Source organism: Scyliorhinus torazame, chromosome 29 (genome assembly GCF_047496885.1).
Source record: "Scyliorhinus torazame isolate Kashiwa2021f chromosome 29, sScyTor2.1, whole genome shotgun sequence".
NCBI lineage: Eukaryota > Metazoa > Chordata > Chondrichthyes > Carcharhiniformes > Scyliorhinidae > Scyliorhinus > Scyliorhinus torazame.
The window spans coordinates 41,554,871-41,612,563 of NC_092735.1; the positions used below are offsets into that span (position 1 = coordinate 41,554,871).

The 57,693-nt window shown below is 47.8% G+C and overlaps 1 protein-coding gene across 1 annotated transcript; it reads left to right on the top strand.

Moving 5' to 3' along the window:
- Nucleotides 1-22,853: 22,853 nt before the first annotated feature.
- Nucleotides 22,854-55,339, top strand: LOC140403802 (galanin peptides-like). Its single transcript, XM_072491961.1, has 6 exons — nucleotides 22,854-23,019; nucleotides 24,540-24,620; nucleotides 25,628-25,682; nucleotides 27,190-27,288; nucleotides 41,092-41,166; nucleotides 55,107-55,339. Exons 2-6 carry the CDS (start codon nucleotides 24,540-24,542, stop codon nucleotides 55,163-55,165), a joined length of 369 nt encoding a protein of 122 aa, XP_072348062.1. The 5' UTR covers nucleotides 22,854-23,019; the 3' UTR covers nucleotides 55,166-55,339.
- Nucleotides 55,340-57,693: the final 2,354 nt, after the last annotated feature.

Consider the following 57,693-nt stretch of genomic DNA (forward strand, 5'->3'; position numbering starts at 1 on the left):
AGTGTCCGGAATGAGGGAGGAGAGTCCGGAATGAGGGGGGAGTGTCCGGAATGAGGGGTGAGTGTCCGGAATGAGGGAGAAGTGTCCGGAATGAGGGGGGAGAGTCCAGAATGAGAGGGGAGTGTCCGGAATGAGGGGGGAGAGTCCGGAATGAGGGGGGAGAGTCCGGAATGAGGGAGGAGAGTCCAGAATAAGGGAGGAGTGTCCGGAATGAGGGGGGAGTGTCCGGAATGAGGGGGGTGAATCCAGAATGAGGGGGCGTTGTCCGGAATGAGGAGGCAATGTCCGGAATGAGGGAGGAGTGTCCGGAATGAGGGGGGAGTGCCCGGAATGAGGAGGCAATGTCCGGAATGAGGAGGAGTGTCCGGAATGAGGGGGGAGTGTCCGGAATGAGGGAGGAGTGTCCGCAATGAGGGGAGATGGTCCGGAATGAGGGGTGAGTGTCCGGAATGAGGGAGAAGTGTCCGGAATGAGGGGGGAGAGTCCAGAATGAGGGAGGAGAGTCCGGAATGAGGGAGGAGTGTCCGGAATGAGGGAGGAGAGTCCGGAATGAGGCAGGAGAGTCCGGAATGAGGGGGTGAGTGTCCAGAATGAGGGAGAAGTGTCCCGGAATGAGGGGGGAGAGTCTGGAATCAGGGAGGAGAGTCCGGAATGAGGGGGGAGTGTCTGGAATGAGGGGTGAGTGTCCGGAATGAGGAGGGAGTGTCCGGAATGAGGGGGGAGTGTCTGGAATGAGGGAGTATCCGGAATGATGGGGGAGAGTCCGGAATGAGGGGCGTGTCCGGAATGATGAAGGAGTGTCCAGAATGAGGGGGAGTGTCCGGATTGATGGAGGAGTGTCTGGAATGAGGGAGGAGTGTCTGTAATGAGGGGGAGGTGTCCGGAATGAGGGGGAGTGTCCGGAATGAGGGGGGAGTGTCCAGAGTGAGGGGGGAGAGTCCGGAATGAGGGAGGAGTGTCCGGAATGAGGAGGGAGTGTCCGGAATGAGGGGGGAGTGTCCAGAGTGAGGGGGGAGAGTCCGGAATGAGGGAGGAGTGTCCAGAGTGAGGGGGGAGAGTCCGGAATGAGGGAGGAGTGTCCGGAATGAGGGGGGAGTGTCCGGAATGAGGGGGGAGTGTCCAGAGTGAGGGGGGAGTGTCTGGAATGTGGGGGAGAGTCCGGAATGAGGGGGGGGAGTGTCTGGGATGAGGGGGCGGAGTCCGGAATGAGGGAGGAGTGTCCACAATGAGGGGGGAGTGTCCGTAATGAGGGAGGAGTGTCCGGAATGAGGGAGGAGTTTCTGGAATGAGGGAGGAGTGTCCGGATGAGGGGGGAGTGTCCGAATGAGGGGGGAGTGTCCGGAATGAGGGAGGAGTGTCCAGAGTGAGGGGGGAGAGTCTGGAATGAGGGAGGAGTGTCCGGAATGAGGGGGGAGAGTCCGGAATGAGGGGGCGGAGTCCGGAATGAGGGAGGAGTGTCTGGAATGAGGGGGGAGAGTCTGGGATGAGGGGGAGAGTCCAGAATGAGGGGGGAGTGTCCGGAATGAGCGAGGAGTGTCCGGAATGAGGGAGAAGTGTCCGGAATGAGGGGGAGAGTCCAGAATGAGGGGGGAGTGTCCGGAATGAGGGAGGAGTGTCGGAATGAGGGGGGAGTGTCCAGAATGAGGGAGGAGTGTCCGGAATGAGGGGGAGAGTCCAGAATGAGGTGGAGTGTCCGGAATGAGGGAGGAGTGTCCGGAATGAGGGAGGAGAGTCCGGAATGAGGGGGGAGAGTCTGGAATGAGGGGGGAGTGTCCGGAATGAGGGGGGAGAGTCCGAAATGAGGGGGGAGTGTCCAGAATGAGGGAGGTGTATCCCGAATGAGGGAGGAGAGTCCAGAATGAGGGGGGAGTGTCCGGAATGAGGGGGGAGAGTCCGGAATGAGGGGGGAGAGTCCGGAATGAAGGGGGAGTTTCCGGAATGAGGAGGGAGAGTCTGGAATGAGGGGGGAGTGTCTGGAATGAGGGAGGAGAGTCCGGAATGAGGGAGGAGAGTCCGGAATGAGGAGGGAGATTCCGGAATGAGGAGGGAGAGTCCGGAATGAAGGGGGAGTTTCCGGAATGAGGGGGGAGAGTCTGGAATGAGGGGTGAGTGTCTGGAATGAGGGAGGAGAGTCCGGAATGAGGGAGGAGAGTCCGGAATGAGGAGGGAGAGTCCGGAATGAGGGAGGAGAGTCCAGAATGAGGGGGGAGAGTCCAGAATGAGGGGGGAGAGTCCGGAATGAGGGGGGAGTGTCCGGGATGAGGGAGGAGTGTCCAGAATGTGGGGGCGGTGTCTGGAATGAGGGATGAGAGTCCGGAATGAGGGGGGAGTGTCCGGAATGTGGGTGTGTGTCCGGAATTCGAGCCAGGCCGTTTGGGATGATTTCTGGAAGCTCATTGCCACACAAAGCAGGAATCTGGAATTCTCTCCAGTTGTTGAAGCTGAAAATTTCAAACGGAGATCGATTGGATTTTTTCAAAAGCAAAAATAGATAAAATCAAAGGAGAAAATGGTGGAAATACACAGCTGGATTGGGCAGTGTCTCTGCAGAGGGAATACACAGCTGGATTGGGTGTCTCTGCAGAGGGAATACACAGCTGGATTGGGCGTCTCTGCAGAGGGAATACACAGCTGGATTGGGCAGTGTCCCTGCAGAGGGAATACACAGCTGGATTGGGCGTCTCTGCAGAGGGAATACACAGCTGGATTGGGCAGTGTCCCTGCAGAGGGAATACACAGCTGGATTGGGCAGTGTCCCTGCAGAGGGAATACACAGCTGGATTGGGCGTCTCTGCAGCGGGAATACACAGCTGGATTGGGCAGCGTCTCTGCAGAATGAAACATCAGTCACATGGCCTTTGTCAGATAGTTATTCAGTTACAAAATAAACCTTTGAAATGAAGAATAAAATAAAATGTAAATAAAGTAGAAAATGTAAGTTAGTATTCAGATTCAATAAATGACAAAATACAGAGGAATCTTTGCGACAGGATTTCTGTATCGCTGCGGGATTGGAAAGTTCATGTAGATGTTGTTTATTCATAGACAGAAAAAAATTACCCCCCAGGACAGAGACCCCCCCCCCCCCCTCCGCAGGGCGGAACCCCTCCCCCCCCAGGATGGCGATCCCCCCCCAGGGCAGAGACAGCCCCCCCCCTCCCAGGATAAAGACACCCCCCCCAGACAGACACCCCCTCCCAGACCGAGATGCTCCCCCAGGAGGGAGACCCGCCCCCCCCCGAGGACGGAGACCCCCTTCCAGGATGGAGATACCCCAGGATGGAGACCCCCCCAGGATGGAGACCCCCCCAGGATGGAGACCCCCCCCCCCCCAGGATGGAGACCCTCCCCAGGATGGAGACCCTCCCCAGAATGGTGACCCCCCCCCCCCGAGGATGGAGACCCCCTCCCAGGATGGAGATCCCCCAGGATGGTGACCCCCCCCCCCCCCCCCCAGGATGGAGACCCCCCCAGGATGGTGACCCCCCCCCCCCTCCCAGAACGGAGGAACATAGTGTTTATAAGGTGCAGATACAAAGGAAAGAGATGGATGGGCTTTGCGAATCAGGGTAATTAATGCTTTTACTGAATAAATGCGTTTAAATGTCACAGTGAACTTCATCGCTAATTTAGACATCAGAAATTACAATAATTACTTTAATTGCAGATGCTTTGAGTGACATTTTAAACAGTTCACTTGACGCTTTGAAAGTGGCCACTGTTTCCCGAGATATTGATCAGATTACTGATAAGAAATCAATAAATGTTTTACAGAATTCTGAGGGAACAAGTTTTCTTCTCCAAATGCAGTTGTTAAGGGGCAGTGAATGCTTTTGTCTCCCTGTGTACAGATATTGACTTGTTTTCAGTATTGAGTGAATATCGGGCTGGATTTTGCTGTGGGTTTCAGGACCACAATGTCGGGGTTAAGTGAGGGTCAAGGCCCACTCTGGCCAGCAGCGGGACTGACAATGTGGTCCCCCAGGAGACATCCACTCACTGCTGTCCCCAGGTAGGCCTCAGGCTCACTGCCCTGGTACGGACATTGGCAGCTCTCGATTCTCGAGGCTCATTGCGAGGCCCAGCAGCCGGTCACACCCAAACTCAAACTGATTCCGACAGGCCTGATAACAAGGACAAAGAGTACGGTTTCACTGGGCCCTGGGTGCTGTTCATGTCAATTTCCAAAAGAGAGAGATTTAACAGATTGCAAACAAAGCATATTTAAATGTGGGAATGGGATCAAGCTGTTGCTTTCTATGTTGTAACATTCTCCAATTTTACGAATAGGTGTAAACCTGTAGCAGAATCCACTGCTGTGGACAGTGTTGTTGTCCCCTCAATGACGACGCTTAGAGAGTACACGGTAAAGAAGGCTTTAATAAGCTAAGAACTAGCCTGTTGCCGAGACGGGTGCTTACTGAGTGCCGCCTGCAAGGCGACTCCCAGGTGGGCGGAGCCGGAGGCGGAGTCCCCCAGGGTTTCAAGCCCGGCCTTAAAGGGGACATCACCTTACTTGATGATAAGGGTACAGTAATACAATAACTGTGCATCACAGTTGTGCAATGAGAGAGTTAAGAGGAAGTCAAATTGAAAGAAGGGAACGATCAAGAATAAATGTCAAAATGTCACCTCTTGAGTTTCACTGCTTCCTTCAAAGCCGCTACCTCCTAAAGCTGGATGTGTTTGCCAAGTCAGCAGAGACTGGTCCCTTCCTGAGTACAGCATGTTTTTTTCTGCCTGGGCTGTTGCTAGGCCTGACTATGCTCGAAACAACAGTCGTATCAAACCGATTCCACATTACAACCAGGGCTTTACTTCACATTACAATTCATCAGAATTCTGCTCTGTCCTGCCGCTGATTATACCGCCACCCCTCCCCACCCCCACCCCACCCACTCCCCACACCCACCCCTCCCCACCCCTACCCCACCCCCTCCCCACACCCTCCCCCTCCCCACCCCCACCCCACCCCCTCCCCACCCACTCCCCACACCCTCCCCACACCCACCCCACACCCTCCCCACCCACTCCCCACACCCTCCCCACACCCACCCCACACCCTCCCCACACCCCCTCCCCACCCCCACCCCACCCACTCCCCACACCCACCCCTCCCCACCCCAACCCCACCCCTCCCCACACCCCCTCCCCACCCCCACCCCACCCACTCCCCACACCCACCCCTCCCCACCCCTACCCCACCCCCTCCCCACACCCTCCCCCTCCCCACCCCAACCCCACCCCCTCCCCACACCCCCTCCCCACCCCCACCCCACCCACTCCCCACACCCACCCCTCCCCACACCCTCCCCCTCCCCACCCCCACCTCACCCCCTCCCCACCCACTCCCCACACCCTCCCCACACCCACCCCACCCCCTCCCCACCCACTCCCCACCCCAACCCCACCCCTCCCCACACCCCCTCCCCACCCCCACCCCTCCCCACCCCAACCCCACCCCTCCCCACACCCCCTCCCCACCCCCACCCCACCCAATCCCCACACCCACCCCTCCCCACCCCTACCCCACCCCCTCCCCACACCCTCCCCACCCCCACCCCACCCCCTCCCCACCCACTCCCCACACCCTCCCCACCCCCACCCCACCCCCTCCCCACCCACTCCCCACACCCTCCCCACACCCACCCCACCCCCTCCCCACACCCTCCCCACCCCCACCCCACCCCCTCCCCACCCACTCCCCACACCCACCCCACCCTGCCAAAACCCAACCTGGCGTCTTTCACCGTGTGTGTGTGGGGGGGGGGAGAGGATTGGGTCCCTCCTTAATAGACCAATCAGAGCCCACCCCCCCCCCCAAGACCTTATCCTCCCCCAAAATTCTCCTTACCCCATGGCCTCTCAACTCCACTCCATCCCAACATCCCTTCTTGGGAACGATCGTTTCCAGGTCCTGATCGGCACTCGCACCCCCCCACCCCCCTCCTCGAGCCCTGGGTGTAGTCGCACCTTCTGGTGGGTTGGCAGCCCCTCGAAGACACCCTGTTCCTGAGGGTCAGAGCTCCCTTCTCAACCCAGCCAATTGGCTGTTAAATGGCGGCAGGGAAGGTGATATTCTGCCTGGCAGGACCGCCCCCCTGAACATTCAGGCGGGTGGGGGGTGTCCCTGTCAACTCCATTCCTCGGACTCCCACTTGCAGACATTGATTTGAGTATCAGACTATCACTGCCTGAGACCAGTCTGCTTACAGTCTGGCCTGGGCTGTCTCTGCATGAATACATCTTCCAGCAGCATATATGGGTTAATAATCAGAAGAACTGATTTCCTTTCCCTCTGACCCCTGGGTGCTGACCACGAGATTATCCTCCGGCAATTCAAAACGCACCCACTGCCTCGGTTAAAATGGGGCTAATCACTTTTGTAACTGTTTGATGGTTAGACCTGCCTGAAAGGGTCGATCTCCCAGTCAGAGAGGAGACATCTTGTGACAGGGTAAGTGGAGGAATTGGCTCTTTAGAGGAGATTGTTACGTCTTCCAGGAATAGTAAGAGAGGAAGTGACAGTTAATATACACTTTGCAGCAGTGAATGTGCTGCCAAGTGGTGACAGAGTGATGGATGCAGCTGGTGGAAAAACCTTTGGTGTGGAACAGATCAAACTCCCTCTCGACCTGAGTCATCTCTGCTCATTGACAAACCAAATAAGGGGATACCTGCAGTTATTTTAATATCATTGAGAAGAAAAATTATTTGAGTTACCCATCCAATCTTTGCCGCAGAATAATTCAAATCATATTGGCAGCATGTGGGGAACTTCTGGGGGGCGGGGGGGGGGGGGGGGGGGGGGGTTCCTGACTAAGCAAAAACAGGACAAATCCAATCCGGCCAATTACAGCCCGTTAGTTGAATTTTAATCTTCAGTAAAATGAAGTCTGGTGTTGTGAACAGACCTGTCAAATGGTATTTAACTAATAACCTGTTCACCAATAACCTGTTCACCAATAACCTGTTCACTAATAACCTGTTCACCAATAATCTGCTCACCAGTAACCTGCTCACCAATAACATGCTCACCAATAACCTGCTCACCAATAACCTGCTCACCAATAACTTGCTCACCAGTAACCTGCTCACCAATAACCTGCTCACCAATAACCTGCTCACCAATAACCTGCTATCTAATAACCTGCTCGCCAATAACTTGCTCACTAATAACATGCTCACCAATAACCTGTTCACCAATAACCTGCTCACCAATAATTTATTTACCAATAACCTGCTCAACAATAACCTGTACACCAGTAACCTGCTCACCAAAAACCTGCTCACCAGTAACCTGCTCACCAAAAACCTGCTCACCAATAACCTTCTCACCAATAACCTGCTCACCAATAACTTGCTCATCAATAACCTGCTCAGCAATAAACTGCTCACCAAAAACCTGCTCATCAATAGCCTGCTCACCAATAACCTGCTCACCAATAACCTGTTCACCAATTACCTGCTCACCAATAACCTCTTCACCAATAACCTGCTCACCAATAACCTGCTCACCAATTACCTGCTCACCAATAACCTGCTCACTAATAACCTGCTATCTAATAACCTGCTCGCCAATAACTTGCTCACTAATAACATGCTCACCAATAACCTGTTCACCAATAACCTGCTCACCAATAATTTCTTCATCAATAACCTGCAAACCAATAACCTGTTCACCAGTAACCTGCTCACCAGTAACCTGCTCACCAAAAACCTGCTCACCAATAACCTTCTCACCAATAACCTGCTCACCAATAAGTTCATCAAGTACCTGCTCACCAAAAACCTGCTCACCAAAAACCTGCTCACCAAAAACCTGTTCACCAATTACCTGCTCACCAATAACCTCTTCACCAATAACCTGCTCACCAATGACCTGCTCACCAAAAACCTGCTCACCAATAACCTTCTCACCAATAACCTGCTCACCAATAACCTGTTCACCAATTACCTGCTCACCAATAACCTGCTCATCAATGACCTGCTCACCAATAACCTGCTCACCAAAAACCTGCTCACCAATAACCTGCTCACCAATAACCTGTTCACCAATTACCTGCTCACCAATAACCTCTTCGCCAATAACCTGCTCACCAATAACCTGGTCACCAACAACCTGTTCACCAATTACCTGTTCATCAATAACCAGCTCACCAATAACCTGCTCACTAATAACCTGCTCACCAATAAACTGCTCACTAATAACCTGCTCACCAATAACCTGCTCACTAATAACATGCTCACCAATAACCTGTTCACCAATAACCTGCTCACCAATAATTTCTTCACCAATAACCTGCTCACCAATAACCTGTTCACCAGTAACCTGCTCACCAATTACCTGCTCACCAGTAACCTGCTCACCAAAAACCTGCTCACCAATAACCTTCTCACCAATAACCTGCTCACCAATAACCTGTTCACCAATTACCTGCTCACCAATAACCTCTTCACCAATAACCTGCTCACCAATGACCTGCTCACCAAAAACCTGCTCACCAATAACCTTCTCACCAATAACCTGCTCACCAATAACCTGTTCACCAATTACCTGCTCACCAATAACCTGCTCATCAATGACCTGCTCACCAATAACCTGCTCACCAAAAACCTGCTCACCAATAACCTGCTCACCAATAACCTGTTCACCAATTACCTGCTCACCAAAAACCTGCTCACCAATAACCTTCTCACCAATAACCTGCTCACCAATAACCTGTTCACCAATTACCTGCTCACCAATAACCTGCTCATCAATGACCTGCTCACCAATAACCTGCTCACCAAAAACCTGCTCACCAATAACCTGCTCACCAATAACCTGTTCACCAATTACCTGCTCACCAATAACCTCTTCACCAATAACCTGCTCACCAATAACCTGGTCACCAACAACCTGTTCACCAATTACCTGTTCATCAATAACCAGCTCACCAATAACCTGCTCACTAATAACCTGCTCACCAATAACCTGCTCACTAATAACCTGCTCACCAATAACCTGCTCACTAATAACATGCTCACCAATAACCTGTTCACCAATAACCTGCTCACCAATAATGTCTTCACCAATAACCTGCTCACCAATAACCTGCTCACCAATGACCTGCTCACCAAAAACCTGCTCACCAATAACCTTCTCACCAATAACCTGCTCACCAATAACCTTCTCACCAATAACCTGCTCACCAATAACCTGTTCACCAATTACCTGCTCACCAATAACCTGCTCATCAATGACCTGCTCACCAATAACCTGCTCACCAAAACCCTGCTCACCAATAACCTGCTCACCAATAACCTGTTCACCAATTACCTGCTCACCAATAACCTCTTCGCCAATAACCTGCTCACCAATAACCTGGTCACCAACAACCTGTTCACCAATTACCTGTTCATCAATAACCAGCTCACCAAAAACCTGCTCACCAATAACCTGCTCACCAATAACCTGTTCACCAATTACCTGCTCACCAATAACCTCTTCGCCAATAACCTGCTCACCAATAACCTGGTCACCAACAACCTGTTCACCAATTACCTGTTCATCAATAACCAGCTCACCAATAACCTGCTCACTAATAACCTGCTCACTAATAACCTGCTCACCAATAACCTTCTCACCAATAACCTGTTCACCAATTACCTGCTCACCAATAACCTCTTCACCAATAACCTGCTCACCAATGACCTGCTCACCAAAAACCTGCTCACCAATAACCTTCTCACCAATAACCTGCTCACCAATAACCTGTTCACCAATTACCTGCTCACCAATAACCTGCTCATCAATGACCTGCTCACCAATAACCTGCTCACCAAAAACCTGCTCACCAATAACCTGCTCACCAATAACCTGTTCACCAATTACCTGCTCACCAATAACCTCTTCGCCAATAACCTGCTCACCAATAACCTGGTCACCAACAACCTGTTCACCAATTACCTGTTCATCAATAACCAGCTCACCAATAACCTGCTCACTAATAACCTGCTCACCAATAACGTGCTCACTAATAACCTGCTCACCAATAACCTGCTCACTAATAACATGCTCACCAATAACCTGTTCACCAATAACCTGCTCACCAATAATTTCTTCACCAATAACCTGCTCACCAATAACCTGTTCACTAGTAACCTGCTCACCAATTACCTGCTCACCAGTAACCTGCTCACCAAAAACCTGCTCACCAATAACCTTCTCACCAATAACCTGCTCACCAATAACCTGTTCACCAATTACCTGCTCACCAATAACCTCTTCACCAATAACCTGCTCACCAATGACCTGCTCACCAAAAACCTGCTCACCAATAACCTTCTCACCAATAACCTGCTCACCAATAACCTGTTCACCAATTACCTGCTCACCAATAACCTGCTCATCAATGACCTGCTCACCAATAGCCTGCTCACCAAAAACCTGCTCACCAATAACCTGCTCACCAATAACCTGTTCACCAATTACCTGCTCACCAATAACCTCTTCGCCAATAACCTGCTCACCAATAACCTGTTCATCAATAACCAGCTCACCAATAACCTGCTCACTAATAACCTGCTCACCAATAACCTGCTCACTAATAACCTGCTCACCAATAACCTGCTCACTAATAACATGCTCACCAATAACCTGTTCACCAATAACCTGCTCACCAATAATTTCTTCACCAATAACCTGCTCACCAATAACCTGTTCACCAGTAACCTGCTCACCAATTACCTGCTCACCAGTAACCTGCTCACCAAAAACCTGCTCACCAATAACCTTCTCACCAATAACCTGCTCACCAATAACCTGTTCACCAATTACCTGCTCACCAATAACCTGCTCATCAATAACCTGCTCACCAAAAACCTGCTCACCAAGAACCTGCTCACCAATGACCTGTTCACCAATTACCTGCTCACCAATAACCTCTTCGCCAATAACCTGCTCACCAATAACCTGCTCACCAAAAACCTGCTCACCAATAACCTTCTCACCAGTAACCTGCTCACCAGTAATCTGCTCACCAATAACCTGCTCACATGGCTGAGTTTCGGTTCCACCAGGTTTACCTGCTCCAGACCTCATGGTGGCGAAGGTTCGATCATAAACAAAGGAGCTGAATTCCAGAGGTGAGATGATTGCTTTTGACATTAAGGCAACATTTTAGTGAGCAAGGAATCCTGAAAAACAGAAATCATAGAATTTACGGTGCAGAAGGAGAGCATCCAGCCCATTGAATCCACACCGGCCCTTGGAATGAGCACCCTACTTAAGCCCACGCTTCTACCCTATCCCAGTAATCCAATAACCCCACCTAACCTTTTGGACACTAAGGGCAATTTATCACGGCCAGTCCACCTAACCTGCACATCTTTGGACTGTGGGAGGAAACCGGAGCACCCGGAGGAAACCCACACACACACGGGGAGAACGTGCAGACTCCGCACAGACAGTGACCCAGCGGGGAATCGAACCTGGGACCCTAGAGCTGTGAAGCCACATTGCTAACCACTGTGCTACCGTGCCCCCCACAGTAGGCATCCTGGGCGGGATTCTCTCCTACCCGGCAGGGCGGGGGGTCCTGGCGGGATGGAGTGGCGTGAACCACTCCGGCGTCGGGCCGCCCCAAAGGTGCGGAAGTCTCCGCACCTTTAGGAGCGAAGCCCTCACCTTGAGGGGCTAGGCCCGCTCTGGAGTGGTTTGCGCTTTGCCAGCTGGCGGGAAAGGCCTTTGGCGCCAGGCCAGCCGGGGCCGAAAGGTCTTCGCCGAGCAACCACTGCGCGGGAGCGTCAGCGGCCGCTCACGGTATCCCCGCGCATGCGCAGTGGAGGAGGTCTCTTCTGCCTTCGCCATAGTGACACCTTTCCAATAAAGCTCTTGTTTGTCTCCAGCTTTATGGTCTGAAATAATAATAATTATTATTATAATTATTATTATGAAAGCCGATCCTTTAAAAATATCGCAAATAAAACTGGCGACGAGGTGTTCAGACACCCAGAGAGTAAAAAATAAATTGTCGATCCGTGCACAGACATCCAAAAAGGATTAAGAAGCTAAAAGCTTTGCAACACCAAAGCTGATGATTGAGCAGTGCCAAATGTTAGTTGTAGCAATCGAAGGAATCAAAATTTAAACGTAGATTTTGGAGTAATCAACATTGAAAAGAAGCTTGCCACGTGCCCTGCCCGGAAAGATCTGGAACAGTACAGGGAGTTCTGTGAGAAGCAAAGTTTCTGCACCAATAGTTTACAGCTGTGTGGTATTCCAAAATACAGAAGGAAACAGGCTGAGCTTGGGGGTACCTTGTCTGAGGAAAGACTTGGCCTGTTAATGTTAGTGATTGGGTCACAGGGATAGCATCCATGAAGAAGGATAGTTTGGTACGTATGTGTGATGATTTTAAAGTCACTCTCAATCCGGTACCGTGTGCAGAGCAGTGACCTCTGCCTTTAATTGATGATTTATTTGCTAAGTTAGCTGAAGGGCAGCATTTTAGTAAAATTGACCTTAGTGAAGTTCATTTCCAGATAAATGTAGATCCAGATTCACAGTCATGTTTGACAATCCGGACACACAAGAGGGCTATTCAGATATAAAAGACTTCTTTTGGTATCGTGTCTGCACCCAGTGCACCGTGGATAAAATTCTAAGCAGATTCGATACTTAGACGATTCTTAGTTACTGGAAAGAATGCAAAAGATCATCTTGAAAATTTTGATGTCACACTCCAGAGACGAAAAGATTCAGAATGATGAGTGTGCAGGGATAAATGCGAATTCTTCAAATCTTCTATTGAATACCTGGGGAAAAGGGACTTAACCAATCGCCTTCAAAAGTAAAAGTTATATCAAAATGTAAAGCAACTTTGATCGTTTTGGGTTCATTAAACTATTCCGAAATGTTTGTCCCTATAAGTCAGAAGTCCTGACACACTTTGATCTGAAGTTACCCTTGCGACTGGCGTGCGAGGTATCACCTTAAGGGACAGGAACTGTGGTTTCTCACAGATGTCCAATGGTAGAGACAACCCAATTGCATTTGTATCAAGATGCTTGAACAAAGCAGGAATAAACTCTGCACAGATGAAGGAAGTGTTCAGCATCATTTTCAGATTCAAATGCTTTTACCAATACTGACATGGGCAGAAATTTATTTTACTAACATATCATTGGTCACTGACAATGATACTTGGGCACACTGCTATTCCATCTCTAGCTGTGAGTCGATTGCAGAGATGGGCTTTGCTGTTGTTAGCACATACATACACAATAAAATATCGTATTTCTAATCTCCATGGAAATGCAGATCGACTCTCCAGATTACCTTTACCGAAAGAGTTGTCAACGAATAGTTCGAGTGATAATATTTTCTATTTCGGAGAAATCAATAACATTCCTGGAACCACAGGACAAGTTTGAAGTATACCAGAAATAATCTACTCCTGTCAGAAGTTACGACATGGTGCATCCAGACCACAGGAGCAAACCCTGATGAAGGAGATAGCCAGAAAGTATTTTTGGTCGCCAGCACACGAAATCGGGGAGAAGGCAGACATGTGTTTGAATTGTGCAAAAGTTCTAAACCTACCACTACTAATATCATTGCACCCATGGGAATGGCCAGACGGGCTATGAGAAAGAGTTCATGTCGATTAGAAAGCATATGAATGCTCTCCTTCATTGGCAGAGGTATAGAATATAAAAGTAAGGACACGTTAGAATTGTATAAAACACTGGTGAGGCCACAACTGGAGTATTGTGGGCAGTTCTGGTCACCACATTACAGGAAGGACGTTATTGCTCGGGCGAGAGCGCAGAGGAGGTTTACAAGAATGTTGCCAGGGTGAGAAAAGTGTGGCTACGAGGAGAGATTGGATAGGTTGGGGAAGAGATAGGGTTAAAATTGTTTCCCTTGGTGGAGAATTCTAGAACCAGGGGACAAAGATTCAAGATAAGAGGCAGAAGGTGTAGGAGGGGGGACACGAGGAAGAACTTTTTTACGCAGAGGGTAGTGGGAGTCCAGAATTCGCTGCCCGAGTTGGTGGTGGAGGCAGAGACCTTAAACTCTTGTAAAAGATACCTGGATCTGCACCTTCAGTGCTGGAAGATACAGGGCCACGGACTGGGTGAAGGAAGGTGGGGTGAGAAAAGGCACCTGGGTGCCTCGGGCTAGTATGGACAAGAGAGGCCGAATGGCCTCATTCTGTTCTGTAACTTTCCTATGATTCTGTGATTCTAAGGGCAAATGTTTTTCACTGTGGCAGATGCTCACTCGATGGCCCGAAGTCACCATTATGAAGACCACATCCTCAGAGAGAACAATACAAAGACTGAGTGAGATTTTTGCAACATTTGGCTACCCTGAACAATTTGTTACCGACATCTTTCCAGGCAAATGCCTTCAATATAAGAACAAATGCTGTGATTTTAAAAAACTACCCCTTTGCACGGAACAATCTCTCAATTTTTGTATCAGGCTGTGATCCATATCTGAGCTTTGTAATAAAGAATTGAACTCAAGGGGAAGATGTGCAGAGAGAAAGGGGGAGGGGAAAAGTGGGGAGGGGAAACAGGGGAAGGGGAGGGGAGGGGAAGAGAGGTGAGAGAGAGAGGGAGGAAGAGAGTGGGAGGAGAGAACAGGGAGGAGAGAACAGGGAGGAGAGGGAGAGGGGAAGGGAGAAGATGGGGAGGGGTAAGAGAGAGAGAACAAAAAACAAAGGGAAGTACAGCACAGGAACAGGCCCTTCGGCCCTCCAAGCCTGTGCCGACACTGCTGCCCGTCTAAACGAAAATCTTCTACACTTCCAGGCTCCCTATCCCCCTATTCCCATCCTATTCATGTATTTGTCAAGATGCCCCTTAAATGTCACTTTCGTCCCTGCTTCCACCACCTCCTCCGGCAGCGAGTTCCAGGCACCCACTACCCTCTGTGTAAAAAACTTGCCTCGTACATCTCCTCTAAACCTTGCCCCTCGCACCTTAAACCTATGCCCCCTAGTAATTGACCCCTCTACCCTGGGGAAAAGTCTCTGACTATCCACTCTGTCTAAGCCCCTCATAATTTTGTATACCTCTATCAGGTCGCCCCTCAACCTCCTTTGTTCCAGTGAGAGCAAACCTAGTTTATTCAACCACTCCTCATAGCTAATGCCCTCCATACCAGGCAACATCCTGGTAAATCTCTTCTGCACCCTCTCTAATCTCCACATCCTTCTGGTAGTGTGACGACCAGAATTGAACACTATACTCCAAGTATGGCCTAACTAAGGTTCTATACAGCTGCAACATGACTTGCCAATTCTTATACTCAATGCCCCGGCCAATGAAGGCAAGCATGCCGTATGCCTTCTTGACTACCTTCTCCACCTGTGTTGCCCCTTTCAGTGACCTGTGGACCTGTACACATAGAGGGGAGGAGCATGAGGGGGAGAGGGGGTGGGAAGGAGAGAGAAAGGGAGGTGAGGTGGGAGGAGAGAACAAAGAACAAAGAAAAATTACAGCACAGGAACAGGCCCTTCGGCCCTCCCAGCCTGCGCCGATCCAGATCCTTTATCTAAACCTGTTTTCTTTTTTCCAAGGATCTACTTCCCTCTGTTCCCCGCCCGTTCATATATCTGTCTAGATGCATCTTAAATGATGCTACTGTGCCCGCCTCTACCACCTCCGCTGGCAAAGCGTTCCAGGCACCCACCACTCTCTGCGTAAAAAACTTTCCACGCACATCTCCCTTAAACTTTCCCCCTCTCACCTTGAAATCGTGACCCCTTGTAATTGACACCCCCACTCTTGGAAAAAGCTTGTTGCTATCCACCCTGTCCATACCTCTCATAATTTTGTAGACCTCAATCAGGACCCCCTCAACCTCCGTCTTTCCAACGAAAACAATCCTAATCTACTCAACCTTTCTTCATAGCTAGCCCCTTCCATACCAGGCAACATCCTGGTGAACCTCCTCTGCACCCTCTCTAAAGCACCCACATCCTTCTGGTAATGTGGCGACCAGAACTGCACGCAGTATTCCAAATATGGCCTAACCAAAGTCCTCTACAACTGTAACATGACCTGCCGACTCTTGTACTCAATACCCCGTCCAATGAAGGTAAGCATGCTGTATGCCTTCTTGACCACTCTATCGACCTGCGTTGCCACCTTCAGGGTACAATGGACCTGAACTCCCAGATCTCTCTGTACATCAATTTTCCCCAGGACTCTTCCATTGACCGTATAGTCCGCTCTTGAATTAGATCTTCCAAAATGCATCACCTCGCATTTGCCTGGATTGAACTCCATCAGAGAGATGGGATATTTGCAATCTGTTAAAGTTTAAACAAAGTTATTTACAGGATGAGAGCTTTTAGAACTGAACGAACAACAGTATTCTTTCTGAGATTGTCTCCATGCTATTGTTCAAAGTCCAGAGGGAATTACTAGCCTGCATCATTATCATTTCTTGTGAGAAAGATCAGTCTGTAAATTGACCTGCACAAAACAATCATGGATTAGTGTTTGATTCTGAAAGTCAGGGAAGAGTCACTTGTCTGCAATTATAGCCTCTGCTCCAAAATGCGGGAGTCATTCCCGGAATGAACAAACTGAATTCATCTCCACCTCATCTCTTCATCTGGATACTTCCGAACTGTAAAATCAAAGGTTTTTAGGTCAAACACCCAAGTGAAAAGTCGCTTTGTCACAATCGAGCAGCTCTGATCATCTGCTGCTAGCTGCCACTTTCAACTGCTGTTTATGAAGCCACTTTTATTGCTTACATTTAATTTCAGCTATTACTGAAAAAATTACTGGAGGAAATAATTAGAGCATTAAGGCTGGTAACTGTGACTGGAAGAAAGTCTCGTTGTGTTTTCATTGAATTTACAGTGCAGAAGGAGGCCATTCGGCCCATTGAGTCCGCACCGGCTCTTGGAAAGAGCACCCTACCCAAGGTCAACACCTCCACCCTATCCCCATAACCCAGCAACCCCACCCAACACTAAGGGCAATTTTGGACACTAAGGGCAATTTATCATGGCCAATCCACCTAACCCGCACATCTTTGGACTGTGGGAGGAAACCCACGCACACACGGGGAGGACGTGCAGACTCCGCACAGACAGTGACCCAAACCGGAATCGAACCTGGGACCCTGGAGCTGTGAAGCAATTGTGCTATCCACAATGCTACCGTGCTGCCCCCTTAAACTTAAAAACTTAAAAAGTTTTAAAACATTTCTGACAATCCCATGAAATGTGTATCAGCCTCGTGCTCTGTCTTTGGATGTGACTCCAGCTCAGTTTTATTACAATGTTCAGGTGCAATGTCTCTGATACCACAGAATCTTCCGGATTGCCGTATTTTTATTTTTAAAGGAGCAGCTTCCAGATCCCGAAGATACAAACAAACAAGAGCTTTATTGGGAAGGTGTTTACTTCCCAGGCGGTTAGGGTAGACGGCCTGATTGCTTGTGCAAACGGCTGAAGACATCTTCAATGGGGAGTAACGTGATTGGACTCTTCAAGTGACCTGTTCCAAATAGAGACAAATGTGACTACACAACATAATCGTTAACATTTACTGAGATTTCCTAAATGGACAAGTTTAAAAGTCCTGGATATTTTTGTGAGATTGGAATTTTAGAAGTTATTATAATTAGATTAAAGACACGATTAAAAATAAGAAGAATGAAGGTAGTTTATCTGAGCGAAGACCGTGTTCAGGTCAAAAAGCTGAATGAAGGTCCCTTACTCACTGCCGAGCAGCTCTGAGCGTCTGTTGCTAGTTCGCGCTGTCAAATTATTATCTGGTGTTTATGAAGTCACTTTGATTGCTCGCATTTAATTACAGTTATTACTGCAAAAATTACCTGAGGGAACAATGGGACAACAATTACCTAGAGAAAGAGATCTATCATTGAGAGATGGCCATCCATTGTTCCTTTTGTTACTGGTCCTGGTATTTCAGAGAGTCTGTGAGTGCAAGAAATTCATCGTCATGTTTTAAAGAACTTAACTGATTCATTTAACAGGAAATGTCACAATCCACACAAATTAATTCATATAACAGGGAAGAAATTGAAAATAATAACTAGCTAAACTGGAGTCACTGGGAATCTGGGGAAAAGTCTCCGCTGGTTGGAGTCATACCTGGCACAAAGGGAGATGGTTGTGGTGGTTGGAGGTCAATCATCTCAGCTCCAGGACATCACTGCAGGAGTTCCTCAGGTTAGTGTCCTAGACCCAACCATCTTCAGCTGCTTCATCAATGACCTCCCTTCCATCATAAGGTCAGAAGTGCGGATGTTTACGGATGACTGCACAATGTTCACCATTCGCAACTCTTCAGATACTGTGGAGGACAAAGAGTCATCAGGCTCGAAACGTTAGCTCCGTTCTATCTCTCTCCACAGATGCTGTCAGACCTGCTAAGATTGTCCAGTATTTTCTGTTTTCCCCTCAGCCACTGAAACAGTTCATCTTCATAAGCAGCAAGACCTGGACAATATCCAGCTTTGTGCTGACGAGTGGCAAATAACATTCACACCACACAAGTGCCAGGTAACAAGCGAGAATCCAATCAACTCCCCTTAACATCCCATGCCATGCCAATGCCATTGCTTAATTCCCCATTATCCCATCCCATGCCATGCCAATGCCATTGCTTAATTCCCCATTATCCCATCCCATGCCATGCCAATGCCATTGCTTAATTCCCCATTATCAACATCCTGGGAGTTACTATTGACCAGAAACTGAACTGGACAAGACATATAATCACTCTGGCTACAAGAGCAGGTCAGAGCTTGGGAATTTTGTGGAGAGTAACTCACCTCTTGGCTGATCAAACTCTGTCCATTGTCATGTGAGAGTGCCTTTAAGAAATGCAGTGATGTCAGAGTGTGGGTGGAGCTGGGTTTTTAGCTCAGCCATTTTGCAGTTTTTTAGTTTCAGTTTTGAGGACAAGGGCTTGGGTGTGTCTGTGTTTGCAGTGAGCTGGATCTGCTGTGATCTCTGCCATGAAAGACTATCTCTGGATCATTTGGGTGATTTAAACTCATAATAGTAATGCCTTTAATCTGAAGTGTTTCTGTTTAAAGGTGTTAAGTCTCTTGGATGTTGAAAGGAATAACTGAAGGATTATTTAGTGTTGTATTATTTTCGGGGTTATCTTTGAAGTAAGGGGTGTTAAGTGTTCCAATGTTTATTTAAAAGGTTAAGTTGATTTCATGGAATAAACATTGTTTTGTGTTTAAAAACCCAAGTGTCCATAATTGTAATACCACACCTGGAGAACAAGCCGTGTGCTTGAAAAGCAACAATACATTAAAGGGGAGGTTGGTTGAACTCCATGATACATTTTGGGGTTCTGAAAACGCATCACCCATAACACCATCATCTGCATGGTAAAAGTCTGGACTGTGATAAATACTCCCTACCTAACTGGATGAATGCAGCTCCAACAACACTCAAGAAGCTCAACACCATACAGGACATGCCCTTGATCGGCATCCCATCCACCACCTTCAACATTCACTCCCTCTGCCACAGCCGTGTGTACCATCTACAGGATGCACTGCAGGAACTCACCAAGGCTCCTTAAACAGTACCTTCCAAACCCATGACCACCACCATCTTGAAGGGCAGCAGGCACAGGCATCACCACCACCTGAAAGTTCTCCTCCAAGCCATTCACCATCCCGACTTGGAAATATATCGCCGTTCCTTCACTGTCACTGGGTCAAACTCCTGGAACTCCATCTCTAACAGCACAGCGGGTGTACCTACACAACACAAACTACAATGGTTCAGGAAGGCAGCTCATCACCATCTCAAGGGGCAATTAGGGATGGGCAATAAATGCGGCCTACCCAGCGATGCCCAGATCCTGCGAAAGAATAAAAAAAGTGAAGTGATTTCTGTATTTTGTAAGTACAAGGTTGCAATTAAATTAACGTTTGAATAAAGCTTCCTGCACTGTTTCTGGAATGACTGAAACCAGAGACAGCTGTACCCCCACATCACCCTTCTATCTGAAGCTACAAATGTAGCATTTGTGCTGAGGTGGTAGCACCTTCCAGCCTGATATTTCAATTAACCCCCCGCCCCCCTCCCAGAGCCTGTGAGATCATTACCTCTCTACTAAATCAGAGTAGATCAGTGTTCCTGTGTCACTGTTTAAACCCAAGCCAAGTTTCTGTAATTCCCTTCTGACATCATTCTGTAATCTTACGACACCAGGTTAAAGTCCAACAGGTTTATTTCAAATCACTAGCTTGCGGAGCACTGCTCCTTCCTCAGGTGAATGTTCCAACATTCACCCGAGGAAGGAGCTGTGCTCCGAAAGCTAGTGATTCGAAACAAACCTGTTGGACTTTAACCTGGTGTTCTAAGACTTCTTACTGCTCTCTTCTTTAAGACAGGCAAGGTTATACCAATCGGGAAAAGGTGAATATGCTGGGACTTCATTTACTTGGAAAGGAGAAGGCTGAATGGTTACATATGGAATCATAGAATGCCTACACTGCAGAAGGAGGCCATTCGGCCCATTGAATTGGCACCGACCCTCTGACAGAGCACCCTACCTAAGCCCATTCCCCCGCATGGGACACCAAGAGGCAATTGATCATGGCCAATCCACCTAATCTGCACATCTTTAGACTGTAGGAGGAAACCGGAGCACCCGGAGGAAACCCACGCACACATAGGGAGGATGTGCAGACTCCGCACAGACACCCATGGCCGGAATCGAACCTGGGACCCTGGCGCTGGGAGGCAGCAGGAACATCCTGCTGCCCAGATCTTTGAAATGATTGAAAAGTATTGATGGAGGTGACACAGAGCGAATGTTTCCACTTGTGAGAAAGAGGAACCCTCGAGGCCATTAATATAAGATAGTGACTAAGAAATCAAATAGGAAACATGAAGAAACCCCTTCACTGAGAATTTGAGAATGTGGGAGCAGTTGAGGAGAATACTATCGATACGTTTAAGGGGAAGCTAAATAAACATTGCGAGGGAGAATGGAATAAAATCTTATGGGGGTAGAATTGGATGAGAAATGAAGCTTCAGTGGAATATAAATGTCAATATGGACGGATTGAACCAAGTTTCTATGTTGTATATCCCACGTGATTCTATGTAAACATCTTGGAATGTATTTTACATTAAAGGTGTTATATAAATGAAAGTTCTTGTTGTTTTTGTGGATGAACTAACTTCACATATAGTGAGGGTTCCCCTTCCTGTCCCCTTAGACACATTCAGTATCTGAAGGAAGCATTATCATACGATCGTATCTGTTGCATCATCTGGCCATAAGCATAACTGGGACGTCGTGTATGAGGGTCATACCATTCTTATACTGATGTAGAAAGCTTCATGTTTCCTTTACTGAATAAAACTGTGATTCCAGCTGCTAATTCCTCCATCTACAGTGACAGGTTGTTATGTTGATCAGATTCAATGAAGACACTATTTTGGACCTTAAATATCAGCTTGGAGCAGTTGGGTTGAATGGTATGTCTCAATGCTGTAAATCTACGCAAGACATCGACTCCTAATCCTTGCCTTGCTGATGTTTTCCATTTGTATCCATAGGGTATAATGGACCTAATGAAGTGTGCTCTCTGTATCACACTGATGGTTCAAGAGACAGTTCGATATTTATAGACTGAAAAGTGATTGAGAGGTTGCCGAGCAGGTGAGAAGGTTTATTTGAAATGTGTCTTTTGGTCACTGCTTGACATTTGAGTGCCTGAGAGAATTCTGTTACTCATCCATTCTATTCCACTTCTTTCAAAAATACAACATCACCTCGCTCCATGTCTTGCCCTTATTCTCACTTAGCCTGAACATCACTATATCTACCTGACCTTCACACATACTCTGTACAGCAAGTGCAATTAGCGCATGGTCGTGTCTAACCTTCACTTTCTGTAACTGAGGTCAGAAGGTCATCATTGTTCTCATTATGATTTAACCAATATTTTCAGATGTTTCCCTGTTTCTGTTAATTGTATGTTTTCATTTTGGGAGAATGACAAGGTTTTAATGAGCTGCCAGTCACGGTGAGTAACACTTTCCCTTCGAGCAGCTTCCTGCCTGGGGACCTGGCTGCATTTGATCTTTAAGACTGACTGAAATATGAAAGCTCTTTCCCTGTTGAAAATCTCCTCCCTCTTGTCTTTTATGTCTGTTACTCCCTGTCTTTCTGTTTGCTTATTTAGACCCTTTTTCTCAATCTTCACAGTTTTCTCTTTCATTTTTGTAGGAATTTTTATTTTCTATTTCAGTTTCCATATTTGATCCCTTCCCTCCTTTTGGTTTGAATTCCTCCTCCATTCCCTCACACCGGCTGCCTTCCACCTCCTCGACATTCCACCCTTTTACATAGATCATAGAACATACAGTGCAAAAGGAGGCCATTCGGCCCATCGAGTCTGCACCACCCAACTTGAGCCCTCACTTCCACCCTATCCCCGTAACCCAATAACCCCTCCTAATCTTTTTCACTATTCCTCTTTGTCACTTCCCAGTTCAGTTTTATATTTTAACTAAGCTATCTTACTTCTACTTTCTGACTCACTCTACTTTGCAATTTTGGATGGTTGTGTCGGCTCGTGGCACATTTTGACATTGATCCTCGTCCTCCTCCGCTAACTGAAAAAGGCACTTCCCTGTTATCTCCAGCCTGAACATGAGTCAATTAACAATAATTACCTCCATTTGGCTGACAGAAATTATAGCTGAAATGTAGCACATGCTTTAATGATGAGTCCTGTTCTGCTTCGAAAAGTCTGGATGCATTTACGTGAAAAAGGAAAAAAACATAATGAGGACGTTAATTTTTTTTTCACAAATAAATAGGCTTCCGCCTCTTTCCTCAAACATTGGCATCGAGCTGCTCAGAACGTTGCTGTTCAGAAGCCTGGGCTCGTGCTAGACTATTTTTAAACAGTTTGACAAATACCATTTTTTTGTAATTATTTTAAACTTCAAAAAAGAAACTTCAAATTTTTCCTTGATAAAGGTAAAATGATTTCACATTTTTATGAGTATTTATATGAGAATTTACTAAATGTTGTTATTTGCACCAGATTAATGTCACTGCAGATATTGGGCTGGGTTCTCCATTGCCCATCGTGCGTGTTCCCCGTCGGCACCGCGTGTAGCCCGTCGGCACCGCGTGTTCCTCGGCAGCACCGCGTGTTCCCCATCGGTACCGCGTGTTTCCTGTCGGCACCGCGTGTTCCCCATCGGCACCACGTGTTCCCTGTCGGCATCACACATTCCCCGTCAGCACCGCGTGGTCCCTGTCGGCACTGCATGTTCCCCGTCGGCAGGTTTGTTCCCCGTCGGCACCGCGTGTTCCCCGTCAGCACCCCGTGTTCCCCGTCAGCACCGTGTGTTCCCTGTCGGCACTGCATGTTGCCCATCGGCACCGCGTGTGCCCCGCCGGCACCGTGTGTTCCTCGTTGGTACCGCATGTTCCCTGTCGGCACCGCGTGTTCCCCGTCGGCACCGCATGTTCCCCATCGGCGCGCCATTCGCCGGCAGCAGGATTCTGTCCTCCCGCTTCTTGTCCAATGGGATTCCCATTGTAACCACCTCACGCTGCCGGGAAAATGGGGGACGCTGCCAGCGGGAAAAGTGAAACTCGAATCCCGGCGAGTGTGTAACTGAGCCCGGATTGTGAGACAGGCTGTATGAAACGAGCAAACACTGTGCTTAAACTACACAAAATTGTGTCTGCAGCAGGAGTTAAGGAATTGAAATATCAGCTGATATTATTGGCCTGTGAGTTGCTGCTTTTCTCAGATGGTTAACATTGAAATTTCTCAGCAGAGTAAAAGTGGAAAGCTGAATGATTTGTCTCCGATCTGTAGATTCTGCATTTGAGAATCCAAAGTGCCGTGGCGACCAGTTGGAGGTTAATGTACAGAATCACCCATTGAATTCTGGATATTGATTATCAGGAGCTCCAGCAGTGGGAATTTTGTCATTCCCACCCCGCTTTAATAATCCCCATTTAATTACTTCCCCCATCGAGACGGAGCAGCTGTGAGCAAGCTGATGGTGTGTGTGCTCCCCGTCATGTCCCCTCTCTTACCATTGCCCCCCATCGCATACTCTCCCTCCTCACTATACCCCCCTCACCCTCACAGCACCCCTCTCACTACACACATCTGACCATTGCCCAGCTACAGATTATCCCTTTACTATCCCCTCTCTAAATTCCCCTTCACCATTAACTGGGGTGCACAGAAGTATAAACTTTAAGCAATAAACCAGTAACTCGTTTATATTAGAAATATGCTTTAACATGTTTTTAGCAATACTTGTAAATGGGACTGATCTAATTCTGGTGAAGGTAATTGACTTTGTGGCCAAGTCAATGGGAGAGGAAACAATCATTGGGCACTTTCTCTGAGAGCTCATGTACATCCTTCTGTAACCCAACAAAACTCCAGCTTTAAGCCCAATTAAATCTTGGGTGAATCTCCTTTCACTTTAATGCAGACAATTTAATATTTTTTCTTTTCTCTTCAGATGTATAAAGGCAGGACACTGATCTGTCTGTCTTTGATCCTTTGTGGCTTAGTAACCGAATGTTTTGGATTAGTAATCATGGTAATTATATTTATCCTTTAATGGACTGTTGCTGCGGCTGAATTTGAGTCTGAATCGCAGTGGGAGCGAGGTTTTCTGTCGGAGAAGATCAGTCCGAGATTGATGTTACTCTGCCTCCACTTTGATGTCAATTAAAGCAAAGTGGCAGAAAGGTTTAGCTAAGTGTTTGAAAATGGGAATATTGTCTCACTTTTCTCCCAGTGACATTTTAACTGTAGCCGGCCAGGTGTAGAAAGAATCATGTCAGCAAACAAATATAAAACTCTCCTGTGGAATATTGTGAGATTGATATTAACGCTGAACCTTCCCGGACTCCCCAGAAATATCAGCATCTCCAAGATTAGAACAGAAGTAGAAAATTACCGGAATCTCACTGGACTATCGTCAATGCTGACAGAGCCAGTTAGTGGGGAGACTTCATTTCTTATCATGATGTTCCTCACTGTGGAAGGACTCAGTCACTCAATGGGCAAACCCTGTTATTTGGAAGTGGTCTTTACTGTGGAGGTGGTCTCCCTGTGGGAAGAGGATCATGGAAGGAGGGTTTACTGGGTGAATATTGCCAGTTAGTCTCTCACTGGAGCTGGGTTTTGTAGATTTGGAGCCGGACCCTCCAGTTTCTCTGCCGCGTGCTGGCCACTGGTGGTGGGATTCTAACTTCCTGCCACTTGTCAATGGGATTTCCTATTGCAGCCCCCCCCCCCCCCCACATCGCTGAGAAACCCGCGGGTGGGGCGCACAGCTGGCAGAAAAGTAAATTGTAACGGCTGGAGAATTCCAGCCCCGGTCTCGCTGCAGAGTTGGACTCTGTAGAGGGGATTTGTTAAGATCTGTTGAGTGAGTCTCCTGTTTGGTTGCACTCTCGAGGGAATGTATTTTTATCTGAGATCGGTGGGTGTGGCCTCCACTGTGTTGGTGCATCGAAAAAGAAACATTAAATTAGTGGTGGGGAAAAAAGAAAACATAAAGAAAAACAGAACAGTTAATCTGTAAAATGTATTTTTCAGCCCCAAGACAAGAGAGGGTGGACTTTGAACAGTGCTGGATATCTGCTCGGCCCACGTGAGTAATGTCGTCACCACCTCAGACTCCATTCTGCTTACCCTCATGCTTCAGGAAACAGTATAATAATAATCTTTATTGTCACAAGTGGGCTTACAGTAACACTGCAATGAAGTTACTGTGAAAATTCACACATTCTCACAATGGTTCACAAACATTTTCACAATGATACACACATTTTCACAACGATTCACACACATTTTCACAACGATTCACACACATTTTCACAGTGATTCACACACATTTTCACAGTGATTCACACACATTTTCACAACGATTCACACACATTTCACAACGATTCACACATTTTCACAATGGTTCACAAACATTTTCACAATGATCCACACACATTTTCACAATGATTTACACACATTTTCACAACAATTCACACACATTTTCACAATGATTCACACACATTTTCACAACGATTCACACACGTTTTCACTATTCACACACATTTTCACAATGGTTCACACACATTTTCACATTGATTCACAGATTTTCACAATGATTTACACACATTTTCACAATTCACACACATTTTCACAACAATTCACACACATTTTCACAATGATTCACACACATTTTCACAATGATTCACACACATTTTCACCATGATTTTCAGATTTTGAGACCGTATGAACTTTCTGACAATTAATTCCATAGGATTAGAAAATAAGTAAATGTTGCATGACTTGTTCTTAATCGTCATGTTCCTGATTTTAACTCCCCAGCTTTAGGGAAATGGGGAGGAGGAGATGTTTAAATGAGGCAAGGCAGCAGTTCCTCAATTGGAGTTTTAGTTTGCAGATCAGAAATAGGCCGTCTTGAATCAGAAAGAGCCAAATCTGCCAAGACGAAACACCCTCCCCCTCACCCTCCCTCGCCCTCGCCTATCCTTCCTCACCCTCCCTCACATCCCTTCACCCTCCCTCCCTTGCACACCCTCACCCTCCCTCACACTCCCTCACCCTCCCTCCCTCACACACCCTCACCCTCCCTCACACTCCCTCACCCTCCCTCACACACCCTCTCTCAACCTCATTCACCCTCACCCTCCCTAAGACAAACTAACCCTCCCTCACACACCCTCATCCACTCACACATGCTCACCCTACCTCACACTCCCTCACCTTCCCTTCCTCACACACAGTCACAAACCTTCACCCTCCCTCACACACCCTCACCCTCCCTCCCTCGCACACCCTCACCTTCCCTCGCCCTCCCTCACACACCCTCTCTCAACCTCATTCACCCTCACACTCTCAAAGACAAACTAACCCTCCCTCACACACCCTCTTCCCCTCACACATGCTCACCCTACCTCACACTCCCTCACCTTCCCTTCCTCACACACCCTCACCCTCCCTCCCTTGCACTCCCAAACCTGGGACCCTGGGGCTTTGAAGCAACAGTGCTACCCACTGTGCTACTATCTGCCTACTGCGGGTCAGCGTAGTGACTGCGTCTCTCTCTGTGGTTTGAATTATCTCTTTGTTCTTTTCAGATGCTGCGAATGGTCACAGATCTCTGACTGTCAAGGGGGGGCTTGCTGGGAAGAGAGAGGCCATTGATGACAATTATAAATCAGCTGTAACAAGTTTCAGTAAGAACGGCTTTGCTATATTGTTACTGTGATTGTTACTGTGATTGTTACTGAGGTTTCCTGTTACTGTGACTGTTACTGTGATTGTTACTGTGATTGTTACTGAGGTTTCCTGTTACTGTGATTGTTACTGTGATTGTTACTGAGGTTTCCTGTTACTGTGATTGTTACTGTGATTGTTACTGTGATTGTTACTGAGGTTTCCTGTTACTGTGACTGTTACTGTGATTGTTACTGTGATTGTTACTGAGGTTTCCTGTTACTGTGATTGTTACTGTGATTGTTACTGAGGTTTCCTGTTACTGTAACTGTTACTGTGATTGTTACTGTGATTGTTACTGAGGTTTCCTGTTACTGTGACTGTTACTGTGATTGTTACTGTGATTGTTACTGAGGTTTCCTGTTACTGTGACTGTTACTGTGACTTTACTGTGATTGTAACTGAGGTTTCCTGTTACTGTGACTGTTACTGTGATTGTTACTGAGGTTTCCTGTTACTGTGACTGTTACTGTGATTGTTACTGTGATTGTTACTGAGGTTTCCTGTTACTGTGACTGTTACTGTGATTGTTACTGAAGTTTCCTGTTACTGTGACTGTTACTGTGATTGTTACTGAGGTTTCCTGTTACTGTGACTGTTACTATGATTGTTACTGAGGTTTCCTGTTACTGTGACTGTTACTGTGATTGTTACTGTGATTGTTACTGAGGTTTCCTGTTACTGTGACTGTTACTATGATTGTTACTGAGGTTTCCTGTTACTGTGACTGTTACTGTGATTGTTACTGTGATTGTTACTGAGGTTTCCTGTTACTGTGATTGTTACTGTGATTGTTACTGAGGTTTCCTGTTACTGTGACTGTTACTGTGATTGTTACTGTGATTGTTACTGAGGTTTCCTGTTACTGTGACTGTTACTGTGATTGTTACTGTGATTGTTACTGAGGTTTCCTGTTACTGTGACTGTTACTGTGACTTTACTGTGATTGTAACTGAGGTTTCCTGTTACTGTGACTGTTACTGTGATTGTTACTGAGGTTTCCTGTTACTGTGACTGTTACTGTGATTGTTACTGTGATTGTTACTGAGGTTTCCTGTTACTGTGACTGTTACTGTGATTGTTACTGAAGTTTCCTGTTACTGTGACTGTTACTGTGATTGTTACTGAGGTTTCCTGTTACTGTGACTGTTACTATGATTGTTACTGAGGTTTCCTGTTACTGTGACTGTTACTGTGATTGTTACTGTGATTGTTACTGAGGTTTCCTGTTACTGTGACTGTTACTATGATTGTTACTGAGGTTTCCTGTTACTGTGACTGTTACTGTGATTGTTACTGTGATTGTTACTGAGGTTTCCTGTTACTGTGACTGTTACTGTGATTGTTATTGTGATTGTTACTGAGGTTTCCTGTTACTGTGACTGTTACTGTGATTGTTACTGTGATTGTTACTGAGCTTTCCTGTTACTGTGACTGTTACTGTGATTGTTACTGAGGTTTCCTGTTACTGTGATTGTTACTGTGATTGTTACTGAGGTTTCCTGTTACTGTGACTGTTACTGTGATTGTTACTGTGATTGTTACGGAGGTTTCCTGTTACTGTGACTGTTACTGTGATTGTTACTGAGGTTTCCTGTTACTGTGACTGTTACTGTGATTGTTACTGAGGTTTCCTGTTACTGTGACTGTTACTGTGATTGTTACTGAGGTTTCCTGTTACTGTGATTGTTACTGAAGTTTCCTGTTACTGTGACTGTTACTGTGATTGTTACTGAGGTTTCCTGTTACTGTGACTGTTACTGTGATTGTTACTGAAGTTTCCTGTTACTGTGACTGTTACTGTGATTGTTACTGAGGTTTCCTGTTACTGTGACTGTGACTGTCACTATGAATGTAGGAAAAACTAGAACCAGAGGACACCATCTCAAACGAAAGGGACTATCCTTTAAAACAGAGATGAGGAGGAATTTCTTCAGCAAGAGGGTGGTGAATCTGTGGAACACTTTGCTGCAGAAGGCTGTGGAGGCTGATGTGTTGGGTAGGCTGGGTCGATGTGGACTGCACATGATGCAGTGTAGCGAGGGACAGACCTCCAACACTTGATAAGATGCAACACAATTTTATTTAACATCTAAACTATTATACATGTTCAACTGTGGGTCGACACTATGCTGACTTGACTGGAGACCTGAAACTGGCCTGACCAGACTAACCTAGCTACCACATGGTGTAGGCACTGGTTAGCTCACTAACTCTGACTGTCTCAGGGGCTGGGTCCCGAGAGAGCGGGTAAACTGGTGCCCTCTGGCTTTATAGTGGTCGTGTCCTGTCTGGTGATTGGCTGCTCTGTTCTGTGTGCTTACTGGTCACACTGTGTGTCAATCACTGCCTGTCTGCACTCCATTAGATACATGGATGAATATTATGACATCTGCACCTTTTTTTTTGTATTGTGTGTGTTGAGATAATAAATATTAAGGTGCATGTGTGTGTGGATGTGTATATGTGCGTGGCTAAATACAGAATGTGCTAAAATGACCTTGTGTCGCTAGTGCAGATATAGGGCAGATTAAACGGTAAAAAATGATATTTACAGAGGTCAAAACGATAAGGTAACACAGTTGTGCAAAAGTTCAGTCCATAACTTTAGTCTCTGCGGTGGGCGACAAATTCTGGTTGACCGCCTCAAGGGTGGATCAGGGGCCGCCTGCACTTCGATCGGCGGGACCGCCACCCATGCGGTGGTCGCAGAGGTCGGCAGGATTGCTGGTAGATCGGTGGCCTCGTGGTAGGGAACGTCCGGGGGAAGCATCGTGTGAGGCGAGACATCGTGGTTAGGTGGCGGGTGTGGAACTCTGCGCAGCGCCCGTCTGTTGCGTCGTAGGAAGGAGCCATCAGCCATGTGAACGAGGAACGATCTCGGGGCCACTTGCTTGACCACCACAGCTGTGGCGGACCAGCCGCCGTCAGGCAACTGCACACGAACACGATCAGTTGGGACCAACTCGGGGAGATCCGTGGCATGAGCGTCGTCTGCTGATTTCTGTTGGGCCCCAGACTGCTGCATCTTTTGTATGACCGTGAGGTGGTTAAGGTCTGGAACATGGATGGCTGGAACCGTGGTTCGCAGAGTGCGATTCATGAGCATCTGCGCGGGAGACAACCCAGTGGACAGCGGGGATGCTCTGTATGCCAGCAGCGCCAGGTTGAAGTCGGAGCCTGAGTCTGGAGCCTTGCATAGTAATCTCTTGACAATATGGACTCCTTTTTCAGCCTTCCCGTTTGACTGCGGGTAGTGGGGGCTGGAGGTTACGTGATGAAAGTTGTATAGGTGGGGAAAATCAGGCCATTCCTGGCTGTAAAAACAGGGACCGTTGTCACTCATCACCATGAGTGGTATCCCATGCCTGGCAAACGTTTTTTCACATGCTTTAATCACCGCCTTCGACGTGATGTCGGACAGATTCACCACTTCTGGGTAATTGGAGAAGTAGTCCAGGAGGACATAGTCACGCCCCTTGGCGTTGTTTTTGAAAACTCACCACTATTCTTAGAAGTCCCCCTATACCAAAAAGGGCCGACATTCTAAATGGTGATCAGGGATTCTCACTCCCCGACAACGATGCAAGCTTCAGTGGGTGCTATTCAGGTCAAACTATATTTTCAAGTATAACCCATACCTTCACCGAAGTTTTCATCTACTTACCACTTAGTAGCATCGATCCTGGGTCCCGCATTGCTAAGTAAGTAAAGTAGACTTTGGAAAAACCACTATTTCAGGTTAAATTAAGTTATTTTATTATTATATATTTTTTCTTTTAAAAGCTGCAATTACTTTCTTTACAGAAAGGTAAAAAGACCTTGCTTCTGGATCCTTCTGGTTGGTTGAAGGGACCTTCAGGCCCAACTTGACAATCAATCTTCTATATAAAGTCTGGTCTTCTTTAGATGTAATCGCTGATGAGCTCGGTTGCTGTGTCCTGTCTTTCCCATGTACCGAGCTGTGAGAGCTGACTCTGCTGGCTATCTCTGAGCTGACACTGCGCTGACTCTGCTTACTCTTTAAATTCTAGTCTTCCTTAGATGTATTTGCTGTTTTAGCTCGGCTGCTTTGCCCTGTCCCTTTCCCATGACCGAGCTGACTGTAATCTGGCTCTAGCTGCTTGTTCCTTCTCTGCTTCTCTCTCTCTTCCTCTGAGTTCTGGTTCTGGTTCTGGTTCTGGCTGCTGTTCCCTTTCTTTGGGTTTATATATTTTTCTAACAGTTATCTAGTTTTTATGACTTTATTGTAAAGTAACTCTTTTCACTTTGATTGTAAAAAGTATCTTTGATCTAAACATTCTAATCCAACTAAGTATTCATTTTGACATGACCTCAGCTCTCTGGTCTCTGATTACATTGTTTCCTTTGTGATGTTCAAAATGCTTTGACTTCAAGAGGTGTTATTTTTGGTTTGGTTCCTGTCATTTCTATAGTTTTATTTTTCAATTGTGTCCTCGGCTCATAATTTTGACTTTGATTTTGGCTTTGAATTATGCTTCTCGTAGACTGATAGTCTCCAGTTTTCTTTAATTTACCTGTTATTAGCAAATTTTCACACCTAGAAATGTCCCAAATTCAACTGAACCTTATATTTTCCTTTCCAGCTGCTCACTAAGATAGTTACTTTCAATGAAGGTGTGAGCCATTGTTTTTGGCTTCATTCAAAATCCTGGTTTGTCTTGTTTGCTGAGCCTGCTTGACCAAGGCTATCTGCATTTTACAATCCTTCCCTGGCAGCTGCTGTTAACCCTTTGTGGGATCTTTCCCTGTATCCTCTCATGTTTTTCTCAGACCAGATATTGCCAGACTTCCATGTTTCAAATGACACATCTTTCCATATTTTCAATAACACCCCGTCTTGACATTTGAAATAGAACTATATATTTTGGTCAATTATCCCCGATCTTTCTCATTTGTATGTACAGGTTTTGTGATTTTAAATTGTGCACCAAAATCAATTCGTAAATGTGTCCATATCACAGACCAGTGTCTTTTTTCGTTCTTTCCCCAAGTCCAATTACCGTGAACCATAGCCGCAGCCGCTCAGGAAGGTAACACAATAGCTATATCTGTGTGTTCCACTACCTCCAAAGCATTTTACTTCTTTGGGGTAGTTCTCATGTCCCTTAGAAACAGTACACAACTCAGTCCATCAGTAACCAAAAAGATCTTTTGTCCATCACTGGCTGTTAAGTGTCCCATTTTTCTGTCATCCAAATTGCTTTCCGCTTCTCATTGGAATGGTAAATTATGATATCATGTACCACCCACTGATTCCCTTGTTTCATTAATTTAAAAGGTTCAATTGATTCTGCTTCTATCCCTGACTTGCCCATATTAATGTCTAATATTGTCCTGAACCATGTATGTCTGCCAGCCCCTGGTGTACATGAGAGTATATCTTTCTTACAAACTTCCTTCAAATCCCTTTTGTCTGTTATCTTTTCCCTTACAACATGAAAGTGTATATTTTTCAATACAACATTTGCAATATAATATGCCCACAGTATTCGCAAAACCACATCGAACTATCATTTTTTCCAAATAAATTCTCCCTATTGTTAAATACACAGTAAAAAATTAAATCTTATCTTAACACATTACTCATTACCTAACCATACAAATAGACTGTGTGTTACAACTGTACATAATTGCAACTATTATCACAATTTCAATACTAAAAATAAAGTACATATCGACGCATCCCTTCGTGGCTTTGGGACCAATAGTCATTACATACTAAATATGGCATATAACCAACATCAATATTATTTGTGATGTTCTATGCAGTTGAATAAAGAAAACACACTAAACTACCACTATTCCCCCTCTATTAAAACATTCACACAATGCTGATCAAGTTCTTGAACGGCACACATACCCCCATTATCATAACATAACAGTCCCTACCAATTTACATGCCATTCTTCTTTAATAACTATTACAGCTCTTCAATGCAATATTGTTTGCTGCATTGGTAATAATTTTCCCACCGTGGCATCAAGCTACAAAAATTCTTAAACTATTGTCATTTATCATATTGGGGTTCCTTGTCAGCCGCTGCTGTCTGCTGAGACCCTTAATAACTCCACCACGTAGTACATACCCCGTAGAGACCGCAGATCATCCATCAGCTGATGTCCAAATAGAGATGTCTGACCGGAGGTTTCACTGCTCAGTAATAATTTGATATTTTGATTCGTTTCTAACCCGTAAAGTTTTCATCCGGGCTCTGTCATTTAATTCTCTCAAATATGTAGCCAATTGTATCATTAGTTTCCCCCCAATCCTGTCTAAAACATTCTTCTCTGGAGTATAGTTCTCTTCCTTCTTGTGAACTGGTTTGTCTGTTATTTATTTTTTCCATCTGAAAAATCAAATGAACAGGTCAAGGGTGGAGAGGGCCCTATTCTTTAATTTGTACTTTCTAACTTCGTTTGAACACTCCAGAAGTGCCCTCTCCAGGACTTCCGGATTTCTTTTGCCACCATTTCTTTCCTTTCTTTAAAAACTGGTTTATTTTCCTTATCCTTTATGTCCTTCATACAATTAAGGCCTGTTAAGCCTCCTCTTGAGTCATTGCACCCCTGACTGAGATTCAAAGAATCTCAAACTCCTCCCCTTTTGCTCACTCAGTGATCCAATCAGTCGAAACTTTACCCTGATACATTCCTGATATTGCTACTGCGTTTACTTTAATTACTTTATTTTGATTACGGCCGGATTGTTATGAAGGTAAGTTCCAAACATGACATTTTAACTTTATCACCTGTCCAATCAATGCTGCTAACGGGTTTTAATTCACTGTCTTCCCACCAATCGGGTCATGTGATTTAATTGTGATACAATTTATTTTGCTCCAGACACCATGCTTCTCCAAGTCAACTGTATGTTCCCCCAGATTCGGAATCATCCTGTCTTTACATTTCACAGCTTCACTGATTATTTTCCCTGCAGTTTTAATTGGTAGCTTCACCCAAACTTCCTCTATATTATCAATTGTTTTTAATATCTTAAATTTACCTGCATCTATTTTTATCAAATCTTTTCCTGCCATCAGATTCTCATTTCCTTATACTGCAAGCAATTCTCTTAATTTAACTTTTGATCCAATATCTTTATTCTCTAAAGCTCCTTCTTCTATGTATTTAACATTCTAAACATCATTATTTTTGCTCGTGACATTTGTTGTTCGTCGGGCACTAGGACCCTGCGGAACTGTGCAGTGTCAATTTCAACGCATTAGTTTCAAAGTGATTACCTGCAAGCAGCTGACTGCTGCCCAGTACAAACTCCTTTATCCTCCAACACTTGATAAGATGCAACACGATTTTATTTAACGTCTAAACTATTATACATGTTCAACTGTGGGTTGACACTATGCTGACTTGACTGGAGATCTGATACTAGCCTAACCAGATTTACTAGCTACCACATGGTGTTTGCACTGGCCAGCTCACTAACTCTGACCGTCTCAGAGGCTGGGTCCCGAGAGAGAGCGGGAAAACTGGTGCCCTCTGGCTTTATAGTGGTCGTGTCATGTCTGGTGATTGGCTGCTCTGTTCTGTGTGCTTACTGGTCACACTGTGTGTCAATCACTGCCTGGCTGCACTCCATTAGATACATAGATGAATATTATGACAGAGGCAAATCGCTGAGTGTCTTTAAAACTGAGAAGGATAGGTTTGTGGTGTTGCTAATTGTGTTTCTCTTTAATTGGCTCTGAATATGGCGGCCAATATGGTCGCCCTCCTTAATTCTAATTACGTTTTGCTCTAGAGTCGCCAGGTATCTTTCGATACCGCCACAAGGTTCAAACCGGATACTGATCAAAGACTCGATACACCAGTTAGTTTGTTCAAAGTCAAATGCTTATTTATTTACACACACAGTCAAATATACTCATGCACAAATACTACAGACTAAACTATCACTACTGCTAAAGCCTATACTTAGCTTCGGGTGCCCACTCAGTCAGAGGAACAATGGCCGTTGTTCGGTTCTGAGGCTGCTGGGGTGGAACTGGTACAGGGGAACAGCTAAGGTCATTCATCTGGTAGCGAGCTTTGACCTTGGACTTACTTGTTCTGGTGCAGCTGGTGGACGGGTCTCTCCTCGGTGAGAGCCGGAGCCAAGAGAGCGATTCTCTCTTGGGGGATCCTTCTTATACCCAAAAGGGGCTTCGCGTGTTTTTGGGCGGGCCTTGAACTTTGTCCCAATTAATTGGGCTGTTTCTCAATCATTCCTATCGATTTCCTCCAATAGAGGGGTGGGTGCCCTGATGGCTGGGCGTGTCCTAGGTGGCCGTTGGCCAGCTTTGTTTTGGTCTCCTCTGGCGCCGGGGTGTCTGCCTTGGTATCGTTTACTTAAATGCTACTCTTTTGCCCCCGGAGATGGCCCATTAGTATGCTAATGGGTTTGCAGTTTCGGTCTTGTCTGGGAGCTGCGGCTCCAATCAACAGACAAGCTCTGAACCTGCTTGTTTTCTCAGTATTGTCCATTTTCCCTGCAATCTTTGCATTTTGTAATCGGGACGTGGCCATCCCAGATGGCTACACACCCTCCTTGTGATCCTCAACGCGAAGCATGAAGGATCACATTACCGCGTTGTCTTCGTTCTCTGACCAAGCGGGGCACCCATAAGCACTTCACAGGCTCTACACTGCCCTATCCTATGAAACGCAATTTTTACCTAAAATCATTTTATTTACATACATCAGTATAAAACTCTACGGGGCGCTATGACATTCAGGCATGCATTACAAAATTTTAAAAAACAGGAACCTCTAACTATCCTCAATAAATTATCTTCACTCAAACAATCAAAAATACTCTACATCACTTTAAATGTACAAATAGCAGCAACACAAGTTTCTCTGGCTTGGCAGTCAAGCACAGAGGTTTACATTTCTTTATTGAACAAAACACACATAAAGAAAAGCGGATGCACTTTAATTCACGAGAGGGGTTGGGGGGTTTGGTGAAGTCCAAAAATAGGGGACCTAAACGTGTATACCGGGGTGCGAGAGCGGTAGGCTCTCCTTTGCCATTTTCTGAGTCTAAGTGTCTGCACGACGCTACAGAGTATCGGCAGTACTCAGAGTGATTCTACTACGTAAGATAGTGAATACCAGGTGATAAACTTGTCATGCCAGGTCGGGGTGTTGGTAACTGTCTCGGGGGTAACTATCTTGGGGTGTAGTGTATGGTAGGGGTGGGAATCATTCACGGCCTGTGTGGTAGGGGTCAGTGGGGTAGCGTCCGCACGCAACTGAAGGGAAGGGCTGCCACGACTGAAGGGTCGAGGCTTAAAACTGTGAGCTTCACTTGCTCCTTTCCGTCCAGGCCGTACATGGTAGCCTGCTGTTTAACTCTAGCGAAAAACTGGTGGGGATCTGATGTGGGAAGGAACGGTGTAATTTTTACACATCCTTCCCGTAATTGGGTCATGGTTAACGGGGTTGTATATGGGAAATCTGCGTTTCCTTCTGCTGCGGCCCTGCGGTGTGTGGTTACAGGGTTCATGGGGGGGTGTTCTGCCTGTTCAGTCGGGGGTTGGGGTGCTTTTCTCTTTTGGGGTTTTTCTTGCGTGCATGTCCCATATACGTGTCTGGGGGCAGTTTCAATTAACTCCTGCCAATCGGGGCCATTTTCCTGGTCTAACTGGGGTCCAAACGTACTTTGAAACCCATTCTGAACAGAAAGCAGAGATTGCTATTCTGCAATTTGCTTCCGGCACTTTGCGTGGTCTACGGAGCTCTGCCTTTGTTCCGTCGTGGAAGTGTGGAGTGCTCGTAGAGCTGCTTTTAAATCATTGTACTGTTTCTGCAATTTCTCTACCTGTTGCTCAGTTTCTTGTCTTACCAAGACCGCACGTTGCGTGTCCTCGTCGGCCTTATCATACTGGGTCTGAAAACTACTCAAATGGGCGAGACAAGACTGGTGTGCCCACTTGGCATCATCCACCTCTCTGTCCCTCGCTGCTAACTGTTCTCTCAAATCTTTATTCTCCTTCTCAAACTCGCTCATATCTCCCTCACTATTTCTGTCTCTCTCCTCAATCTCTCTACGGAGCGTCCTAACGACCTCCTCTGTGCCTCGCAATTGTGCCAAGCAGGACATGATTGCTATCGGCTTGCGAGCTTTCCCTAAGCTTTTCTTGTGGATCTCTGACAGGTTCTCCCACCAAGTATGTCCTATACTCCCGGGACCTGTTTCATCATTCGCGCAGAATTCGCTCCAATCCTTTCCCTTTGAGGTACTTTCTGATTTCCTCTTCCCAGGCGGGACATTGTCCCACTCTACTGGTCGCTGCGACCTCGAATTCCTAGGGGTTCATAAGTGTTCCATTGCCTTCATTGCCATTTTTTCTATCTCTGGGTTCTCTACTAAATTTGGAACAGGGGTTGATAAAGTGGTGATGTAAACACGGGTAAGACTTACGCTATTTTTCGGCCTCCAAATTCCCGACAGTTTTACGCAACAAAATCTCTCAGGTTTACCTTATATCCCTGTTAGTTCGCATGCATTAACACACTTCCGAATCTCGGAGGTTTGATCAGTATCATTCTTACACTTGTGGTTTTTCTGTTTCCAATTGGATTCTAATTCAAAGGTTGTGGGTTCGAGTCCCACCAGAGTCGCCAGTAAATGTTGCTAATTGTGTTTCTCTTTATTTGGCTCTGAATATGGTGGCCAATATGGTCGCCCTCCTTAATTCTAATTACGTTTTGCTCTAGAGTCGCCAGGTATCTTTCGATACCACCACAAGGTTCAAACCGGATACTGATCAAAGACTCGATACACCAGTTAGTTTGTTCAAAGCCAAATGCTTATTTATTTACACACACAGTTAAATATACTCATGCACAAATACTACAGACTAAACTATCACTACTGCTAAAGTCTATACTTAGCTTTGGGTGCCCACTCAGTCAGAGGAACAATGGCCGTTGTTCGGTTCTGAGGCTGCTGGGGTGGAACTGGTACGGGATAACAGCGAGGAGCGTCTGTCTGGTAGCGAGCGTTGACCTTGGACTTACTTGTTCTGGTGCAGCTGGTGGACGGGTCTCTCCTCGGTGAGAGCCAGAGCCAAGAGAACGATTCTCTCTTGGGGGATCCTTCTTATACCCAAAGGGGATTCGTGCGCTTTTGGGCGGGCCTTGAACTTGGCCCCAATTAATTGGGCCGTTTCTCAATTGTTCCTATCGATTTCCTCCAATAGAGGGGTGGGTGCCCTGATGGCTGGGCATGTCCTAGGTGGCCGTTGGCCTGCTTTGTTCTGGTCTCCTCTGGCGCCGGGGTGTCTGCCTTGGTATCGTTTATTTAAATGTTACTCTTTTGTCCCCGGTGATGGCCCATTAGTATGGTAATGGGTTTGCAGTTTCGGTCTTGTCTGGGAGCTTCGGCTCCAATCAACAGACAAACTCTGAACCTGCTTGTTTTCTCAGTATTGTCCATTTTCCCTGCAATCTTTACAAAGTGTCCATTGTGTAACGGGAAGTGGCCGTCCCAGATGGCTACAGTGATTAATAAGGGGATCAGGGGTTATGGGGAGGAGGCAGGAGAATGGGGATGAGAAAATATCAGCCATGATTGAATGGCGGAGCAGACTCGATGGGCCGAGTGGCCTAATTCTGCTCCTATGTCTTATGGTCTCATGATCGTTACTGTGCTTTCATAGGGTGTTTTGCTAGGATTGAGATGCAGTCAATCACCTTCGAGCATAGACTGAGGGAGATTCTCTGTGGATCAGAGGGACTGGGGGAGACTGTGTGGGTCAGAGGGACTGGGGGAGACTGTGTGTGGGTCAGAGGGACTGGGGGAGACTGTGTGGGTCAGGGAGTCTAGGGGAGACTGTGTGTGGGTCAGAGGGACTGACGGAGACTCTGTGTGTGGGTCAGAGGGACTGGGGGAGACTCTGTGTGTGGGTCAGGGAGACTAGGGGAGACTCTCTGTGTGGGTCAGAGGGACTGGGGGAGACTGTGTGGGTCAGAGGGACTGGGGGAGACTGTGTGTGGGTCAGAGAGACAGACGGAGACTCTGTGTGTGGGTCAGAGGGACTAGGTTGAGACTGTGTGGGTCAGAGGAACTGGGGGAGACTGTGTGCGTCAGAGAGACTGGGGGAGACTGTGTGCCTCAGAGAGACTGGGGGAGACTGTGTGTGGGTCAGAGGGACTGACGGAGACTCTGTGTGTGGGTCAGAGGGATTGGGGGAGACTCTCTGTGGGTCGGAGGGACTGGGGGAGACTGTGTGTGGGTCAGAGGGACTGGGGGAGGCTGTGTGTGGGTCAGAGGGACTGACGGAGACTCTGTGTGTGGGTCAGAGGGACTGGGGGAGACTCTGTGTGTGGGTCAGGGAGACTAGGGGAGACTCTCTGTGTGGGTCAGAGGGACTGGGGGAGACTGTGTGGGTCAGAGGGACTGGGGGAGACTGTGTGTGGGTCAGAGAGACAGACGGAGACTCTGTGTGTGGGTCAGAGGGACTGGGGGAGACTGTGTGGGTCAGAGGGACTGAGGGAGACTGTGGGCCAGAGGGACTGGGGGAGACTGTGTGTGGGTCACGGGGAGTGGGGGAGATTGTGTGGGTCAGAGGGTGTGAGGGAGTGGGGGAGACTCTCTGTGGGTCAGAGGGTGTGAGGGAGTGGGGGAGACTCTCTGTGGGTCAGAGGGTGTGAGGGAGTGGGGGAGACTCTCTGTGGGTCAGAGGGTGTGAGGGAGTGGAGGAGACTCTCTGTGGGTCAGAGGGTGTGAGGGAGTGGGGGAGACTCTCTGTGGGTCAGAGGGTGTGAGGGAGTGGAGGAGACTCTCTGTGGGTCAGAGGGTGTGAGGGAGTGGGGGAGACCCTCTCCTTTGGGCTGTTGAGACCCAATCTATAAAGCTCAACTTTAAAAAGACTAAAAAACATAAAAGATTTACACTTAAGTTAAAATTGTTTTATGAACTTTGAAGCATTGAAAAATTCAAAAAGGTGAGGGAAAGAGGATCCGAGTGTTTATCACCCAGTTAGATGTGCTGATTATTGAGTGGGGGTGTCTGGGGCAGGAGCTCCCGGCTCCGACCCGCCTGAGGCATTTCAACCTCGCGGGGCGTCGCAATGTGGGTTTCATGGCTCATTTAAACATGTCGCCGCTAATTCCCCCGGCGCCCGGAACCTAATGGCCGGAAAGCCTCAAACATGGAGCAATCGTCACGGCACCGGGGGGTGGGGGGGGGGGGGGGGGTCTCCCAGGCCATTCGAGATCCCCGGGGGGGGGGGGGGGTCTCCCAGGCCATTCGAGGGGGGGGTCTCCCAGGCCATTCGAGATCCCCGGGTGGCCGGGCTCTGGGCAGGGTGGCACACTGACATTCTCACTGGCACCCGGCAGGGGCACTGGCAGGGTGCCAGGCTGGCAGTGCTCAGGTGGTTGTGCCAGGGGTGGGTACTGGGGTGCCCTGCCCATGACACCCCGATCTGCCAGTCATCATCCTGCACTGGCGCGGTGAGCCCTTCACTGCGGGAAATGGGGTAATTGTGGCCTCGACGGGGTGGTTCCCACTCAGGCCGGTGATTAGCGGGGTCACTCCCAGCGATACAGCACCGAGAAACACCCATTAAACCTGCCCAGAACGGGACTCTGTTAAATCGCGTCCCTGGCGTCAGGGACGATTTCCCAGATGCAGAGGTCGGTACTGACTGTGCGGAGGGATTGGGAGCCGAGCTGTTTACTGGGATGAGAATGAGTGACCAGCTGCTTGACACTATCCTCTTATGTTTTAAGATAATCCACAGAATTCACTTGATGAAAATGTCCTTCAGACGCTGATAGAATTCCTCAGCTACCTACGCCTGAGAGGTGGGTTTAAAAGAATTTCAGAAACAAACATGGATGAGGAGGATGAACAAGAGCGCAGCAGCATTAAAGTTGCTCTAGCATTGAAGTTCCTCCAGCATTAAAGTTACGCCACCATTAAAGTTCCTCCAGCATTAAAGTTCCTCCAGCATTAAAGTTACGCCACCATTAAAGTTACTCTAGCATTAAAGTTACGCCAGCATTAAAGTTCCTCCAGCATTAAAGTTACGCCACCATTAAAGTTACTCCAGCATTAAAGTTACTCCAGCAGGAAAGTTACTCTCGCATTAAAGTTACTCAAGCATTAAAGTTACGCCACCATTAAAGTTACTCTAGCATTAAATTTATCCCAGCATTAAAGTTACTCCAGCATTAAAGTTACTCCAGCATTAAAGTTCCTCCAGCATTAAAGTTACTCCAGCATTAAAGTTACTCCAGCGTTAAGTTACTCCAGCATTTAAGTTCCTCCAGCAGTAAAGTTACACTGGCATTAAAGTTACTCCAGCATTAAAGTTCCTCCAGCATTAAAGTTACTCCAGCATTAAAGTTGCTCCAGTGTTAAAGTTACTCCAGCATTAAAGTTCCTCTAGCATTAAAGTTACTCCAGCATTAAAGCTACTCCAGCATTAAAGTTCCTCCAGCATTAAAGTTACTCCAGCATTAAAGTTACTCCAGCGTTAAGTTACTCCAGCATTAAAGTTCCTCTAGCATTAAAGTTACTCCAGCATTAAAGTTACTCCAGAATTAAAGTTATTCTAGCATTAAAGTTACTCCAGCATTAAAGATATTCCAGCATTAAAGTTACTCCAGCATTAAAGTTACTCCAGCATTAAAGATACTCCAGCATTAAAGATATTCCAGCATTAAAGATATTCCAGCATTAAAGTTACTCCAGCATTAAAGTTACTCCAGCATTATTAAAGTTACTCTAGAATTAAAGTTACTCCAGCATTAAAGTTACTCCAGCATTTAAGTTCCTCCAGCAGTAAAGTTACTCTGGCATTAAAGTTACTCCAGCATTAAAGTTCCTCCAGCTTTAAAGATACTCCAGCATTAAAGTTACTCCAGCGTTAAGTTACTCCAGCATTAAAGTTCCTCTAGCATTAAAGTTACTCCAGCATTAAAGTTACTCCAGCATTAAAGTTACTCCAGAATTAAAGTTATTCTAGCATTAAAGTTACTCCAGCAGTAAAGATATTCCAGCATTATAGTTACTCCAGCATTAAAGTTACTCCAGCATTAAAGATACTCCAGCATTAAAGATATTCCAGCATTAAAGTTACTCCAGCATTAAAGATACTCCAGCATTAAAGTTACTCCAGCATTATTAAAGTTACTCCAGCATTAAAGTTACTCCAGCATTAAAGTTACTCCAGCATTAAAGATATTCCAGCATTAAAGTTACTCCAGCATTAAAGTTACTCCAGCATTAAAGATACTCCAGCATTAAAGTTACTCCAGCATTAAAGTTACTCCAGCGTTAAGTTACTACAGCATTAAAGTTCCTCCAGCATTAAAGTTACTCCAGCATTAAAGTTACTCCAGAATTAAAGTTATTCTAGCATTAAAGTTACTCCAGCATTAAAGATATTCCAGCATTAAAGTTACTCCAGCATTAAAGTTACTCCAGCATTAAAGATACTCCAGCATTAAAGATATTCCAGCATTAAAGTTACTCCAGCATTAAAGATACTCCAGCATTAAAGTTACTCCAGCATTAAAGTTACTCCAGCATTATTAAAGTTACTCTAGAATTAAAGTTACTCCAGCATTTAAGTTCCTCCAGCAGTAAAGTTACTCTGGCATTAAAGTTACTCCAGCATTAAAGTTCCTCCAGCATTAAAGATACTCCTGCATTAAAGTTACTCCAGCGTTAAGTTACTCCAGCATTAAAGTTCCTCTAGCATTAAAGTTACTGCAGCATTAAAGTTACTCCAGAATTAAAGTTATTCTAGCAATAAAGTTACTCCAGCATTAAAGATATTCCAGCATTAAAGTTACTCCAGCATTAAAGTTACTCCAGCATTAAAGATACTCCAGCATTAAAGATATTCCAGCATTAAAGTTACTCCAGCATTAAAGATACTCCAGCATTAAAGTTACTCCAGCATTATTAAAGTTACTCCAGCATTAAAGTTACTCCAGCATTAAAGTTACTCCAGCATTAAAGATACTCCAGCATTAAAGATATTCCAGCATTAAAGTTACTCCAGCATTAAAGTTACTCCAGCATTAAAGATACTCCAGCATTAAAGATACTCCAGCATTAAAGATATTCCAGCATTAAAGTTACTCCAGCATTAAAGTTACTCCAGCATTAAAGATACTCCAGCATCAAAGATACTCCAGCATTAAAGTTGCTCCAGCATTATTAAAGTTACTCTAGCATTAAAGTTACTCCAGCATTAAAGTTACTCCAGCATTATAGTTACTCCAACGTTAAGTTACTCCAGCATTATAGTTACTCCAGCGTTAAGTTACTCCAGCATTAAAGTTACTCCAGCATTATAGTTACTCCAGCATTAAAGTTACTCCAACATTAATCCAGAGGATGCTTTTCCTGATGGCAGCCAACTGGGTTAGGAGGTTGAGAGAAGGTCATCTCACTGCCAGGGACGGAGCGCCAGATTGTGGAGGTCAGTCAGCTGTGAAGGTCAGTCAGATTGTGGTCAGTCAGGTGTGAAGGTCAGGTTGTGGTCAGTCAGATTGTGGTCAGTCAGGTTGTGGAGGTCAGTCAGGTTGTGGTCAATCAGGTTGTGGTCAATCAGGTTGTGGTCAGTCAGGTTGTGGTCAGTCAGGTTGTGAAGGTCAGTTTGTGGTCAGTCAGGTTGTGGAGGTCAGGTTGTGGTCAGTCAGGTTGTGGTCAGTCAGGTTGTGGTCAGTCAGGTTGTGAAGGTCAGGTTGTGGTCAGTCAGGTTGTGAAGGTCAGGTTGTGGTCTGTCAGGTTGTGGTCAGTCAGGTTGTGGTCAGTCAGGTTGTGGTCAGTCAGGTTGTGGTCAGTCAGGTGTGAAGGTCAGTTTGTGGAGGTCAGTCAGGTTGTGGTCAATTAGGTTGTGAAGGTCAGGTTGTGGTCAGTCAGGTTGTGGTCAGTCAGGTTGTGGTCAGTCAGGTTGTGAAGGTCAGGTTGTGGTCAGTCAGGTTGTGGTCAGCCAGGTTGTGGTTAGTCTGGTTGTGGAGGTCAGGTTGTGGTCAGTCAGGTTGTGGTCAGTCAGGTTGTGGTCAGTCAGGTTGTGGTCAGTCAGGTTGTGAAGGTCAGGTTGTGGTCAGTCAGGTTGTGGTCAGTCAGGTTGTGGTCAGTCAGGTTGTGGTCAGTCAGGTTGTGGAGGTCAGGTTGTGGTCAGACAGGTTGTGAAGGTCAGTTTGTGGTCAGTCAGGTTGTGGAGGTCAGGTTGTGGTCAGTCAGGTTGTGGTCAGTCAGGTTGTGGTCAGTCAGGTTGTGGTCAGTCAGGTTGTGAAGGTCAGTCAGGTGTGAAGGTCAGGTTGTGGTCAGCCAGGTTGTGGTCAGTCAGGTTGTGGTCAGTCAGGTTGTGGTCAGTCAGGTTGTGGTCAGTCAGGTTGTGGAGGTCAGTCAGGTGTGAAGGTCAGGTTGTGGTCAGCCAGGTTGTGGTCAGTCAGGTTGTGGAGGTCAGTCAGGTGTGAAGGTCAGTTTGTGGTCAGTCTGGTTGTGGTCAGTCAGGTTGTGGAGGTCAGTCAGGTGTGAAGGTCAGGTTGTGGTCAGCCAGGTTGTGGTCAGTCAGGTTGTGGTCAGTCAGGTTGTGGTCAGTCAGGTTGTGGTCAGTCAGGTGTGAAGGTCAGGTTGTGAAGGTCAGGTTGTGGTCAGTCAGGTTGTGGTCAGTCAGGTTGTGGTCAGTCAGGTTGTGGTCAGTCAGGTTGTGGTCAATCAGGTTGTGGTCAATCAGGTTGTGGTCAGTCAGGTTGTGGTCAGTCAGTTTGTGGTCAGTCAGGTTGTGGTCAGTCAGGTTGTGGTCAGTCAGGTTGTGGTCAGTCAGGTTGTGGTCAGTCAGGTTGTGGTCAGTCAGGTTGTGAAGGTCAGGTTGTGGTCAGTCAGGTTGTGGTCAGTCAGGTTGTGGTCAGTCAGGTTGTGGTCAGTCAGGTTGTGGTCAGTCAGGTTGTGGTCAGCCAGGTTGTGGTCAGTCAGGTTGTGGTCAGTCAGGTTGTGGTCAGTCAGGTTGTGGTCAGCCAGGTTGTGGTCAGTCAGGTTGTGGTCAGTCAGGTTGTGGTCAGTCAGGTTGTGGTCAGTCAGGTTGTGAAGGTCAGGTTGTGGTCAGTCAGGTTGTGGTCAGTCAGGTTGTGAAGGTCAGGTTGTGGTCAGTCAGGTTGTGGTCAGTCAGGTTGTGAAGGTCAGTTTGTGGTCAGTCAAGTTGTGGTCAGTCAGGTTGTGGTCAGTCAGGTTGTGAAAGTCAGTTTGTGGTCAGTCAGGTTGTGGTCAGTCAGGTTGTGGTCAGTCAGGTTGTGGTCAGTCAGGTTGTGGTCAATCAGGTTGTGGTCAATCAGGTTGTGGTCAATCAGGTTGTGGTCAGTCAGTTTGTGGTCAGTCAGGTTGTGGTCAGTCAGGTTGTGGTCAATCAGGTTGTGGTCAGTCAGGTTGTGGTCAGTCAGGTTGTGGTCAGTCAGGTTGTGGTCAATCAGGTTGTGGTCAGTCAGGTTGTGGTCAGTCAGGTTGTGGTCAGTCAGGTTGTGGTCAATCAGGTTGTGGTCAATCAGGTTGTGGTCAGTCAGGTTGTGGTCAGTCAGGTTGTGGTCAGTCAGGTTGTGGTCAGTCAGGTTGTGGTCAGTCAGGTTGTGGTCAGTCAGGTTGTGGAGGTCAGTCAGGTTATGGTCAGTCAGTTTGTGGTCAGTCAGGTTGTGGTCAGTCAGGTTGTGGTCAGTCAGGTTGTGGAGGTCAGGTTGTGGTCAGTCAGGTTGTGGTCAGTCAGGTTGTGGTCAGTCAGGTTGTGGTTAGTCAGGTTGTGGAGGTCAGTCAGGTTGTGGTCAGTCAGGTGTGAAGGTCAGTTTGTGGTCAGTCAGGTTGTGGTCAGTCAGGTTGTGAAGGTCAGGTTGTGGTCAGTCAGGTGTGAAGGTCAGGTTGTGGTCAGTCAGGTTGTGGTCAGTCAGGTGTGAAGGTCAGTTTGTGGTCAGTCTGGTTGTGGTCAGTCAGGTTGTGAAGGTCAGGTTGTGGTCAGTCAGGTTGTGGTCAGTCAGGTTGTGGTCAGTCAGGTTGTGGTCAGTCAGGTTGTGGTCAGTCAGGTTGTGGAGGTCAGTTTGTGGTCAGTCTGGTTGTGGTCAGTCAGGTTGTGAAGGTCAGGTTCTGGTCAGTCAGGTTGTGGTTAGTCAGGTTGTGGAGGTCAGTCAGGTTGTGGTCAGTCAGGTGTGAAGGTCAGTTTGTGGTCAGTCTGGTTGTGGTCAGTCAGGTTGTGAAGGTCAGGTTGTGGTCAGTCAGGTTGTGGTCAGTCAGGTTGTGGAGGTCAGTCAGGTTGTGGTCAGTCAGGTTGTGGAGGTCAGGTTGAGGTCAGTCAGGTTGTGGTCAGTCAGGTTGTGGTCAGTCAGGTTGTGGTCAGTCAGGTTGTGGTCAGTCAGGTTGTGGTCAGTCAGGTTGTGGAGGTCAGTCAGGTTGTGGTCAGTCAGGTTGTGGTCAGTCAGGTTGTGGTCAATCAGGTTGTGGAGGTCAGTCAGGTTGTGGTCAGTCAGGTTGTGAAGGTCAGGTTGTGGTCAATCAGGTTGTGGTCAGTCAGGTTGTGGTCAATCAGGTTGTGGAGGTCAGTCAGGTTGTGGTCAGTCAGGTTGTGGTCAGCCAGGTTGTGGTCAGTCAGGTTGTGAAGGTCAGGTTGTGGTCAATCAGGTTGTGGAGGTCAGTCAGGTTGTGGTCAGTCAGGTTGTGAAGGTCAGGTTGTGGTCAATCAGGTTGTGGTCAGTCAGGTTGTGGTCAATCAGGTTGTGGAGGTCAGTCAGGTTGTGGTCAGTCAGGTTGTGGTCAGCCAGGTTGTGGTCAGTCAGGTTGTGAAGGTCAGGTTGTGGTCAATCAGGTTGTGGTCAGTCAGGTTGTGGAGGTCAGTCAGGTTGTGGTCAGTCAGGTTGTGGTCAGTCAGGTTGTGGAGGTCAGGTTGTGGTCAGTCAGGTTGTGGTCAGTCAGGTTGTGGTCAGTCAGGTTGTGGTCAATCAGGTTGTGGTCAGTCAGGTTGTGGAGGTCAGGTTGTGGTCAGTCAGGTTGTGGTCAGTCAGGTTGTGGTCAGACAGGTTGTGGTCAGACAGGTTGTGGTCAGTCAGGTTGTGAAGGTCAGGTTGTGGTCAGTCAGGTGTGAAGGTCAGTTTGTGGTCAGTCAGGTGTGAAGGTCAGTTTGTGGTCAGTCAGGTTGTGGTCAGACAGGTTGTGGTCAGTCAGGTTGTGGTCAGACAGGTTGTGGTCAGTCAGGTTGTGAAGGTCAGGTTGTGGTCAGTCAGGTGTGAAGGTCAGTTTGTGGTCAGTCAGGTGTGAAGGTCAGTTTGTGGTCAGTCAGTTTGTGGTCAGACAGGTTGTGGTCAGACAGGTTGTGGTCAGACAGGTTGTGGTCAGTCAGGTTGTGAAGGTCAGGTTGTGGTCAGTCAGGTGTGAAGGTCAGTTTGTGGTCAGTCAGGTGTGAAGGTCAGTTTGTGGTCAGTCAGGTTGTGGTCAGACAGGTTGTGGTCAGTCAGGTTGTGGTCAGACAGGTTGTGGTCAGACAGGTTGTGGTCAGTCAGGTTGTGAAGGTCAGGTTGTGGTCAGTCAGGTGTGAAGGTCAGTTTGTGGTCAGTCAGGTTGTGGTCAGTCAGGTTGTGGTCAGTCAGGTTGTGGTCAGACAGGTTGTGGTCAGTCAGGTTGTGGTCAGTCAGGTTGTGAAGGTCAGTTTGTGGTCAGTCTGGTTGTGGTCAGTTAGGTTGTGAAGGTCAGGTTGTGGTCAGTCAGGTTGTGGTCAGTCAGGTTGTGGTCAGTCAGGTTGTGGTCAGTCAGGTTGTGGTCAGTCAGGTTGTGGTCAGTCAGGTTGTGGAGGTCAGTCAGGTTGTGGTCAGTCAGGTTGTGGTCAGTCAGGTTGTGGTCAGTCAGGTTGTGGAGGTCAGTCAGGTTGTGGTCAGTCAGGTTGTGGTCAGTCAGGTTGTGGTCAGTCAGGTTGTGGAGGTCAGTCAGGTTGTGGTCAGTCAGGTTGTGGTCAGTCAGGTTGTGGTCAGTCAGGTTGTGGTCAGCCAGGTTGTGGAGGTCAGTCAGGTTGTGGTCAGTCAAGTTGTGGTCAGTCAGGTTGTGGTCAGCCAGGTTGTGGTCAGTCAGGTTGTGGTCAGTCAGGTTGTGGTTAGTCAGGTTGTGGAGGTCAGGTTGTGGTCAGCCAGGTTGTGGTCAGTCAGGTTGTGGTCAGCCAGGTTGTGGTCAGTCAGGTTGTGGTCAGTCAGGTTGTGGTCAGTCAGGTTGTGGTCAGTCAGGTTGTGGAGGTCAGTCAGGTTGTGGTCAGTCAGGTTGTGGTCAGTCAGGTTGTGGTCAGTCAGGTTGTGGTCAGTCAGGTTGTGGAGGTCAGTCAGGTTGTGGTCAGTCAGGTTGTGGTCAGTTAGGTTGTGGAGGTCAGTCAAGTTGTGGTCAGTCAGGTTGTGAAGGTCAGGTTGTGGTCAGTCAGGTTGTGGTTAGTCAGGTTGTGGTCAGTCAGGTTGTGGTCAGACAGGTTGTGGTCAGTCAGGTTGTGGTTAGTCAGGTTGTGGTCAGTCAGGTTGTGGTCAGTCAGGTTGTGGAGGTCAGTCAGGTTGTGGTCAGTCAGGTTGTGGTCAGTTAGGTTGTGAAGGTCAGGTTGTGAAGGTCAGGTTGTGGTCAGTCAGGTTGTGGTCAGTCAGGTTGTGGTCAGTCAGGTTGTGGTCAGTCAGGTTGTGGTCAGTTAGGTTGTGAAGGTCAGGTTGTGGTCAGTCAGGTTGTGGTCAGTCAGGTTGTGGTCAGTTAGGTTGTGAAGGTCAGGTTGTGGTCAATCAGGTTGTGGTCAAACAGGTTGTGGTCAGTTAGGTTGTGGTCAGTCAGGTTGTGGTCAGTCAGGTTGTGGTCAGTCAGGTTGTGGTCAGTCAGGTTGTGGTCAGTCAGGTTGTGGAGGTCAGGTTGTGGTCAGCCAGGTTGTGGTCAGTCAGGTTGTGGTCAGCCAGGTTGTGGTCAGTCAGGTTGTGGTCACTCAGGTTGTGGTCAGTTAGGTTGTGGTCAGTCAGGTTGTGGTCAGTCAGGTTGTGGTCAGTCAGGTTGTGAAGGTCAGGTTGTGGTCAGTTAGGTTGTGAAGGTCAGGTTGTGGTCAGTCAGGTTGTGGTCAGTCAGGTTGTGGTCAGTCAGGTTGTGGTCAGTCAGGTTGTGGAGGTCAGCCAGGTTGTGAAGGTCAGGTTGTGGTCAGTCAGGTTGTGGTCAGTCAGGTTGTGGTCAGTCAGGTTGTGGTCAGTCAGGTTGTGGAGGTCAGTCAGGTTGTGAAGGTCAGGTTGTGGTCAGTCAGGTTGTGGTCAGTCAGGTTGTGGTCAGTCAGGTTGTGAAGGTCAGGTTGTGGTCAGTCAGGTTGTGGTCAGTTAGGTTGTGGTCAGTCAGGTTGTGGTCAGTCAGGTTGTGGAGGTCAGCCAGGTTGTGAAGGTCAGGTTGTGGTCAGTCAGGTTGTGGTCAGTCAGGTTGTGGTCAGTCAGGTTGTGGTCAATCAGGTTGTGAAGGTCAGGTTGTGGTCTGTCAGGTTGTGGTCAGTCAGGTTGTGGTCAGTCAGGTTGTGGTCAGTCAGGTTGTGGTCAGTCAGGTTGTGGTCAGTCAGGTTGTGGTCAGTTAGGTTGTGAAGGTCAGGTTGTGGTCAATTAGGTTGTGGTCAGTCAGGTTGTGGTCAGTCAGGTTGTGGAGGTCAGGTTGTGGTCAGTCAGGTTGTGGTCAGTCAGGTTGTGGTCAATTAGGTTGTGAAGGTCAGGTTGTGGTCAGTCAGGTTGTGGTCAGTCAGGTTGTGGTCAGTCAGGTTGTGAAGGTCAGTTTGTGGTCAGTCAGGTTGTGGTCAGTCAGGTTGTGGTCAGTCAGGTTGTGAAGGTCAGTTTGTGGTCAGTCAGGTTGTGGTCAGTCAGGTTGTGGTCAGTCAGGTTGTGGTCAGTCAGGTTGTGGTCAGTCAGGTTGTGGTGGTCAGTCAGGTTGTGGTCAGTTAGGTTGTGGTCAGTCAGGTTGTGGTCAGTTAGGTTGTGAAGGTCAGGTTGTGGTCATCCAGGTTGTGGTCAGTCAGGTTGTGGTCAGTTAGGTTGTGAAGGTCAGGTTGTGGTCATCCAGGTTGTGGTCAGTCAGGTTGTGGTCAGTTAGGTTGTGAAGGTCAGGTTGTGGTCAGTCAGGTTGTGGTCATCCAGGTTGTGGTCAGTCAGGTTGTGGTCAGTTAGGTTGTGAAGGTCAGGTTGTGGTCAGTCAGGTTGTGGTCAATTAGGTTGTGAAGGTCAGGTTGTGGTCAGTCAGGTTGTGAAGGTCAGGTTGTGGTCAGTCAGGTTGTGGTCAGTCAGGTTGTGGTCAGTCAGGTTGTGGAGGTCAGTCAGGTTGTGGTCAGTTAGGTTGTGAAGGTCAGGTTGTGGTCAGTCAGGTTGTGGTCAGTCAGGTTGTGGTCAGTCAGGTTGTGGTCAGTCAGGTTGTGAAGGTCAGGTTGTGGTCAGTCAGGTTGTGGTCAGTCAGGTTGTGGTCAGTCAGGTTGTGGTCAGTCAGGTTGTGGTCAGTCAGGTTGTGGTCAGTCAGGTTGTGGTCAGTCAGGTTGTGGTCTGTCAGGTAGTGGAGGTCAGTCAGGTTGTGGTCAGTCAGGTTGTGGTCAGTCAGGTTGTGGTCAGTCAGGTTGTGGTCTGTCAGGTTGTGGTCAGTCAGGTTGTGAAGGTCAGGTTGTGGTCAGTCAGGTTGTGGAGGTCAGGTTGTGGTCAGTCAGGTTGTGGTCAGTCAGGTTGTGGTCAGTCAGGTTGTGGTCAGTCAGGTTGTGGTCTGTCAGGTAGTGGAGGTCAGTCAGGTTGTGGTCAGTCAGGTTGTGGTCAGTCAGGTTGTGGTCAGTCAGGTTGTGGTCTGTCAGGTTGTGGTCAGTCAGGTTGTGGTCAGTCAGGTTGTGGTCAGTCAGGTTGTGGTCAGTCAGGTTGTGGTCAATCAGGTTGTGGTCAGTCAGGTTGTGGTCAGTCAGGTTGTGGTCAGTCAGGTTGTGGTCTGTCAGGTTGTGGAGGTCAGTCAGGTTGTGGTCAGTCAGGTTGTGGTCAGTCAGGTTGTGGTCAGTCAGGTTGTGGTCAGTCAGGTTGTGAAGGTCAGGTTGTGGTCAGTCAGGTTGTGGTCAGTTAGGTTGTGAAGGTCAGGTTGTGGTCAGTCAGGTTGTGGTCAGTCAGGTTGTGGTCAGTCAGGTTGTGGTCAGTTAGGTTGTGGTCAGCCAGGTTGTGGTCAGTCAGGTTGTGGTCAGCCAGGTTGTGGTCTGTCAGGTTGTGGTCAGTCAGGTTGTGGTCAGTCAGGTTGTGAAGGTCAGGTTGTGGTCAGTCAGGTTGTGGTCAGTCAGGTTGTGGAGGTCAGTCAGGTTGTGGTCAATCAGGTTGTGGTCAGTCAGGTTGTGGTCAGTCAGGTTGTGGTCAGCCAGGTTGTGGTCAGTCAGGTTGTGGTCAGCCAGGTTGTGGTCAGTCAGGTTGTGGTCAGCCAGGTTGTGGTCAGTCAGGTTGTGGTCAGTCAGGTTGTGGTCAGCCAGGTTGTGGTCAGTCAGGTTGTGGTCAGCCAGGTTGTGGAGGTCAGTCTGGTTGTGGTCAGTCAGGTTGTGGTCAGTCAGGTTGTGGTCAGTCAGGTTGTGGAGGTCAGTCAGGTTGTGGTCAGTCAGGTTGTGGTCAGCCAGGTTGTGGTCAGTCAGGTTGTGGTCAGTCAGGTTGTGGTCAGTCAGGTTGTGGAGGTCAGGTTGTGGTCAGTCAGGTTGTGGTCAGTCAGGTTGTGGAGGTCAGTCAGGTTGTGGTCAGTCAGGTTGTGGTCAGTCAGGTTGTGGTCAGTCTGGTTGTGGTCAGTCAGGTTGTGGTCAGTCAGGTTGTGGTCTGTCAGGTTGTGGTCAGTCAGGTTGTGGTCAGTCAGGTTGTGGTCAGTCAGGTTGTGGTCTGTCAGGTTGTGGTCAGTCAGGTTGTGGTCTGTCAGGTTGTGGTCAGTCAGGTTGTGGTCAGTCAGGTTGTGGTCAGTCAGGTTGTGGTCAGTCAGGTTGTGGTCAGTCAGGTTGTGGTCAGTCAGGTTGTGGTCAGTCAGGTTGTGGTCAGCCAGGTTGTGAAGGTCAGGTTGTGGTCAGTCAGGTTGTGGTCAGTCAGGTTGTGAAGGTCAGGTTGTGGTCAGTCAGGTTGTGGTCAGTCAGGTTGTGGTCAGTCAGGTTGTGGTCAGTCAGGTTGTGGTCAGTCAGGTTGTGGTCAGTCAGGTTGTGGTCAATCAGGTTGTGAAGGTCAGGTTGTGGTCAGTCAGGTTGTGGTCAGTCAGGTTGTGGTCAGTCAGGTTGTGGTCAGTCAGGTTGTGGTCAGTCAGGTTGTGGTCAGTCAGGTTGTGAAGGTCAGGTTGTGGTCAGTCAGGTTGTGGTCAGTCAGGTTGTGGTCAGTCAGGTTGTGGTCAGTCAGGTTGTGAAGGTCAGGTTGTGGTCAGTCAGGTTGTGGTCAGTCAGGTTGTGGTCAGTCAGGTTGTGGTCAGCCAGGTTGTGGTCAGTCAGGTTGTGGTCAGTCAGGTTGTGGTCAGCCAGGTTGTGGAGGTCAGTCAGGTTGTGGTCAGTCAGGTTGTGGTCAGTCAGGTTGTGGTCAGTCAGGTTGTGGTCAGCCAGGTTGTGGTCAGTCAGGTTGTGGTCAGCCAGGTTGTGGTCAGTCAGGTTGTGGAGGTCAGTCAGGTTGTGGTCAGTCAGGTTGTGGTCAGTCAGGTTGTGGTCAGTCAGGTTGTGGTCAGTCAGGTTGTGGAGGTCAGTCAGGTTGTGGTCAGTCAGGTTGTGGTCAGTCAGGTTGTGGTCTGTCAGGTTGTGGAGGTCAGTCTGGTTGTGGTCAGTCAGGTTGTGGTCAGTCAGGTTGTGAAGGTCAGGTTGTGGTCAGTCAGGTTGTGGTCAGTTAGGTTGTGGAGGTCAGTCTGGTTGTGGTCAGTCAGGTTGTGGTCAGTCAGGTTGTGGTCAGTCAGGTTGTGGTCAGTTAGGTTGTGAAGGTCAGGTTGTGGTCAGTCAGGTTGTGGTCAGTCAGGTTGTGGTCAGCCAGGTTGTGGAGGTCAGTCAGGTTGTGGTCAGTTAGGTTGTGAAGGTCAGGTTGTGGTCAGTCAGGTTGTGGTCAGTCAGGTTGTGGTCAGTCAGGTTGTGGTCAGTCAGGTTGTGAAGGTCAGGTTGTGGTCAGTCAGGTTGTGGTCAGTCAGGTTGTGAAGGTCAGGTTGTGGTCAGTCAGGTTGTGGTCAGTCAGGTTGTGGTCAGTCAGGTTGTGGTCAGTCAGGTTGTGGTCAGTCAGGTTGTGGTCAGTCAGGTTGTGGTCAGTCAGGTTGTGAAGGTCAGGTTGTGGTCAGTCAGGTTGTGGTCAGTCAGGTTGTGGTCAGTCAGGTTGTGGTCAGTCAGGTTGTGGTCAGTCAGGTTGTGGTCAGTCAGGTTGTGAAGGTCAGGTTGTGGTCAGTCAGGTTGTGGTCAGTCAGGTTGTGGTCAGTCAGGTTGTGGTCAGTCAGGTTGTGGTCAGTCAGGTTGTGGTCAGTCAGGTTGTGGTCAGTCAGGTTGTGGAGGTCAGTCAGGTTGTGGTCAGTTAGGTTGTGAAGGTCAGGTTGTGGTCAGTCAGGTTGTGGTCAGTCAGGTTGTGGTCAGTCAGGTTGTGGAGGTCAGGTTGTGGTCAGTCAGGTTGTGGTCAGTCAGGTTGTGGTCAGCCAGGTTGTGGTCACTCAGGTGTGAAGGTCAGGTTGTGGTCAGCCAGGTTGTGGTCAGCCAGGTTGTGGTCTGTCAGGTTGTGGTCAGCCAGGTTGTGGTCAGTCAGGTGTGAAGGTCAGGTTGTGGTCAGCCAGGTTGTGGTCAGCCAGGTTGTGGTTAGTCAGGTTGTGGTCAGTCAGGTTGTGGTCAGCCAGGTTGTGGTCACTCAGGTGTGAAGGTCAGGTTGTGGTCAGCCAGGTTGTGGTCAGCCAGGTTGTGGTCTGTCAGGTTGTGGTCAGCCAGGTTGTGGTCAGTCAGGTGTGAAGGTCAGGTTGTGGTCAGCCAGGTTGTGGTCAGCCAGGTTGTGGTCACTCAGGTGTGAAGGTCAGGTTGTGGTCAGCCAGGTTGTGGTCAGTCAGGTTGTGGTCAGTCAGGTTGTGGAGGTCAGTCAGGTTGTGGTCAGTTAGGTTGTGAAGGTCAGGTTGTGGTCAGTCAGGTTGTGGTCAGTCAGATTGTGGTCAGCCAGGTTGTGGTCACTCAGGTGTGAAGGTCAGGTTGTGGTCAGCCAGGTTGTGGTCAGCCAGGTTGTGGTCTGTCAGGTTGTGGTCAGCCAGGTTGTGGTCAGTCAGGTGTGAAGGTCAGTCAGGTGGGAAAGGCTAGGAGGTCGGGAAGATGGGAGAAGCTGGGCTGATGTGGAGGGGTCCAGTGTGCGAACCCACGCTACAGGTGAGATGGCCAGAGAGACCTGAGACCGTGGGTTCAGAGTCTGCTGAGAAGGTCAGGGTTTGGAAAGTTCTAGATTAGTGGGAGTGCCCTTATCGTAAGGGTGTTGAGAATTGTGGCAACAATTTGGGATCCACGGTCACTGTGAGGGAAAGAGGGTCTCTGCGAGGGTCACAGGTCACTGTGAGGGAAGGAGGGTCACTGTGAGGGCCACATGGTCAATGTGAGGGAACGAGGGTCATTGTGAGGGTCACAGGGTCACTGTGAGGGACACTGCTAAGGTTGAAAGAATTCTCAGAGTACAGGCAGTAATTTACAAAACGGCAGTTATACAATTGAACTTGGATGTTAAAAGACTAGATTGTGGAAGGAAGGATATCTGGTCGGAAAATAGTTTATTTCTTCAATAAGTTGTTTTATGGGCTGTTTAAATGATTTAATATTTTGTCACTCTTTTGGCAGAATCTGGTGTACTGGAGAACTCGGCAGTGTCACTCTCAGCAGACCCCACACAAGATTAACACTTTGGAGTTTGAGTGCTCGCATGTGAAATGAGTAATGTTTGAAAAAGGAACGGCCCAACCCCATTGTGATTATTCTCCCAGATTCAAAGGTTTGAATTTTGCTGATGTGCCACCCTGCCCGAGCCCGGCCACCCGGGTATCCCTCCAATAAAGTAAAGCAAAGAAGTTGAACCTTTCTCTCGTCTTTCTCTCTTTGCCTCTGTGTTGAAGTAACTTGTTAACCACAGTTTTAAAATTATAAGAAGTCTCACGTCAGTCCAACGCTGCCATCTCCACATTAAAACTATAACCCAGGCCTGATGTCAACCCAGACAGAGAAGCAAGGAATTTGCAGGAAGACCCTTGACACAACTTAGTTCAAAGTGGAGGAAAGAATTCAAGCAGCTGATTGTTCTGAATGAATCCTGAGCCCAGGTTGACGCTGCATCCAAACGTCTGTTCCATTTCTTGAAATATTAACTGGCATTTACGGATGTTAATCTCAACTGTATCTTTTATCGTTTTGTTGCCTTGGTTTGCAATGTAATATCCTCGAATTACCTTTCCTGCATCATCAATTTTGTGAGGGCCACGATGAATCCAGCACGGGTTTTAAGGATACAAAGAAATAACATTTATTTACAATAACATATACATTACAACAGCAGCAACCTCACTTGCTGCTTACTCCTTCCTGCTGGTTCCAAACTGTCCAGCATTATTTATACAGGGACTCTGCTAATGGTTTCTCCGCACCCCATCATTGGGGGAGCTCATACTCCCACAGGATTGTGGGATTGTCATTAGTCCCCAGCCAATGGTAAGCAGGCAGGTTATAACAACCAACAATCACATAAACCTTGAGAAAATCATTGCTGATATTCAAGCTCCATGGATCTGGGCGCCGGTTGAACAGCGGGAAAGGCCAAAATCAGTTTGCGGTCGGACCAGCCCACTCCCGACGCCAAGTTCCAGATCCCACCCAAACATGGTGAGCATACCATTAACCTACAGTGGCATTAATTTCCATCTCATCAGCGAGATTGAAGTTGAATGTAATGGCCTCCCAGGAATTAACCGGTTCCCCAGCGAGAAATCATGCGGGCGCCGTTTAGTCCACCTTTTTAAACCGTGAAGCTGATGCAATGGCCGGTGTGGAAGTCGGGTCATTTCCATTTCCCGGTCTGCATCTCAAGGGAACTGGATCTTCTGCCCCAGTGCTGGGGGTGGTGGGGGACACACACCCATCAGGGGGTTGGGCTTGGTCGGGGAGCTGAATGGTTCCAGGCCTGGAATCGCCCCCGGGCAGGGGGGAGAGGGGCTTTTCGTCCATGAGGCCTTCAAGCCTCCGTTAAATATTGTGGAGACCCATAACAGGGGCAACTTCACCTGCTCCCTGTCTGCCCTACCAAAACCTTCCAGGACAGAGCCCTGTTCTTGGTTCTATGCTGAAGGTCATGTTAACTCCCTTTGACTGTGAGCAGCCTCTAGCTTCACAGTTAAAGGCTGTGAATAATGAATTGGCCTTCTTAGTTGTGAGAGCACTTCACAGCTGCAGGATGTGTTTGCTGCTTGCTCCTGCCGGTGGCTGCAGATGCCTGGAGGCTGCTGTTGCTGTTTCTGTAGCGAAAGAAGGACAATTTTTTCTAAGATACCTGGGTCCTGGAACACCGGGATCAGGGGGAGATATGAGTCCAGAATACAATCCGGTTTGAAACAAGAAGACGCTGCAGGGCCTGGTGCATGGGCCACCTGATGACACCGTTGAAGAAATGCTTTCTCAGATTACTGATATTTTATTGCGGGTGTGGTGAGTGCTGCGTGTAACTGGCACATCACCGCGGGTTAAACACGCTGGAAGTCAGGGAGTGCTGCGTGTAACTGGCACATCACCGCGGGTTAAACACGCTGGAAGTCAGGGAGTGCTGCGTGTAACTGGCACATCACCGCGGGTTAAACACACTGGAACTCAGGGAGTGCTGCGTGTAACCCAACTTCACCCTGAGCGCCGGTGGAATTTGCGGATGCTAGGATTAGGTTGCGGTGAGATTGGGATATGTGGGTCGGGCCTACACAGCTGCAGTTCCTGGACGGAGAATGGCTCTGATACAGGGAACAAGTCACGCATTGATTTTTCATAGAATAGAATTTACAGTGCAGAAGGAGGCCATTCGGCCCATCGAGTCTGCACCGGCTCTTGGAAAGAGCACCCTAACCAAGGTCAACACCTCCACCCTATCCCCATAACCCAGTAACCCTACCCAACACTAAGGGCAATTTTGGACACTAAGGGCAATTTATCATGGGCAATCCACCTAACCTGCACATCTTTGGACTGTGGGAGGAAACCGGAGCACCCGGAGGAAACCCACGCACACACGGGGAGGATGTGCAGACTCCGCACAGGCAGTGACCCAAGCCGGAATCGAACCTGGGACCCTGGAGCTGTGAAGCAATTGTGCTATCCACAATGCTACTGTGAAATGATGGACAGATCATTTCTACAACAAGGTTCTGACATGATAACACGTTCTCAGGCTTATCCT

Bases quoted from the DNA above. Each gene is read 5' to 3' on its own strand.
- LOC140403802 (XM_072491961.1), top strand. From the start codon at position 24,540: ATGTATAAAGGCAGGACACTGATCTGTCTGTCTTTGATCCTTTGTGGC. The intron at 27,289-41,091 runs GTAAGAACGGCT...TTATGTTTTAAG, and splicing joins ATCAGCTGTAACAAGTTTCA to ATAATCCACAGAATTCACTT. The intron at 41,167-55,106 runs GTGGGTTTAAAA...CTCTTTTGGCAG, and splicing joins CAGCTACCTACGCCTGAGAG to AATCTGGTGTACTGGAGAAC.